Raw genomic sequence first — 72,089 nt, forward strand, 5'->3', positions numbered from 1 at the left:
GTCCAAAAAAAATCTTTTTGTCCTTTTGTATTAAGGATACCGGGTCTACCGGTCCTACTCATTTGACATAAACATAAATCTATATATTCATTATTAGCACATTGTAAATATGTAGTCAAATGTGTGTAAATTAGTTCCTGTAAATGTGATGTATCTCAACTGTACAATTAGCCTATATAAGGCATCTATTATCAATTGAATATGTGTGAAATCTCAAATCAGTTCATACCTTTATATGGTATCAGAGCTTAGACAGTTCCTCTGAGCCCTTCTCGATCCACAAACATATTCTTTTCCACTGCTGCTTTCTTCCCAATTCTCATCTGCAATGTCACGAATCATTGAAGTTACAGCTCAAACTCACTTCCCAATTAAACTTACCGCCACCAATTTTCCAGTCTGGCGAAAGCAAGTTCTCGCTACCCTTATCGGCTTAGGGCTTGATCAATTCGTTGATGGGTCAGAAGAACCCCCATACAAAACACTAGCCACTGATGTCACCAAACCTAATCCAGAGTATCGTCCATGGTTCCGTCAAGATAAGATTCTCCTTGGTGCACTGCTTGGAAGTTGCTCAGACACAATCCAACCAATTGTGTCTTCCGCTGAAACATCTCGACAAGCCTTCAAGAGATTGAATGATAGCTATGCTAGTGTCTCACGATCGCGCATCATATCCCTCAACTCTCGGCTCGCAAACAACCCAAGAGGATCTCGCCCCGTTGCTGAATTTCTTAATGAGATGAAGTCCATTGCTGATGAATTGGCTTTAGCCCAAAGCCCGATAGATGAAGAAGATCTGATTGTTCATATCTTGGGCCAACTAGGTGAAGAATATGCACACATCTCGGCAGCCCTAAAAATAAGAGAGACTACTATCACTTTTCCAGATCTGTTCGATAAATTGGTTGATCATGAGAGAACGTTCAAAGACACATCTCAACCTACACTTATTGCTACGGTCAACAGCACTCAGAAAAGTCAAAATCGATTCCCTCCAAGACAGAATACAGACAATTGATCCTTCAACAAGTTCAGCAACATCTATGGATCCAAACAGAATCGACTCCAAGGCTCCTCCAAGGGCAGCAACTACTCTCAACGTGGTAATCGAAATTCTACCTATTGTCAATATTGTAATATTCCAGGTCACGATACTAAAGATTGCAGGAAGCTGGCAATATTCTTAAAAGAAAACAATATTACCATCTCTATGACAGCACCACCTCCAGCGGTCAACACCACTGCAGCTACTTCTACTTCATCAACACCACCATGGATGTTTGATAGTGGTGCTTCTCACCATGTTGCTTCCAACCCTGCCTCGTTCCACACTCTATCCAAATATGGTGGGCCTGATGAAATTGTACTAGGAAACGGTAACAGTTTACCCATCTCTCATACTGGTCATGTTTCAATTCCCACACAAACTCGTCCATTACATTTGCAAAATACTCTCTTTGTTCCTCAATTACGCAACAATCTTATTTCTGTCACCAAATTATGCAAAACTAATCGGGTTTCTGTTGAATTTTTTTCCCACTATTTTGTGGTTAAGGATCTGCGCACGGGGGCGTGTCTTATGCAGGGGTGAACATCAATGATATCTACTATGCTGCCATTCAGTCTCTGAGTCGTCTTTCTCAAATAAAAACCACTACAATAACTTCCAGAGCTCTACTCTCTTAGCATCACAAGCTGGGCCATCCCTCAATCAAAGTTCTCAAGTTGCTTCTCAAAAAATTAAATTTAGAGTCGAATAAAGTGTCTGATGTTTCTTTTCATTGTGATTCTTGTTCTATTAATAAAAGTCATCGATTATCCTTTGGTGTTAATTCGTTCACTGCATCTAAACCACTTGAGCTTATCTATTCTGATGTATGGGGTCCAGTCCAAAAGTCAAATGATGGCTATGCATACTATGTTATCTTTGTTGATTTTTATTCCAAATATACATGGTTATACCCAATGAAAAAGAAATTAGATGTTTCTATACTCTTCCCTCAATTTAAAACCTTAACTGAAAAGTATTACAACACCTCCCTTGTCTCACTTTTCACATATACTGGTGGCGAGTAGATAGCTCTCACAGCCTACCTCCAAGAATAGGGCATATCTCACTTCACCACACCTCCTCATACCCCAGAACAGAACGGTGTGGCAGAACGACGCCATTGCCACATTGTGGAAACATGACTTTCTCTCCTTCACCATGCCAAACTTCCCCTTACCTTCTGGTCCCATGCTTTTCAAACAGCCGTGCATCTTATCAACCGCTTACCAACACACTGTTCTTGCCTTAAAAACACCATATCAAAAACTCAACCAAACCCCTCCAACTTACACTAAATTACAGCCATTTGGTTGCCTGTGCTTTCCTTGGTTAAGACCATATGCTTCTACCAAACTTCACCTACGATCTACCATATGCATTTTCCTTGGTTACTCATCTTCAAAATCTGCCTATAAATGCTATGATCCACTCACAAATCGCCTCTATCATTCCCGACATGTTGAATTTGTTGAACACATTTTTCCTTCCTTAGACACCACCACTCATTCTCTCTGTCTTCCCACCACTAATGACTTCATCTCCACCTTTTCTTCATCAAACATCAACCCACCATCACCTACTCTTCCTACTTCCTCTACTCCTACATTGTCACCCATTATACCCACAACTTCTCCTGTTCCTTCTACCACTTCAGATACATCACCATATTTCTCTTCTCATAATGATGAACCTGCTTCTCCTTCCCCCCAGCATCTCCCCACATAGTTCCCACACCTCCAGCCTCTCCTCAAATAGTTCACTCACCTCCAGCCTCTCCCTAAATACCTCCCTCACCACCTTCAAATACCTCTCGTCCTCACCGAATCTGCAAGCCTAATTCCAAATACTATAACCCCAACCTCATAAACTCCACCACACTACACCCCATCCCATCTACCCTTGAACCGTCTATTCATCACCAAGTTCTAAAAGACCCAAAATGGAGACATGCCATGGATGATGAGTTCAATGCCCTTCTCCAAAACCACACTTGGGAACTTGTTCCTAAGACCTCTCACACTCCCATTGGTTGTAAGTGGGTGTTTCGCATCAAACGTAAACCTGATGAGTCTATTGAGAAATATAAAGCACGTTTAGTTGCAAAAGGTTTCTTGCAACAATATGGCAAGGATTACTTTGATACCTTCAGTCCGGTAACCAAACCAGTCACAATTCGTACCATTCTTTCTATTGCTCTATCCAATAATTGGCCACTCCGTCAACTAGACGTTAACAATGCTTTTCTCCAAGGTACTCTTCATGAAGAAGTCTTTATGACTCAACCTTCTGGGTATGTTCACCCTCAGTTTCCAAACCATATTTGCAAGCTCAAGAAATCGATCTATGGTCTAAAACAAGCTCCCCGAGCCTGGTATAATGAGCTCACAACTTTTCTCTTACACTTTGGTTTTGTCAAATCCTTAGCTGATGCATCTCTGTTTATTTACAAGAAACAGAACATTACGTGTTACTTTCTAGTCTATGTAGATGGCATTGTTCTTACAGGTAGTGATGCCAAATTTCTTGCCTACTTCATAAATGCCTTGAGTACAAAGTTCTCTTTAAAAGATCTGGGTATGCTCCATCATTTCCTAGGCGTTGAGGTTATTCAAACTCCCTCCGGTCTCTTCCTATCACAACATCGTCACATCCAAGATGTTCTTAATCAATTTCATATGGAGGGTGCAAAAGAAGTAACCACACCTCTTAGCACTTCTGAACCATTAACAACCATTGATTCTACTCCCACAGTTGATGCTACACCCTATCGCAAACTGGTTGGCTCACTTCAATACATAGCCTTCACTCGTCCTGATATATCCTTTGCCATCAATAAACTCTCTCAGTTTATGCATACTCCTCGTCAATCTCATTGGCAAGCTCTAAAACGTTTACTTCGATACTTAAAAGGTACCATTCACTATGGTCTCTTTTTTAACCGTAACTCCCCACTTACAATTTCAGCCTTTTCTGACTCCGATTGGGGTGGAGTGAACGATGCGGGCAGGTCCACAACAGCCTATATACTTTACCTGGGTTCCAATATTGTATCATGGAGATCCACCCGACAAAAATATGTCTCTCGTTCATCTACAGAGGCGGAATACAAAGCTTTGGCAAATGCATCTGCTGAACCCATTTGGTTAAAGAATCTTTTGCAGGAACTTGGCATTTCCATCACTGAGACACCTACATTATTTTGTGACAACACCGGTGCAACATATGTTTGTGCGAATCCAGTGTACCACTCGCGAATGAAGCATGTTGCACTTGACTACCATTTTGTTCGGGAACAAGTTTCTGGTGGCCTTCTTCGTGTTCTTCACATCAACTCTCACGATCAACTTGCTGACATGCTGACTAAACCACTGTCCCGAGCTCCATTTCTCAAAAACCGATCCAAGATTGGAGTCTCCGATGGATCCTTCATCTTGCGGGGGCGTATTAAGGATACCGGGTCTACCAGTCCTACTCATTCAACGTAAACATAAATCTGTATATTCATTATTAGCACATTGTAAATATGTAGTCAAATGTGTGTAAATTAGTTCCTATAAACTCTCCTACCTTTATATTTTGGTCCCTATTTTACTATTTTATAACTTTTATAGTACCAAGGTGTCTAAGTTAACATCTCAACTCTTAGATTTATGAAAATGATTAATTTGTTCCTGTTCACTTAATTTTTCTATATCTTCTTCTAAGAAACCCTAAAACCAAACAAAATCAAGACTTACTTTCCAAAATCAAAATCCAAATCAAAATTATAATCGAATATATGTTTTGCTTTATATTCTTCCTTTTCATGATTTAGTTATTTCCGTTTAGTTTTCTCTTTCTTTTGGTAAATGTAGGTTGGTCATGTGATGGTTGCAAACACAACAAGAATACATTGATTTCTAACTCTTGCAAACGCCGACACAACAATCCTACAATGATTTTTTTACTCACAAAGTCCGTCACAATTTGTGCTTGACAGATAAAACCTTAGCATAACCATGGTCCATTATATAACTAATATAATAATTTTTTTTAACATAAAATGATTTTGTTTATAGCCTCTAAAAACAGTGGCCAGACAAAACGTCAACCGGGGTCCATTATATAATTAATATAATAATTTTTTTTAAACATAAAATGATTTTGTTTATAGCCTCTAAAAACAGTTTACACAATATATATACTAAACATAGACACATTTTAAAAGAGACAGGGAGAGAGGGTACGTTGCTTATTAGCTTAGAATAGAGAGGAAAAAAGAGTGCTGAAAGTTTTCAAATATATTAAGTGGGTGTCAGCTTGCCTACATAGTTATCTTAAAACAAAAAATATGTATATGTATGTATCTAGTGAGACCAACATTCAAGTGGGAGCCAATGAGCATAACCTACCATCAACCTTAAGATTCCGATAAAGACAACAAACCCAACCCGACACACAATTCCAAAAACATCTCTCAAGTCACCGGAAGAACTTGCCCCACATCCAACGAGTTCTTATAGGAAGAAGTTAAAACAATGAGACATCACTAAAGAAGCTATGTTGGCCAAGGCTTGGGTCGATCTTCAGAAGACCCGAAAAACCAGTAATCAACAACAATATGAGCATGTGGTTACACAATCTTTTACTTGAGCTTCATTGTCTATCACATAGAGCTACCATCATTTATTGTGATAATGTTAGTGTGATATATTTAATAGAAATCCAGTTTAATATTAATGTACAAAACATACTAAAATGGACATTTATTTTGTACGGAAAAGTTGCAAAAGGCTAGGTACAGGTTCTATATGTTCTACATGTTCTATCTAAATATCAAATTGTTAATATCTTCACCCGAGGCCTTCCTGGGGTTGTTTTGACAATTTTTGCAACAATCTTTGCATTCATCAACCCCCATTTTCGATTATGGGGGACTACTAAACTAGTATTACTATTAATTAGTTTAAACTATACAATTTGTATTATCCTTATAGATATGTATTTATTGTGTATATAAAATCATGTTAGAGATCAAATAACATCAACGAATTATCAATTCTATCAAGGATGACATAAATTGATGTATTGGTTTTGTATAATCTTCGAATTCATGATATTCAATGTGCAATTGGAACCATATGGCCGATTACATGAAAGAAATATGCCGAAGTAAAAACCAAATAGCCTGTATGGTAGTGATTTAGGATCAAAACTTCAAAGGTTAAAAAACTAAAAGTCAAAATGAAACAAAATCATAGACTGACTTGAAACATAAATTCCGTTTTTGAGATTTGAAAACCAAATAAAAAACAACATTGGATTTCATCATTCATACGAATGGGAGGAAGAAATTGAATAAAAATTATGATTGTGTTCACATCGAGGTTATTTGGAAGACCTTGGAAGCTAGATGTACCCTAACAATTTGTGATATGTATTGACATTGTCGATCTACAACTTGTGTTCAGACCCTAGTCGGACACACATAATCGTTTCTAGCTAAAATCAAGAGGGTTCAGCCTTAGCCCCAAAAATTGAGAATGACGTTTGAGGTGGTATGAACATGTCTGAAAGAAATTACAAAAAAAAAAAAAAGGTGGTAGAATTGTATTTTAGTCATTCAAATAACTTACATAAATGAAGCTAACACCTCACACAACATTTACAAATTATAAACCAATATTTCTAATTTATATATGATCTGATCTAATCATCTTCATCAGTATCTCGTAGAAGAGCCCCTCTTACCTTTGATCTGCCATTTGTTAATTTATGACTTGTCAATATACAATAAGGCTATTGTATGCAAGAAATAACAACCTATGTTAGTTGGTTTGTTTATTAAAACATCTTATCTTCATTTCTTCCTGTTACAACTTTGTATACAAAGCAACTTTCTAAAATTGGTAGAATTTTTAAGGTATAAAGAAAAAAAATAAAAATAGAAAAAAGAAATGAAAGTAGGGTTTTATCCTAAGCAAATAGATGAAAGTGTATTGACATTTCTTGCATTTAACCCTATGCAATAAAGTTTTCTTGTCCCAAAAGGGCTATTTATGTTCCTAATTTAATTAAAGTTGGAGACATATGATCTAATTTAAATGATTTTGCAAGTTTTAAGTATGCGAATGAAAAACATTTTTGCTTAATATGTATCAAAAAACATATGATTTTGCAAGTTTTAAGTTTTAAGTACACTAACCACTTTATAATGAAAATTTATATGCAATCTAACATCACTAACCTGCGATGAGCTGGCACCACACGTTTAGATGCTTTCATGGGGCTTGGATTCTGATCAATTTGTACATCTGTCAACAAAAATAATAAATCATATAATATTCATCAATATAATATACTATAATACAATTGTTTATGCTTTAAAACACACACACACACACACACCTGACACATCACTGGGATTGGTAGCAGATAAAGTATCTGAAGTTAATTGGTCATGAGACTTGTGTCTTTTTGGATAATGTAGCCCATCAAGTTGTTTCTGAAAATGTTTACTCTTTTCCTGTTAAGTCACATGGAAATGGAAAATACCAAAAGAATGACTTAATACAGAAATAGTGAATTGGGAAATAAAACTAAGATGATTATTAAATACTATCAAAAAAAAAAAAAAAGATGATTTATTACCTGTTCAGCTGAAAGCTTCTTTGTCAACTGGCAACGACCCTCTTGCTCTAAAAACAAAATACAGAGTTTTTACATTTTTTTATAAAAAAAGAAAAGAGGGTAAATTTTTAGAAAGAAAGGACTTAATGGGGAAAGTCTCATTTCCCTCATCTTTTGCATTAAGTTAAAAAGACACATTCATATTATATATATAACTTATCAGATTAAGTCATCCCTGTTAGTGTTAGGTCAACAAGAAACAGCATCCAAGTACTTGACAAAATGACAGCACACTAAAAAAATGGGAGGAAAAACAAATGAGGGTAAATTTGTAAAAGCGTCATTTTCCTGCCTTTCTCTATTAAGTTGTTATTTCTACATTAAGTCGTATAGTGAAAAGTAAAAGCATATATAGCTTATTGGATTAACTCAAAAGAAAGAAACACCACCTTAAATTGAGTTTGTATTAAATACCATATTTTATCAGTATTTTTATAATTCAAGATAAAAGACCATTTCTCCACTTACATTTCATTATCTCCATCTTGCACGTAGCACAAACTCACAAAATACTTTAAAATAAAAGCACATGATTTTAAACAATTTCTATTACAGGCACCATTTTTTGTTGCCAAGTGGATATGATAGCTAACAAAATAGAAAACTTTACAATGATTATATGGCTATAAAATATAAATTAATAGAATGTACAGAATGGATATGATATACTTTCATTTATTTGCATATTATAGCATCCTACTTTCAATTCCTTCAATTACAACATCTTACTTTCAACTTTTTTATTGAGATATTATACTTTGAAAAATCTACCCAATTATATCATTCGGTAGATTTTTCAAAGTGATATAAAGTTGATGCTATAATAAACAAATCGATAAAGTACATAGCTTTTTCTTGCATTTATTATAGCATTCTACTTTCAATTATTTCTATTATAGCATTATAGTTTACTTTGAAATATGAAGAAATGATAAACAAATCTATGACGCACATTGGTATTTCTTGCATTTAACCAAACAGTGAAACCAAAATTTCTGAAGAACAAAATACTTTATATAAACAAAGAACTGAAAAAAAAAATCACCTTGAAGTAGCAACTTCTGATTTCTTTGATGTGCTTTGTAGAGATCAAGAGAAAGCATGGCCATGGTCTCATTTGCAGAAGTACCAACACACTTAAGCATAGATATAGAGATTCGGGGCATTCCTTCTGACTTTTGAGCAATTAGTCTACCAGATTTGGGTCATACAAATTAAAAAATTAAAAATTAAAAATTAAAAGCACATTAAAATATGATAAGATGAGGTTCCACACCTTTACAACCATCAAATTTTGTTGTATTATGTGTGGCATGCATTAGACTTGGACTATGACTGATTATCAATGGGACAAAAATTATAACGACAGTTTTTTGTCCGTGTGTAAAAGGCGTGAATGCCCTCATCATCAGAAAGAGAGAACAATACAGAATTAGTTGTACTGCGTTTGGCATCCACTGAATGTCAATGAGACAAAAATAGCTAATTTTTTTTGTGTCATCCAAAATCGTTCAAAAGACGTGAATGATATCATCTTCATGATCAAAAAGAAATGTCATGACAAAAAAAACAATCATAAAAAATTGCTGAAAAAAAGGTTTTCCAGCTTTGTCCCATTTAACAAAGGCAACCTGAATGACCTACTAATCTTTGACCAATGGTGATATAAAGCTAAAAAAACAACCCTTTTATAGAAACTAATGTTTAGAAAATTTGGGCAGCTATTACCAACAAATCAATATAAACGTACGATAATGATATATATTCAAATAAATGTCAAATTTTATAGCAACAAATAAGTTTAATGGATTTTCATAAAGTGACGATATAAACGAACAGAAAGCATGTAATAATAAAGTTAAACAAGTGAAAACAAAGGATCCAGGAAATTAGTAATTAGTAGTTACCATCTGATTTTGATTTTCCCTCCAAAACAAGCTTCACATCCCCAAACTTTATGGAATTAACAAGGTATTCCAGAAACTCACACCAGGAACCTCCAATTCCAATGTCATCCCTCTGTGTATAGAATCAAGGATTAATAAAAACTAGTTTGGACTTTGTATATACAATCACTTTACATTACATTCAACATCAATATATGTCAACATGTTAATAACCAAATAATATTTCGAAATAGAACTGTGATCCACGTTCAAGATTCCATAACTTGTCACCAACAACTATACCCTGATGTTTATATTGAAAATTACAGAATAGAAAGATTATAACAATCATATTATAGATTAGACTCACACTCTTTTTACTTTTTGTATCGTTATACAAGTATACAACTATCATTTCAAAAATATGGATAATATAAAAACTTGTCACATTTTTAAGTACAAATATTCTACACAGGATTGAAAATCAGTTCTGGGATGGAGGGAATTAAACAAAATTCCATTAAGTTTCAAAATCATTGGCCACATATATCACTATGATTCTATGTTAAGGTCTGTCTTGTCCTTTTTGTTTAGGGTTAAATACAAGAAACACCGAGATACGTTTATTGCTTTATTTGTTATAGAATTCTATTTTCATTTCTTTCTATTTAAACACTATATTTGGAAAAGCAGTTTTACTACCATAAATAAGGTATTTTTGAGAAGTTCAAATTTCTAACTTATTGACTTATAACTTCTAACTTTTAATGTTTTGTATAGAGCAAACCTCATAAAAGCAAATAAGCAACCCAAACACTTTTTAACTTATAACTTTTTGTAACCATATAAGCAAATAAATAATCCAAAAACTTTTTAACTTATAAATTTTGGTAACCATATAAGCAAATAAGCATTTTTTTTATAAAAAAAATGTTTATTTAGTTATATAAACAATCCCAAACACCCTCGTATATGATTTTAAGAAGAAAACCACATTGGTTTCCTTCATTTTGAATGCATATCATCCTTCAAAATATAATGCTAGAAAGACAATTTGCAAGAGAAAAAATGTACATAATGCAAGGTATGAGATGAACACAGAAACTAACCCAATCCAAAATATATCACTACAACAATCCACTAATTTTGAAGTAATTTTTAAGTAAGGCAGCATGTTTGATATTAACACGCCGTTAATGGTTTAAACATAGTCCTAGAGTCCTGCATGAAACTAGGCAACATATGACCCACATATATATGTGCCCCCTGAGGGTTAGAAAGACCCAAGTGTTATGAGATGTTCTATAATCTCATTATATTATAATTGTCTACACATCCAAATTTCGATATCTAATGCCATATATGTAACACCGTAAATTTTCAAACAAAATTTTCATTTAAAAATGACATAATTCTCATAACACATTTCACAAAAATCACATTTATTTAATTTACACACAGAATTCCATAATTATTTAATTAATAATCTAGGATCCTCAAAACATAACTCTTTCTCTGGTGTGTACAATCAAGTCGGCGTCTTCCCGCGATCCTGAAAGAACCTGAAACACATATCACAAAACACGGTAAGCACGAAGCTTAGTGAGTTCCCCAAAATACCACACATATTTCATTAGCCTCTCATGGCTATACTCAGATAAGACCCTCTGGTCAATGTGTCTCAGTGGGACCCTCCGGTCCCACAACTCGGGTGGACCCTCCGGTCCTAACTCAGTAAACTCAGAATAATACATAACATAAATCACAAAGACATAATGCAAGATATCACAATACTCAATATAAGCACATAAGACCCTCCGGTCATACAAAGGTTACCACACTAGGTAAGTATAGTGAGAAGACTCACCTCGGATGATGAACAACTCCTAAAGATGCTACTGCTGCACCGGCCTCTAACACTGGACCAAAATCCACAATTACCCCATTAAGTTCTAAGTCTATCTCCTCACTCTTTAGGTCTAAAGGTAGTCCACTAACTAGCCCATCAATAACCCAAAACTCATCGGGCCCATCAAGGCCCAATAATGAATGGGCTCTCCCGAGGCCCAACTCTCAAGTCCAAGTGACAAGCCCAACTCAAGGGCCCAAGGAAATATAAAATTTCTCTGCTCAAAGTCTCTAATACACAAGCCCAAAGATCCAGGCCCAACCGTTAAGGCCCATTATAAAAATTCAGCCCAAAAGCTCACAGTGAGGTTACGCGGGGCGTACCTCCCCTGGTACGCTCAGCGTACACTAGCATGCTCGAATCTGATCGGGGACACCAACCCAGTACGCGAGGGGTACTGGAATTACGCTGGGCGTACGCCCAGTATGGCTTTTATCACTTTCTTGGTCTTAACCCATTAAGACCTTAGCTCATATCATATATCTGGACTCCCTAGAGGCTCTTACTCCATAACGTTTGTGACTTTAAGCCTTTGCATGGCTGGTAAAGTCACAAACACCCAAAACTCTCATTTTCTCATTTCAAAATGTACATATCTCATGCATGGGTTGATTCTCACGTCCAAGACCTCATTTTTATGGACCCTCTCCACTAGAAACACTTAAAAGGACAGATATTAGGCTCTGGAGTGCAACAACTCATAAAACTTCAAGCTTTGGGACCAAAAATCCTAAAATGGACCATATCATGCACAAATCAAAAGGATGGGAATGCTTTGAGCTTTATACCTTCAAATGATGCTCCAACCACATAAAAGCTCAGATCCAAAGCCTGGATCCAACTCTATTCTCTTCCATTCTCCTTCTTCACTACAAAAATCCTACAAGAACACTTATAAGCTCACAATGGTCACTCAAGCTCAAAGAACGGGAATTAGGGTTTTGAGAGAGTTGAGATCTAGGAATGGTGGCCAAGAATGAAGCCATCTTATTCTTTATATAGGGACACCCCCTCATTTAGGGTTTTCACTCTGTGCCTAGTACGCCCAGCGTACTAGGTGGCTTCGCTTCATTTTCACGCTCATGAGTACGCTAAGCGTAGACACATGTACGCCCAGCGTACTCAGCTTCCACTTTTCTCAATTAAGGGGCTTATCTCGCCAAGACTTCAAACTGTCATAGCTTCCTCGTTATAATTTCGTTTCCCATGAACCTCATATCCACGGAAAGGCGACGAGAAGCCCTACGCTTCTAGCAACTTGTCGCTGCCCCGAGGCTTCCTCATGCTCGGGTTGCAGCCCACGAACCTTAAATCACGGATGATCCGGAACAGGATGTTACAATATAAGCGTGTAGACGATACTAATCAAACACCTGTAAATATACACATATAAGTACACATACATACATACATATACATGCAAATGAACATAAACATACATATACATACACATACTCATACATAAACTCATACACGTATACAAAACACTAGTTATAATATTAATAATAAAAATAATAATATAATTACTAATAATAATAATTAATAATAATATAAATAACATAATATATTTATAATCTAAATAGTAATAACAAATAATAGATAATACAAAAATAAGAATAATAATAAATATAATCATAATTTTCTAGATACGGATTACATATCTAATGGGTTTTGATACATAAAATAGAGTGTTTTTTCACAAAAAAACGGCAACGAAAGCTTTAAGAATAACTAGTTTATTTTAGATGTATCCTTTTACATAGGTTAGAATGATATAAACACAACCATAAGATGTTTTAGAATGACAACCTTTGGAGCCTTTGAACCCACTCAGGTTTGGGATGTTGAAGTACATGGCAAGATCAAAGAGTATGATCTTCTCTAGAAGTATCCAGCACCAAGAGTAAGGCACTTTGAATGCTAGTTCCTTCTTATATTCTTGAGTATCTTAAGCCTTTAAGCACATATACAAGTAAGCACTAAAGGAGATAACTCAAAAAGGCTTTACACACCAAAAACCAGTTCAAAAGAGAGAAAGTATTTTGTGTAGAAAAACCTACGGTTTTAGAGAGATGGAATTGCCAAAATAAATAGTTTTTCTCATGCATAAGACTATCCTATGTATCCTCATGCAAGTAAGGTCAAACCATATGTTAGTCTTAACTCATAGTTGCTCCCACAACAGTTACTGACTATGGACAATTTTGAATAATGACATTATTCAAGGATTAAATAACATGCTAATATAGAACATAACGATATTTACCACAAAAGAGATATCTCATATATCAAAAGAGATTACATATCTTTGCAACATAGTTCTGAATATCCTGATATTAGTAGAGTGCATATTTAAATCCAATCACTAGCTAATCGAAGACTGATTCCTTTTTCATGGCCCTCAAACTTGTTTTGAGAAAGGTGCTTTGTGAATGGATCTGCTATATTATCATCCATATGAATCTTCTTAATGCGTATATTTCCCAATTCCCATTCCTGACGAATGAAATTGAATTTCCATTGAATGTGTCTAGTCTTGTTGGTAACCATTGGGTCTCTTACGATAACAATAGCACTAGTGTTGTCACAAAACTTATCAATGCAATTTTTGATGCTTGGAACAACATTCAGATCACTGATGAATTTCTTCTTCCATTCAACTTCTATAGTTTCCTCAGATGCAACTATATACTCAAATTCTGTTGTAGAAAGTGAAAACACTTCTTGCTTTGAACTTTTCCAGGCAATGGCTTCCCCATTAAGTGTGAATGTGTATCCCGATTGTGATCGTGAGTTATCTCGATCAATGTTTAAGCTAGAATCAGTGTAACATCTTACAACAAGCTCTTCATTATCTCATATGTCACACCCCCGGACCAGACGGCGAAAACGTCCGGAGGCGGGTGACTTCATTGTGCAGTATCATAATAATTGAATATAAATGAAACAGAGCAATCCAAACATCATACATTGAGATAACAAACTTACATTGTTTACATATTGTATTTTTCCTTCGAATTACACAAAAGAGACATAAGCAGAAAAATCCAAACTACAGCTAAATAATCCTGCATCCGCGTCCCTTGTTACCTGCTTACTCGATCCCTGAGAATACAAGTCGTTTTGAAAAGCGTCAACTAAAAAGTTGGTGAGTTCATAAGCATTTTTGTATAAAATCGTTTACACTTGTTCAGAATCGTTCTCGTTGTACGTTCAGAAAATCCGATATTTTCTATGAAATCGTTTGAAGCCTTGCTTTGAAAATCATGGATATATGTGTGCATGTCATTACTTTTGTTCATCCTTATAAGGAATGATTTTGAAAAGTAGTGAAATTTGTAAAAGCGAGCTGTGTTCGAGAATAGTTCTTTTGAATAGTAATAGTCAACCGTTTCCAGAAAAATCCCTTATTTTCAAAAAGAGAATGTGGTTGAAATCTTGTTCCTCTTATCGAGTAAAATTGAGTGTGCGTTCGAGTTTATCGTTATCGAAATCGTATAAAATCATTTTCTCCAGAAAATCCTATATTTTCTGCTGTAAAAAATATTCGTAAGTTCTATTTCCAACTGTGTATATGTGTGGGTTAGTTAATCGTTTTCAAAATCGTTTACAAACGTTTTCCTTAGAGTCCTACGCTTTTTAATTTGTAAAATAGTCGTATTTAGACTCTATACTTGTTAGGAGAAAGAATCAACATGGCAATTGTGGAAATTCTACGCGATGAGAAAGGACAGTCGACGCAACAAATGCGGACCATCACCTATCATATGTAGGACAGTCAACACAACGTGCCAAAATTTATTTATGAGGTTTTTCCATGCATAAATTTCTAGATAACATAACATATTCTAGTGAGTCGTTATAACCATACTAATCTGACGGAGTGCCTGTTTTGGCGTTTCTCAGGCGCCCTCGGTTTGGAAAAGACATTTGTCACCCTAGACTGGCCTGTCTAGCTGTAGCGAACATCGAAGGTGCGGGGTGTCAACCTCGTATAGATCTATACACAAATTCCCGCTCTCCCTCCAGGAGACTCAGGCTATAACTCCTTACAGGACTTTAGACGTACACTAATATATTTATATTTAGGTACTTTTGAGATTTGTCTGACTAGAATATTAACAACCTTTTGAGCAATCGTTAGAGATCCATTATTTGTTAAATAAATAATGAAATTCGTACTCATTGAATAGAAATATCGTTCTCGTTCCATATCGTTGATTGTGCTCGTGAACTGAGTGCTCGTGTTCGTTGCTTTTCGTTTATTGAAAAATAAGCCATTTTAGTCAAGAGAAAAACTGTCAAGTTATAATTTTTATAAATTTATAACTGCCGGTTATGACACGCATTTTCTGTTTTATGACATATAGAACATTACTTATGTTCTTAGAGGTTTTACGACAGCAGTTTATGACATGCAAATATTTTGGTCATGCAAACTCTGTTTTCGTATATTTTCCTTGATAAAATTATTTATATTAAATATTTATAAATAACCACAAATAGTTTGTTAATCTAGTATAAAGTCATGAGTATGACATAATTTTCCAAGATATCCCTTGTATTTATGTTTGGCCAAAAATGATCCAAAATATTATTATGTCCATACTTTAGTCATTTTCAAAGTATTTTGCCCAACAACTTGTGTAAGAAAATATTAAAATAAATCCTTATAGTTGTTGATATAAACATTTCGTGGTTTATCCTTGGAAATTTCGTGGGTTTTGAAGCTAATTCATAGAGGGAAAGAATGGGGATTTTGGAGAGAAGAAAAGAGAGAAAAGAGAGATTCTATTTCTCTGGATAACTCATCTCTCTCGTCATCCCTTTGGGGTTATACTCCACCAAAATCGTCCACCAAAATACAGAGATGCTTATGAACTCATGAAGAATTGAATGTAAATATCTCTCTTACAGATTTGGCTTCTATGTTCATCAGCTTTAGAGAGAAGGGAGAGAGAAGTTTTTAGAGAGAGAAAGAGAAAGGTGGAGTGTATGGGAAATGAAAATGATTGACTTTGAAAGGAGAAATGAGGGGAGAGAGAGAGGGATCCCGAATTTTGAAGAGGAGAGAGGATATTTTCTTTTCTTTTCTTTTTTTAAATTAATTCCATAATTTTTATAAAATTTCTTTCAATTTATATAAAATGTGTATTTTATATAAATTTTGTTAATAACTCTTAGATTTTTAACTTATAAAAGTATGGTTAATGTTAATGAAATAAATTAATTTCCTTGATTATATTTCCACATTTTAAATATTTTAATTTGATATTATATAGTTTATAAAAAGTTTCATGGTATTTTAATGTAAAACTTCATAAATTTAAGTTTTTAGGACTTTTAGGATTGTAAGGAATTTTATAAATCTTTGGATATCAAAATAAATTGAATCTTTGAGACTTCAAATTTAAGTTTTTAGGACTTTTAGGGTTGTAAGGAATTTTATGCTCAAATATCGAGTCATCTGAGCCTGCTCTGAAGCAGTGAACTGAGGGCTAAACAAAGCCCACTCTGTGAACATCTTGGTGATGTCAGTCACCGACTCGGTCGTCTGTCTCAGATCCAGGTACTCCTGGGCCAGTCTCTCCCTCTCTACCAGGGTAACATACCTTGCACGGAACATCTCCGAGAACTGCTCTGAAGTCATCACGGCCCTCTGCTTAGGAGTATAAGAACTAGTCACTAGTCTCCACCAATCCCTTGACCCCAACTTGAGAAAGTTCAAGGTGCACTTGACCTTCTAGTCATCTTGGACAAGAACACGTGAAGAAACAACCCTCCATGTCAGACAGCCATCTCATCGCCACAATCAGGTCCGAGACCCCATCAAACTCTGGGGGCTTCGTACGATCAAAGTCCCGATACTGGAAATCTCTCTCTCCTCGAGTCCCAATGGAAGCAACAACCGCGGTGGCTGCAGCAACAACAACCTCAGAAAGTGTAGCATATCGGTCATCAAAGTACTCCATCATAGCGGCCTTGACAGATTCAACCAGCTCTGGTATCTGCCTCCGGACAAAAGAAACAACTTCCTCAAGAATGATCTCCCTGATATGGTCCTTAGTCAATGTTGGCCCATCCTAGCCATCTGCTCATGATCCTGATCCGTATCTAGCCTCAAATCGTCTCGTAATCGCCATACTGGAAATAAACCAGGGAGATATCAGGCAAAACGCATATAACACCATGGGAACCAATTCCCAACAAAACCCTAGGGTTTGTGACTTCCCTGATACGCGTACGAGTCCTGTGCTTCCAGTAGTACGAGCCCATACTACCTTCCACACTTACTCGTATTTGTCTCAGAAGATCATCACAACAACCCTAACCATACTCAAAAAATACACATACACTCAATCCTCTCATCCTATAGGAAGGCTATACATTACATAACTGGTCGGCAAACCCCACACAACTCGTCCACGAAACTTCCACCAACCTTGTAGCACTCGTGTATGCTAGTCATACAAAATAATGGACCCTATAGACAGTCGAATACATGATTCTACCCTAAGCCCTTCATTAAACAAGAACAGGAAATAAGGCTAAACCAAACATTCTCAGACTATAGAATCTTAGTTATATACAACTATGATGCATACACTAAACAACTATAGTAACGATGTCAATTTCATAGAAGAAGAACCCTAGGCTATCAGTCAATTATATCATGCAATTCCTGAAGATCCCTATCCAATCACTGGCATGCTTTTCTAACACATCATGTATCCGCAAGATCAAAACTCAGTAAATATAACAAGTATGGGTATTTTGGGAACCACTCTCCTGTTCGGGCTCTGGCTGACTGTACACATCGAATCTTCCATAAAAATCAAAGTTAAGTCCAGGTCCATGTTCCCAATCCCAAGCCAACAATCAAAAAAGAACATGACAAGAGACCGAGCCCATACCCTTAACCCAACTCTCTTATTATAATTTATTTTTCGAAAACATTTTGCAAAAACTCTCGGATCCTACTTCGAGACTAGATTCACACAAGTGTTCCTCCAATTCACTCAAACCAGGGCTCTGATACAACTTGTAACGTCCCATTTTCACAACAAAATTTTTCATTTTTATTAAGGTAAAATTCCCAATTTATTAATCCATTATTTAAGAAAAACCATTTATTCAAAATTACATTTATTAATGTCAGAGTATTATAGGAAACGCGTAATCTTAAAAGTTGTTGATGAGTGTGTACATTCCCGCCTTTGCCTTCCTGCAATCACTGATGATACCTGAAACAATAAACAACTGGGTATGCATAAATCTTAGTGCAAAGTAACAACACACGAACAAATAACATATTCAAATAACAGCATGTACTGGGTCCACAGCTAAAAGACTGGATTACCCCTAAGCCCACAGTATGAGTCTAGCATACCACCCGATCCTCAGCTTGTATTTAGAATGCACCTGATTCCTCAGTATGAGCCTGGCATGCCTCACCCGGACCTCAACTCATAACTGGAATGCTCAAGGGTTTGTTGGCCTACCGCCTCAACCCTACCACTCTTCCCGAGCCTCCGTGCCTACGGCTTACAGCCGGCCCACACCGGGTATCTTGGCCTACCACACAAAGAAGGACCGCCTCAACCCAAACCAAATGCAATATATCGACATATAAACAATCATGATCAAGTAGGCACATAATACAAGCAAACATCAATCATACAGCTCACTACTACCTACTAGTCTTCTCGCAATATACAGTCCTGCTACCAGCCAACCTCCATAGAATGAGTAACCATAAGTAACCAGAGGTAAGGTAGCCACCCGAACAGACGATCCTACTTTAAAGCCACAACCAAACAAGGAACAGGAAAGAGAGCCTATACCAAGAGTTCTCAGGCTATCCTACATGACCACAAATAGTCCCTAAGGGCACTCCATAGATGATAACCAGTAAGCACGGATAACATACAGTTCTACAGGTTGTTACCACAAAGCAACGTACGCAATACCAGGAGATAGATCTAACAAATCACTACAGCATAGCAGCATACTCAAGACCAGAACACAAATCTAACAGATCACTACAGCATAGAAGCATGCTTAATACCAGAACACATATCTAACAGATCACAACAACATAGAAACATACTCAATACCGGAACACAGGTCTAGCAGATCACTACATCATAGCAGCATACTCAATACCAGAACACAGATCTAACAGAATACATGGCTGTATATACTCAGAGGTGGGATAGTCGCCCGGATAGGTGATCCTACTCTAGAACCACAACCAAACAAGGAAGAGGTAAGAGAGCTTAGATCAAGAGTACTCAGTCTATCCTACATGACTATATACAGTCCCTAGGGCATCCCTCTACTAATAGATAACCAAAACTAGTGGGTCGGCATTGGTGCCTTCGACCCACAGATACAGTGAGGCGAAAGTCACCTCGATATGCGTGTAGGTAACCACTATAGCAACGAAGAACTCTACCAGCTTCAACACACTTCCAATCACCTACGGGAAAAAACTTGAGTCAATACCCGATCACAGGTTATAGTCACTTGCAACAGTGACTACCCCACATGAAATGACAATTAGGGTTTCACATAAAATGATGATTAGGGTTAAGTAAGAACACTTAACCCATTAAGGACTTAATTACTTAAGGGTATGACTGATTAAGGTTTGACTTAGTCATTCTCGGGTGAAATAATAATCCAATCAACAGCCCAAATATGCGCCCTGTCATTGTCTAAATAAAGCTCCTCGATTCTAGGGTTTTTCACATAAAATGACAACTAGGGTTAGTGTTCCACACTTAACCCCTTAAGGACTTAATCCATTAAGTCCAATATTGCATTAAGTTAATTGTAGGGGCATTATTAAGTATTTTTTGTAAGTTTAATTATCATCTTTAACGCGGCTCGCGACCAATTCCAAACTAGGGTTTTCTTGACATTAGGGTTTTCTAAACCCTAATTAGGGTTTCCAACCCCTAAAGTTAGATGATTAGTTAATTAACTATATATATATATATATATATATATATATATATATATATATATATATATATATATTTAAAAAATCGGGTACCACCCACTGCCACCTCGGGCAGTGGTGGTCGGCGGCGGTCCATGGCGGCAGGAGGCGGCAGAACGACGGCGACCACCATGGTTGGCTGCCATGGTGGTTCTTCAGGTTTTCCAGCCACCAAAACACATCCACACCCACTTCACGGCTTGCAGCAGCAACACACACACAAAACACGAGCATCCAACACTAAACTCATACTCAAACACATCCACCCTTGTAGTGGCCGGCGGTGGTCGGAGATCAACAACAAGACGAAACAGTCGCTGGAGCGGGGACGTCACATCAACAGAAGGAAATGGAGAAAGGAGAAGATTGTGCGATCCCGATCAAAAATAGCAGCAGCCACGACGTCAATATCGCAGTTCTCGTCGCCATCGGCAACATAAGAAACAATGGTGTTGGTTTGGCGGCTCACATCGGCGGCAAAAGAGTTGGCGGCATCAGCTCTGAAGGTTGGTCGATGAAGCAACAACACGTGAAGTTTTCCCCTCCACTCCCCGTCGGTCTCAAGCTCTTCTGTCGTAGGGAGAAAGAAGGTCGATAGTGGTGGTCTCTTGGTGGTCTTTGCTGATCGGAATGGTAAGAAAGATGGGTGGTGGCGGTTGGAGGGCAAGATGTGGGAGCCGAAAGATGGTTCTAGGGTTAGGGTTAGGTTTGAGGTCGTTTCTTAAAGGGATGCCAAGAGGAGGGTGACGGGTTATGCCCCCGTCCATATACAACTTACGCATAATATTCACTTTCAGCCCATTCTCCAAAGTTCCTTTTCAATTTAAATCCACTAGTTACCCAACAGCCCCTCCTCTACGATATATTTTGCATTTCAGGTCCAGATGTTACAAAATAGACTCCAAAATCCCACAATTATAACATTCAGACCCTTATGGATAACACTGATAAATTATTACGGATTTAGGGTTAAAACAAAATAAAATATAAAATACACCTGGGGGTTTTAGGTTTTATTATTTATTTATTTATTTTATTTATTTAATTAATTTTAAACGGAATGTTACAAAATATATGGGTGACCCGTCGTTAAATTATGTGTGTTATACTCATATACGTTGGAGTAATAAAATATATTGTATTAATAGGTTAATCATTTGTTCTCTTTATTTGGTTTTATTACTGTTATCTAACGGTCACTTTTCAAATAGAATATTAATGTATGATATTAATTGTGTACAAATTAAAATAACACCACCAAGAATATGACCGTGTGTGTAAAGGTCTAATAACTCAAATATTTATAGTAACATATTCTCTATCAATTACTCACTTTTCTATTTCATTCTCATACCCCCCCCCCCCCTTTTCTCATTCTCTTTCTCTATTATGTCGTTGTCTTCAATGCATACTCCCATCAGCTTCTAATCCTTTATAGTTCTCAACAATCTTCTAGTACGTTCTTGTAGTTTAAAACAATCTTCTAGTACGTTTTTGTATGTTCTAGTAGTTTCAGTTCTCATAGATGTTCCTTTATTGATGCTTATGTTATTTAAAACAACTTTTTTAGCAACCATATTTTATGGTTTCATCCAACCCCCAGATTTATAAGCATATCTATGCTCTTCTCAGTTTATTTGAATTACGTTTCTCAAAACAAAAAAAAATTATGTATTTGATTACCTTAAGTTTAGATCTTTGTAAAGTTTTTTCAATTGAACGAAAAAATCTTGCAGTAATGGACTTGGGCTCAGAGAGTCTCTAAAGAAATTAGTGAGTATGACATTCACCGTAAAACAATTCGAAAATTTGAAAACTGTGTGACTTCGGTCTTCATGTATATACTCCTTAGTTGTTGCCTTTCTGCTTACAAAAGAAGTGGAAAAACTGACCTTAGATTTACGAGATTTGGCTAGATGGGCAGTTGGAAATTTGAGATTTACCCTATAGAAACTCTCGAAAGTTGTCAAGTGTGACTTCTTTATGTTTTAACTAAAGCGCTTGGTCATAGGCGTGTATGACCCATTTGGCAAGGTTGCTTGAGATTAGAAAAAAGGATTGAAAGCATTTTGTAGATCCTTGTTGATGGTAGACCCTCGATTGAGTTTCTCCTCAGTTGCTTCCATGTGAAATGATGTTTCAACTTGGTAAACATTGACGTTACTCGTTAGTCATCAACAAAGTCATCAACAAACATGTTGTTGCCGAATGGCCTAAAGTGAAGTGGAAATGGGGATATGGAATGAATTAGTTTAAGAAGGTTCTTGGATAACCTATGTTTACACATAATACACAAATGTATTGTTATAGAATGCTATTACAACATTGTACTTTCCTCTTCTTTATTAGGACATTAGAAATATGTATGGTTATAGAATGTTATATTTGAAAATTCAATTACAAGAAAGTAGTGACTAGATGTTAAAAATGATACAAAGAATTAATATACAAAAAACATAAAAGTTTAACGTTTTAATAACTAAATAGACTGTTTTTATAATCTTCTTTGTCTTATGGTATCTTTTGTTTTGGTTTTTGTTTCTACTTTATATTCTTTATTTAATCGTTCAATGTATTCAAGATAAGGTCATTGATATAAGTTTTTTAAGAAATAAATATTTAGTACTAATGTAATATTATGTAATATTATTTGGTTATAGCTATGCATATCGATTGATTTAGTAAAATCATAGTGTATAATTAGGATAAATTATATTAAATATACTTTATCCTTTATTTGTCGATTGCCTCTTCTTAATCCAACTACATATAAGCTATATTAAAAATTCTTTATGCTATATTTGTTGACTATCATTTACTTTTGTATTTAAGGAGTTGGAAAAAAAATCATTGATTGTTATTGTTCTGCATAACTTTCTAAATTTAAAGGAGCTATTTGTAAGCTTAAGAGAGCTACTTTGCTTATTTAGTTTTGTTTAGCCATGCCTTATTGATTTACTAGGCGAATGCCCGCGCGTTGCGCATAAACACTTATATAGTTGAAATCTTTACAAATATATGACTTTTTAAATATAACAATAACGTTGTTGTTAAATTTGATATAATAATTCGTATACTAAATTGATATAATATATTGATTATTTTGAATTATATGATAATATATATATCTATGATAATTGTATAATCTCAACCGTTTGAATGACTTCTACCCGCGAGTTACTCATGAATAAAATTAAATACAATATATAGCTTAATGTTATTCATAGCTTTTGTTATTGTTAATTAATTTTTTAAAATTTATTTTTTTAACGTTTTAATTTCTATCAAATATAATTATTTAAAACATCAGACGTTGTTTTTTGATTTTAAAGGTAACAATATAATCATTTATATAGAGTTATTTTTAACTATTGTTATTGTAAGTTATTTTAAGCTATTTATTTGTAAATTTTTAACGATATCAATATCTTTAGAAAATGTTTTAGTTAAATTTATATTATAATTTAATTTTTTTTACATTTAACACTACAATTTATCACTTTTAACTATTCACAAAATATTCATTGGGTTTTTTAAGTGGAACTGGAATTTATATTTAGGTTGACACTATAATGTTATATTTAAATTAACAGTTTAAGTATTTTGTCCAAACTGTTTCAAAGTTGTAGCTTTAAATTGATAATGGTTTACATACAACATCATATTAAATCTAATAACTTAAGTATAATATTTTAAAAGTTTATAAGTAGAAGTAAAGATATTATTTTAATATTAAAATTTAGTTTATTTATGATTACACTTTAGGTTTGATATTTATTCAACCTTATTAACAAAATTATAATCATTATTAGAAAGACACTACAATTTATCACTTTTAACTATTTACAAAATATTATTTGAGTTGTTTAAGTTAAACTAAAATTTATATTTAAGTTTATAATTTAAATATTTTATACAAATTGTTCAAAAGTTGTAGCTTTAAAATGATAATGGTTTACATCCAACAATATATTAAAACTAATAAATTCAGTATAATATGTAAAAAGTTAAAAAACATAACTTTATAAGTAGAAGTAAAGATATTCTTATAATATTGAAATTTAGTTTATATATGATTACACTTTAGGTTTGATATTTATTTAATCTTATTAAACAACTTATAATCATTATTATAAAGAAATTAAAAAGTCATGGGAGTTTCAAATGAATGTGGTCAAAGAAAAAATATTTCATTTATAATATAGTATGATATGATATGATGATATGATAGTGTTGTTCTGCCTCTTTCTCTCTCTCTCTCTCTCTCTCTCTCTCTCTCTATATATATATATATATATATATATATATATATATATATATATATATATATATATATATATATATATATATATATATATATATATAGGGCCCGGCTCCTGTGAGGACTCATTTTAAAGTGAGGACTCGTGAGGACACCTTAAAAAAATTTTAAAAAAATATAAAAAAAATACAAATCATAAAATCGAGTATAGATCTATGTCTGGGAGGGAAAAAAATTGGAAAAAAAAATTGCATCATTAAAATTGATCCATGATTCAATTTTAATTTTTTATTTTCTCTCTCTCTCTCTCTCTCTCTCTCTCTCTCTCTCTCTCTCTCTCTCAACACCATCACCGGACCACCCATTCCAATTAAGTCACACCCCACCACACCCTAAAATAAGACCACCATTACCACCACTCTGACGACGACTCTGTTACCCTAGCTCCGGTGGCGGCTTCCATTGTGAGATCCACAACAAGATACATGTATGACGACTCCGCTACCTTAGATCTGATGGCGAGAAGAGGCCCAATGGTTTCAGATCGTGGCATAAGGAGGTCATTGATGGCAGATATCCGGTGGCAAAATGCAAATATGGTGGTTCATGTGGAGGTAGAAACGACGTCGGAACCTTCCCCCTTCGTCGCCACTTGCGTCTCCTGCCACCGTCGGACGAACCTTCGCTTGTTTTGGTTCCTAGATTGACGGTCCAACATCATCGCCGCCTTCCTTTTCATTTTCAGCTGCATTCTTTGCCTCTGTCTGCGTTCTCCAGTGCCACCTCTATTTGCTTTCTTCGTTGCCACATGCATCTGCGACCCCCTCCGTTCCTAGATCAACGAGACAGTTCATCAAAGAAAGAGAGAGATGAGGTAGGTGAAAGTCGCTTTTAATAGATCCAATTTCCGATGAAACTGGTTTTGTAGTGGTGGTTTCGTAATATTAGAGCATCCATGTGAGGGAGATGAAGGGTTTATGTTTTTCGGTGAGAATTGTGGCCGTCGGTGGTGGTTCCCGTCACCGGTGATGGAGGGTTGAAGAAGTGATAAAGGGGCTTCTCTCCTCTATAGAAGCTAAGAGGGGGGTTGGGTTATTTTTTTATTTTAAGTTAATAAAATAAAATAAATTAAATTATGTATTTCAGCAATTAAATAAAATGGAAAATATAAATTATAAGGGTATATTTGTCTTTTTAAGTGTAGAGGGACCAAAATCACTAAAAAGATCCAAAATTGGACTACTCATGCACCACCAAACATTTTTGGACCAAAACTACATATTTTTGACAACCACAGGGATCATTTTTGCAATTTTGTCAAGAAAGTACGAGGATAGTATCAGACTAGACAATCACTTTGACTTATTTTCTCATTGTGCCCCTTATTTATAGGTTCTTTTTGAACTTACTGTGAGATTTTCAATGAGACACAATCACTCTTTCACATACGGAGGCACGACTGTTGACATCTATGTACCCTCTAACTCATTTAATTGGGGATTCTCGTGGTTTATGTTGTTATTAGTCGTTTGCCATAAATTAAATTCCACCTATTTGACAATTTTGCAAACGAAATAGGAAACATGGAAAGAATGGAAATTGTGGATGTGAGATTCCATCTTACATTCATTGAATTCCATCGAAATCCACTGCAATCTATGTTTGATGGATTTCAATGATGCTATGGGTAGTGGTAGGAATTGAATTCTGTCATTGACATAAATCAACAAAGGAATTACAGAAAAGAAAAGGCGATAAAAATGGTATTTTAATCATTCAACATAACTTACATAAATGAAGCTAACACCTCACAGAACATTTACAAAGTATAAACCAATATTTCTAATTTATATATGATCTGATCTAATCATCTTCATCAGTATCTCGTAGAAGAGCCCCTCTTACCTTTGATCTGCCATTTGTTAATTTATAACTTGTCAATATACAATAAGGCTATTATATGCAAGAAATAACAACATATTTTTATTTATTTGTTTACGAGTAAATGCAAGAAAGATCATTCATTTCTTCCTGTTACAACTTTGTATACAAAGTAACTCACTACTAAAAATGTTAGAATTTTCAGGGTATAATGTTTTAACAGAAAAAAAAAAGGAACTACAATGATATAATTGAGTATGTTATTCAAAATACAATGCCTTTAGAAAGAAAAACAAAATGTTATGTTGTTATTTATAGCTTTTAGCCCTATTTATTTATTATAGCTTTTTGCCCTACTTATTTATAATAGCAGTGAAAAGTTATAATATTATAGTCCGATGATATTGCAATAATTGAGTAGATTTTTCAAAGCATAGTAAAAAGAAATAACCCTATACTAAGCAAATAGATGAAGTAAATTGCCATTTCTTGCCTTTAACTCTATGCAATAAAATTTTCTTTTGTCCCAAATTATGTTCCTAACTTGATTAAAGTTGGAGACATGATCTAATGGATATTATTTTGCAAGTTTTAAGTATGTGAATGATAAATCGTTTTATTTATGTATCTAAAAATATGTGTGAAAGTACACTAACCACTTTATAATGAAAATTTATATGCAATCTAACATCACTAACCTGCGATGAGCTGGCACCACACGTTTAGATGCTTTCATGGGGCTTGGATTCTGATCAATTTGTACATCTGTCAACAAAAATAATAAATCATATAATATTCATCAACATAATATACTATAATACAATTGTTTATGCTTTAAAACACACACACACACACACACACACCTGACACATCACTGGGATTGGTAGCAGATAAAGTATCTGAGGTTAATTGGTCATGAGACTTGTGTCTTTTTGGATAATGTAGCCCATCAAGTTGTTTCTGAAAATGTTTACTCTTTTCCTGTTAAGTCACATGGAAATGGAAAATACCAAAAGAATGACTTAATACAGAAATAGTGAATTGGGAAATAAAACTAAGATGATTATTAAATACTATCAAAAAAAAAAAAAGATGATTTATTACCTGTTCAGCTGAAAGCTTCTTTGTCAACTGGCAACGACCCTCTTGCTCTAAAAACAAAATACAGAGTTTTTACATTTTTTTATAAAAAAAGAAAAGAGGGTAAATTTTTAGAAAGAAAGGACTTAATGGGGAAAGTCTCATTTCCCTCATCTTTTGCATTAAGTTAAAAAGACACATTCTTATTATATATATAACTTATCAGATCAAGTCATATCCTACTTTCAATTATTTCTATTACAGCATTGTACTTTACTTTGAAATATGAAGAAATGAAAAACAAACCTATGAAGCACATTGGTATTTCTTGCATTTAACCAAACAGTGAAACCAAAATTTCTGAAGGACAAAATACTTTATATAAACAAAGAATTGAAAGAAAAAAAAAATCACCTTGAAGTAGCAACTTTTGATTTTTTTGATGTGCTTTGTAGAGATCAAGAGAAAGCATGGCCATTGTCTCATTTGCAGCAGTATCAACACACTTAAGCATAGATATAGAGATTCGGGGCATTCCTTTTGACTTTTGAGCAATTAGTCTAGCAGATTCAGGTCCTAAAAATAAAAAAAATAAAAAATTAGAAATTAAAATCACATTAAAACATGATAAGATAAGGTTCCACATCTTTAAAACCATCAATATTGTTGTATTGCATTTGACATGCATTAGACTGGGACTATGACCAAAATGGTATCTTTGTGTAAAAAGACGTGAATGCCCTCATCATCAAAAAGAGAGAGGAAGACAGAACAAGTTGTACTGTGTTTGACATGCACTCGACTGGGACTAATGTCAATGAGACAAACTGCTAATTTTTGTCCCATCCAAAATCATGGAACAAAGTTTCAAAATTTTATAGCTACAGATAAGTTTCATGGATTTTCATAAAATGACAATATAAAAGGAATAGAAAGCATGAAAGAATAAAGTTAAATAACAGAAAGATAAGGATCCAGGAAATTAGTAATTAGTAATTACCATCTGATTTTGATTTTCCCTCCAAAACAAGCTTCACATCCCCAAACTTTATGGAATTAACAAGGTATTCCAGAAACTCAGACCAAGAACCTCCAATTCCAATGTCATCCCTCTGTGTATAGAATCAAGGATTAATAAAAACTAGTTTGGATTTTGGATATATAATCACTTCATGTTATTATTATGATTAGTCATTCATTACTAATAATTAGTTTATTGATAAGGCTACTGATTAGGGTTAGTTTAGGAAAGCTTGAGTATAAATAAGCCATTAGGGTTACTAAGGAGGCAGAAACTGAGTTTAGAACCCTAGGAGACCACCTACTTATCGAATTTAGGTTTTATGTATAGCTAACTAAAGGTAGAGAAGACAATCAGAACAATTCTAACCTGTAACCTTAGAACCATAGGATAAATATTCAATATACGAATTCATAAGACAGAAATTTATGTTGTTATGATGGAGGGGCAAACACAAATGTGCTGAATATCATATGTAAATTGATGTGCTGAATATCATATATCTTTAGGAATTGGGATCGAATCAGCGAGACAAAAAGAAAATAGATAGCATATGATGTAGGATATAAGGCTAACCATATCATCGAGCTGCTCAATTGATCGAACTGCCGCAAAAGTACTTGAGAAAAAATCGGTGGCATGAAATGTGAGGTGAGAAGAGTCCGGCGCATGAACTTGGAACAAAAATTGACGGACGGGCGTCGACGTCGTCGCTGACCATTCTACCTTCGGCTCGCCGAATAAGGGTTCGAAATCTTCTACTTCCATTTCAAAACAGATAGAAATTTTCAACAAATATAAACAATAGCTTTAAAAGTTATGAAACTTTTGAATACAGGTGTTAGGGTTTAAGAACATCTCCAACTTCAATTCTTTTTAAACTAAAATCGAATAAAAATATGCAAATAGTTTCACTCTATCAATTTTCAAAGGGCTCTCAATATTTTAAGAAATGTTCGGTTATATTTAAGTCCATTTTTATGTCCACAAAAACTATACGTTTGGGCAACAATTGTCATAACTGTTTTCTTTTTCGATTTTATTCTTCTATGACATTTGAGGATGTTTTGTTCTAGGATTAGAGTATGTTTGGTTTGCTCACTTTTTTCCTTCCATCACATTTTCTCCCGATCTCTCCCTATTCTATCTTATTTCGCCGGTAAACCAAGTTTGAAAGGGAGGGCTGCCACCTTGGTTCCAGCCACTTTTAGCAACCCCTCCACCTTCTTCTTTCTTCATTAATTGTCACTCAAACAGCCCTTCCCTCTTGCTCGATTTTTATTGCTGCCGGAGACCAAAAACAGGTGAGCTTCTTGGCCGAGAGAAAATGAGCTAGAAACCCATCTTCTGCCATCTCATGCTCACCACCGTTCCAGCCCCGCATTCGATTGTTAAGCAAACCCACGAGCACCCCTAAAGATCATCGTTTCCCTCTTCCCCTTTCTTTCACGTTTCTATCGGATCAGAAAAAGAAGAAGCAACGAGGAGCTGCCAGAGCAACCCCTCTCACCACTGTTAACCGGCTGTCGTCTTCGCTCCTTCCTGCTTCCGTTCTTTTTCTTCTTCTTCGAAGCAGGCGAGCACCGGAGGTGCTTTCCCGATCCACCCCACCACTGCTTCTTTTTCCCCTCGATTGGTGGTCGCCGACGATGAGAGAAGGACCACGAAGAGTCGTCGGAAGTTATCGACCAACTTAGTGGATAACATGTTGCATTTTTTCTTGAAGGTCGTGAGTTCGTTTCGACATCCCTAATGCCAAACATCCCCTAACATGTGTCGATCTGTAACCAAACATCCCCTAATGCCATAGAAGGGTAAAATTGGAAAAGATGGCAATTATGACAATTTTTGTTAAAATGTGCGGTTTTTGTGGGCATAAAAATGGACTTAGGATATAAGCGAACATTTCTTGAAAATTTGAAGGTTTTTATGGCAATAGCTCATTTTCATACAACTTTTTATGAAAAAATATATATTTAGCGTACATATTTTTTTGATCATTTATATAAATTTTTTTTTAGTTATATAACATTTTTTCCATTTTTTTTAGTATTTTACTTTATGGATTTAATAATTTTTTTGCATAGTACTTTTAATATTGGTACAAACACTCACAATAGCATTAGGGTTTCGAGATTAGGGTTTTAGACAGTGGAGGCTGGAAATGAGGCCAACACCTTGGGGTTATGGTGTTTAAATAGGGTGCAAACACCGTAAATTAGGGTTTCATTTCTGCCAGCCTACTCATCGAGTTGAGGCCTCCCAACTCGTCGAGTATGTCACTTAAATGCGCGGCCCTTATGATCTCTACTCGATGAGTTTGGGGCTCCCAACTCGTCGAGTTGCTCTATAAAATAGAATAAATTATAAATTAATACGTACCATGAACCAGGCGTTAAAATTCTCCCCAATTTGTCTCAGACTTCGTCCTCGAAGTCTGCTGTCTTAAATAACTCTTGATAATGCTCTCTCATCTCCTCCTCTGGTTCCCAACTCCATTCTGACCCCTTGCGGTGCATCCACTGCACCTTCACCAACTGTACAAACTTGTTCCTCAAGGTTTTCGTCTTCCGATCTAGAATCACCACTGGCCTCTCAACGTAGTTCAGGCGGTCGTCCACCTGAATATCCTCCAAAGGCACAACTGCGGAATCGTCCACTAACCATTTCCATAGCTGGGAGACATGAAAAGTATTGTGGATCTGACTAAGCTCGGCTAGCAGATCCAGTCGATATGCAACCCAGCCCACCCGAGTCAATACCCTGAACGGACCGATGTACCTGGGACCCAGCTTGCCCCGCTTCCTGAATCGAATGACACCCTTCCAAGGTGACACCTTCAGGAGAACCATATCTCTTACCTGAAACTCTAGGTTCGATTGGTGCATGTCAGCATAGCTCTTCTGCCGACTCTGAGCTTTCTGAAGTCTGCTCCGGACATGTTGGATCTTCTCAATAGTCTTGAGTACCACTTCGGTACTCCCCATGACTCTCTGACCGACCTCGCCCCAACAGATTGGGGTCCTATATTTCCTCTCGTAGAGCATCTAGAAGGGAGGTCGGTCTATGCTAGCGTGACAACTGTTGTTATACGAAAATTCCGCTAACGGAAGATACGTATCCCAACTCCCACCAAAATCTAATACACATGCACATAACATATCCTCCAGAGTCTGAATCGTCCTCTCACTCCGCCCATCCGTCTGAGGGTGAAAAGCTGTACTAAAGTAAAGACGAGTACCCATCTCGTCGTGAAACCGCTTCCAGAATCTGGAAGTGAAGCGGAGATCTCGCTCCGACACAACTGAAATCGGCACCCCATGACCTGTCACCACCTCGCGGACATAGATCTCGACTAGCTTCTCAGCCGGTATACTCTCTAGGACCGGGATCAAATGTGCACTCTTGGCCAACCGACCCATGATGACCCAAATCGAATCCACTCCACGTGCAGTCCTGGGAAGCTTTGTGATGAAATCCATGGTGATATCTTCCCATTTCCACAAGGGAATCTCTAACGGCTGCATCTTGCCGTGAGGTGGGTGGTGCTCGGCCTTGACTTTCCTACAAGTCAAGCACCGCTCCACATACCAAGCTATGTCCCACTTCATGCAGGGCCACCAATAATCAGGGTGAAGATCCCGATACATCTTCGTCGTCCCAGGATGAATGGAGAATCTCGACTTGTGGGCCTCCTCCTTCAGAACCTAGCGTACACCGCCCAAGTAAGGAACCTAGACCCTCCGATGCAGGGTTAACAACCCACAACTGTCATAATCAAATGAAGCCACCTAACCTATGATCCGCTCACACTTTCGGCGCTCCTCTTTCATACCCTCGACCTGAGCCTCCCGAATCCGCTCTAGCAGCGGGGTAATCACTTTCATCCTCAAGCATATATCCTGAATCGGAGTCGCGGCCGCCTTGCGGCTAAGAGCATTGGCCACCACATTAGCCTTCCCCGGGTGAAAGATAATCTCACAGTCATAATCTTTCACCACGTTCAACCAACGATGCCGCCTCATGTTCAGATTCAGCTGATCCATCAGGTACCTCAAGCTCTTGTGGTCTGTGTAAATGGTACAACAAGCCCCATAGAGGTAGTGTTGCCAAATCTTGAGGGCGAAAACCACAGCCCCCAGCTCCAAATCGTGCGTCGGGTAATTCGCCTCATGAGGCTTCAACTGCCTCGAAGCGTATGCTATCACGCAACCTCGCTGCATCAGCACTGCACCCATACCCGTGATCGAAGCATCACAGTAAAGCACGAAATCGTTGACACCCTCAGGCAAGGTCAGAATCGGGCTCCCCATGGCGAACTGCTCAGTCTGATAAATCCCTTGTCTAACAGCTCCCGCAGCTGTGTTGACAACTCCTGCATCTTGGGAGGAGCCAACCAATATGGTGCCTTGGCTATCGGAGCCGCACTAGGAACTAGGTCAATCCTGAACTCTACCTGGCTCTCCGGAGGTACCCCAAGCAAATCCTCTGGGAACACGTTCGGGTACTCCCGTACGATCGGTACATCATGCACGGTCGCCTTACCCTTATCCCGGGTATCCGTGACATAGGCGACATAACCTACGTAACCCTACTGTAGGTAGCGTCTCGCCCTCGCTGTTGAACATAAAGTCGGTCCACACTGCGGCATGTCGCCCTAAATCATCAGGCCTCCGCCACTTGGGGTCCGAACTCATACTAGCTGCTGCTCGCAGTCGATCACTGCCCCATTGGGGCTCAACCAGTCCATACCCACGATAACCTTATTCCCTCACAGGGGAATAGGGACTAAATCTACGGAATACTGCTCATCGAACAACTGTAGTGTACATCCCCGATGAACCCTTGCGACCCGTACGGTCCTATCATCCGCAATCTCTACATCAAGGGGACAATTGTGACAACCCGAAATTTCTATCTTGTACTTTCAGTCAATTCAATCAAAGACAAACTAATTTCTGCTATTTTTAGCACTGTTTAGAGTCTGTTTGAGTGTTCTAAGCCTAGTGTATTCAAGAATCGGGTATTAGGAAGTATCTACTTGAGTTCATTGTGCCTTAATCAAACTCTTAACTCATTAAGAGGAGTTTACGGCCAACACATGGTTGGGCCGTAAACTCATGTCAAGGCTGTAAACCCATGCTATAAGCATGAGTTTACATCACTTTTCTCCATTTCTTCCATTTCTAGTCAAGAACACCCAAATATCCTCTCAAGTATCATAATATCTTCACTTTGATCTTCCAAAAATGTAAGAATTCTTTCACTTGAATTGATGTTACATCTCCTTATCTAGTGATTATACATGATTTCATCCATGAAATCATTCCATTTTGCTAGATTTTCAAGTGTTCTTCATTTCACCAAGAACACCAAGAACACACACTAGTGTTTTTGGACTTTAATAACCCTATCAAGCTTCTATATTGTAAGTACTCTCTCCTAAGCTTGCTATATACACGAAATACTTGAAGAACACTTAGGAATCATCCAATTGACAAGAACAAAGGGAGTTTACGGCCAAGGCAATCTCCCTTGACCGTAAACCCATATAATGAAGCATTTGTTGACTTTAAACACTCCTAAAGGCTTCTAAACCCTTGAGTACCTTCCTTGTGTAATACTTACTGATTATACTACTTGAAAACATAAAGAAATCAAGATCAAAAGGTGTTTACGGCCAAGGCAATCTCCTTGGGTCGTAAACCCTAATTAAGGGTGTACATGAACCCTAAACCTCTTACTAAGCCTTGGAACTAAGTCTAGAACACCTCAACGAAGAACCTAGGACTTTAAAACACAAAATGGTACAATATATTATGAGTTTACGGCCGTAAACTCATAGGGCCGTAAACCCTAGGCCGTAAACTCATAGGGCCGTAAACTCTAGGCCGTAAACTCATTTAAGACTTACCATGTTGGCCGTAAAGTCATTAGAATGGCCATATACCCTTAGTATGCAATCATATGTGATTGTAGTACTTAAAACCTAGAGTTTCCTAGTCTAATAGGGTGTTACTTTTCATGAATAGTTGTTTATTCACTAATTATAAACATATATGTGTCATTATATGTTCAATAGGATCCGTGTGTGCTCAAGTCTTCACTTGACACTTATCATCCTACACCAATCTTACATTTGAGTAACTTACAACAGGTGAGTTCATACCCCCACATTTTCATAGTTTTTACTGTTTTAAGGGGGGGGGGGGAATACAAGTATAACACAAAGATATTGTGTTATAACAAATGATTTCAAATGGAATACAGTTATCAAAACAAATGGTTTCAAACATCTTATCAAATCAAGTGGTTATTTCAAAAAGACATCAAGTTACCAAAATGGATTTCCAAATATGAAACTTCTTTTAAATGTTTTATAAACTTATATTTTTTCCCTAAAAATATACTAGTATACATATATTTATATAAATAAGGTTTAAAAGACTTAGGACTGACAACCCACTTTGGTTCCTTTTCCTTGTTTGGATGTGGGATCACAAGTATCAGTTGTTTGTCCAAGTGTCATTTAAATTTTAGTTATATATATTTGTATATGTATACAAGTATAAAAGTTTATTCAATTAGATTCAATTACCCTTTGTACATGTTGAGCAAAGGATCCCATACATGAATACTCGTTATCAAATCAGAAAGTACATATAAATTATAATAGGTATAATTTATGATACACAGAACATTAATTCACGACACTAGCATACTAGAGTACATTATTTTACAAAAACAAAGGTTTTATTCAAAACTATTCAAGTGTATTCATTCATTCAAATACATGTTAAGAATACTAATTCAAGGATATACTATCAATCATTCATTTCAGAATGATTGGAATTTCATAATTGTTATACATGTAACGTTATACGCTTTTATGAGTCAAAGAGTACAGTTAGTTTAATTCATTTTAAACGACACAGTAAAGTCCTGATATTATAACCAGAGTCTCCAGCAGGGGATCGAAACAATGTGTGTATAGATCTATATTGGGATTAACAACCCCGCACTCGGACTGCTAGCTACATTCAGGCATACACGCCTATGAGTGACAATTGTTATCATCAACTTTCAACACATATATAGCGTTGGGTCAGGCCATCTAGTTAGTATGGTTATAATAACTCATTAAAAAGGTATTAACAATACGTTAGTGTATAATTACTAAACTTAAGTACATTTTCAAAGTACTAGTTTACAAGATACAGTTTACCGTATACAGTTTACAAAAATACAGTTTACTAGATACAAGTTTACATAAAGATTACAAGTACAGAACATTGGTTTACAAACAGAACAGTTTTATACATATACAAATACTTTTCATATACAACAGAAAATATAGGATTTTCTGGAAACAGTTTACATATTCAAGAAACAGAAAACATTCTTACAAAACATAAATACTTATGCACTCACTCAACTTTATGTTGATACTCTCTTTTCAAATTACTTGTATTCTCAGGGAACCCGTAGACAGGTACACCCGAGCTTTTGAAGATGGAGCAGTTTATGTTTTGTCTTTATCTTTTGTACAACTTTTTGGTTTCAGTATACAAAGTGAAACACATGTAAATATTTATACTTTTTAATACAATGGTTTTTTCTACTTTGATTACTATATTACATGTGTTGTGATACTACAAATGAAGTCCTCCACCCTCGGACGTTTCCGCCGTCTGGTTTGGGGGTGTGACAACAATCCAGCTCCCTCGGAGCTCCAACAAATCGCTTGCTAAACGCGAGCGATATAAAAGATCGGGCAGCCCCCGAATCGAATAATACCAGAGCAGATATGTCGTTCACTAAGAACGATCCTATAACGAAACACATAAACATAAGTGACAAATTAATATAAATAAAGAGATAAGGAGAAGATACATACCCATCACAACATCGGGAGCTGCACGTGCCTCCTCTGCGGTCAGCTGGAAGGCTCTGCTCTTCGCCACAAGCGCCTCTGTCTGGCCCTGGCCCTGATGGCCATCGGTAATCCTCAATGTAGCAGGAGCGGGTGCCGCCACCTGTCCTGTTGCTGCTAAACTCGGGCACTGGGACCTTTTGTGGCCAATCTGATTGCATTGGAAGCAAATCAGATTAGATATTGTGGTAGTGGTGGTAGCAGTACAATCCCTGCTAACGTGACCAGTTTGGCCGCACTTAAAGCAGTCCGAACTGCCCGCCCTGCACGTCCCCTCGTGCGTCCTACCATACTTGCCACAATGGCCTCGGCCTTGCTGGCTCTTCCCTCAGGAATCAACCTTGGGCTTCTTGCCCGATCCCTCCACACCAGACGCCGCATCTGGTTTCCTCTTCCTCTCCATCTCTAAATCAATCTCCCTCTCTCGAGCCCTCGCTATCATATCCGCCAGCATCTTGTAGCTGGATCGGCTTACAAACTACTGAATGTTGGTCCTCAACATCTCATGGTACCGCGACTTTTTCATCTCCTCGTCCGCCATATATTGGGGAACAAGAAGGGCCCTCTCGATGAACTTGGCGGTGATCTCAGTCACCGTCTCAGTCGTCTTCTGGAGATCCTGGAACTCCTGCGCAAGCTGCTTCACGTCAATCACAGGTGCGAACTCGGCCCTGAACCTGGTCGTGAAGTCGCTCCAGGTCATTGTATCAAGGGCAGCATCACCAATAGCATGTCAAATCTCCTCCCACCAATCCTGCACCCTATCCTTCAGGAGACAGGAAGCAAGTCGGACCTTGTCCCCCTCGGGACAACGGCTGGTGCGAAAGGTGTTTGCGACATTCGCCAACCACCTGCTGCTAGCAATGGGGTCCCTAGCCCCATGGTATTCTAGAGATCCACAAGCTTGGAACTCCCTGAATGTCATTGTGTGCGCCCCGTCATGGCTGCCATCTCGGTACGGAATGCACCCAGCCTCTCATAAAGAATCTCCAAAATGCCTTCCTTGACCATACCAAAGATCACTAGAGTCTGGTCAATGATACTACACGTGATCTCAGATGAAATGAACTCCCTCATCAGATCATCGAGCTGCCCGGCTCTAGAGCCCGAGCCTGATCCCGAGCCTACGCCAGAACTGCCAACTGGTCTAGTACGCAGCGTCACCATACTGAAAATACACCATAACAATCATCAGAATACTTATCATAACTCGAGGGATCACACACACAAGTTCCCTTGCCCTCCTTGACTTGAGTACAGATCCTCTGCTTTCAGTAGTACGGGCCCATACTACCTTCCACATCTATCCGTACTTTCCTCAAGAATTGCCTTGACTCCACCAAGTCCATTTCTCGACTACTGCTCTCAGTGCGAATCTCATCCTAGGCTTACCCTAGGGTAATCTCTGACCCACTCTCCGACATCAGCTGCATAATAAGTCCCTGCTACCTTTCCCTAACTAGCTCGCGAATACCATTACATATTACTAAGACTAGATAATTCTTCGAATGAGAGGTCTCTCCCTATAACGGTTGGACTTAAACAAGAGTTGTGAAATAAGGCTAAACCTAACCTTCTGAAATTATTCAGCCCTCGTAATATGTAACTTAGTGTATTCCTTTACTAGTTAGTTAAAGATAGCTAAAACTCCTAAAAGCACAAAGCAAGCAACATTCGGGCATCGAGTAAACAAAACCAAGCATATCCTAATCAGGCTCTCATATCACTGACTAGTCAGTACTAGCATGCAGTAGGCATAGAAGGCATCCTTCCTAGATACTTAGCCCTAATCTAGCATGCAGTTCACATATTCACAATTCATATCATAACAATAACATGTATGGGTAATTTGGGAGAACTTACTTGATCTTGGATGATTGCATGCACCACAACCTTTTTCTCTTTTAAAAATCCTTTTTATAAAAATGATTTTCTTTTGAAAATTTTCATATCAAGTCCTCAGTTTGAGTTCAGACACACCCGAGAGTGTGCCTGAATCTCTCAAACCACGGCTATGATACCAACTTGTAACATCCCAAAAATTCATGACCAAAAATTTCGTTTTAAACCATTAAATAAAACCATAATTATTAAAATCATTCCATCAAAACATCAGTTATAGTATCAAATCAGAGTATCATATCAAAACATCAGAGTAAACATCCCAGGCTAAAACATCATGGTGTGTGCAATGCAGTCATCCCAAGCTCTTCCCTTTGCTACCGGAAGTACCTGAAATCAAAAGTGAAAACCGTAAGCACGAAGCTTAGTGAATTTCCCCCAAACGACAACATACCATACACATAACATGCAACTAGGAGGCACGAGCCCTGCCCACACTCAAGGATATACGGGCCTCGCCCACATTCGGATAACGGGCCCCAACCAGACTCAGCTATCTAGGAGATACGGTCCCCGCCCACACTCGGCTAACTAGGACTTACAGACCCCGCACACACCCAGCTAATAGTGAGATTCGGGCCCCGCCCACACTCAGCTAACTAAGAAACACATACAAGTATCACACAAATAACGAGTATAACCAAATCTACCAATCCATTCTATATCTATACTCAAGTAATGTGAAGATACGGGCCCTGTCCACACTTAGCTACTAATCAGCACACATAATATACACGGTCCAGCATTGGTGCCTTCGACCCGTTTAATCCAAGAGGAAACTCACCTCAAATGTCATATGATAGCTGAAATGTCTTTGCCCGGAATCAACTCTACTCACTCCCTGAACCAAAACAACCCCTTAGATACCATTTCATACTCATAACCCTTTAGGGTCAACTATGGTCAAAGTCAAGTCTAGGTCAAAGTCAAAGTCAATGCTCCGAGTTGACTCAACTCGTCGAGTTTTCCCTTCAACTCGCCGAGTTACCATGAATCATAAACTCGTGAAATTGAGATGCAACTCATTGAGTTTTCCTCCAACTCGCCGAGTTCTTCCCTTTTAACAGAATCGGGGCACTTCGACTCAACTCGTCGAGTTCCTCTATGGACTCGTCGAGTTCTTCAGTCTGTTAGCCCTTCTTAATGCATTAAGCCCTTATTATTCAGATCTACACCCCATACTCTAGATCTAAACTGGAAATGGCTCTAGAAGGGTAAAGTTTCCAACTTTACCCATTAATACCTTTCCTAAAGGGATTAAGCTCAAACCCTAACCCCAAAAGGCCAAAGTCTTAATCCAGACACCACCAAAACTACAAGATAGACCATGAGGTTCTAGATCTGGACTCTAGGGTCAAAAAGATCACGTAAAGTCCTAGCTTTCTCTACATGCATGGCCATTAGAAGCTCCAAAAGGCCAAAATGATGGTCTAAAGGTTGCATGGGACTTCCATGGCCATAAAGTTGGCACCTTTATGCCATGAAAACCCCTCAGGACCTTAGATCTGAAATGTTCTCCACTTGGGATGTCCAAATCCAAAGAATCATATCATTTGGACCAAAACAAGCAAGGAACTCCAAAATGGAGATCTAAATGACCACAAGGCAAGGTTCAAGCTTTATACTAGCAAAATGTCGTGGATGAGGCAAGTATTCTGGATCTATAAACTCCTTCTTGTGCCCTTAAGTTTTTCCTTCTTCCAATGGCTTGAATAGACACAGTAAAACACTTGAAATGGCTCATAAACACTCACAATAGCATTAGGGTTTCGAGATTAGGGTTTTGGACAGTGGAGGCTGGAAATGAGGCCAACACCTTGGGGTTAAGGTGTTTAAATAAGGTGAAAACCCCTAAAATTAGGGTTTCATTTCTGCCAGCCTACTCGTCAAGTTGAGGCCTCCCAACTCGTCGAGTAGGTTACTTAAATGCGCAACCCTTATGATCTATACTCGACGAGTTTGGCGCTCCCAACTCATCGAGTTTCTCTATAAAATAGAATAAATTATAAATTAATATGTACTAGGAACCAGACATTACAGTTACGCGATGCTTTGATAAGTCCCTAACTAGACTTCTTAATCTTATACACCTTTATTGGATAGCATATGCATGTGTGTAAACCCTTTCATAACTTATAACTAAAGTCTTTGAAAGTTCAAACAATTCCATGCCATTCCTCACAATTTGAAATATGAAGAGGGATGACGTAATCATATTATAAATTTAAGAATGCAATTAAGATAGCCAATATACATATTGATCTTTATCAGATTCTTAAAATCTACTAGCAAAAGTGATTCCTCATAATCAATTTCATGAATTAGAGCGAATCTTTTCCCCATAGATTTCAAGGTGCATACGTTCCCATCCATGTGAATCTGTCATTTGCAACCTATAACAATAAGATAAGGTTTAGGAAAAAATCAAATTCAAATTTTTCTTTCCTTCATGGACTGAACTTCGCTATTCTAAATTTCTTGCCCTCTGGTAGCACAAGGGCCTATCAGTGCTCCCATGTTGTTAAGCATCTCACCCATATTTATCAGTGTACTTTCATTGACCAACATGATTTGCTTTTGTAGTTAAATGAAAAACATAGAACTCATAAGCATTGCAAACTCAAATGGAAGGTGCACAAAAATAAGAATGTGTCAACCAAACATGATAGGTTATCAACCTCAGGTGGTATGCTAGTGATAACTAAAAGGTTTATTGTCGGTTGACTCTTGAAACTCTCAATATCAATACGACTCCCACTGACTTCTTGACATATGAGTTTTTTTTTCTCAAGGAACATTCCTTGACGAGCTAAAACAAATATTCAAAAGTTCATGTGGATTCCTGACAAGAAAACACTTCATAGAATAGGTCTCAGTTTATCTTTTGTTTCTCGATTAACAAAAACATCACAACTTCAATTCTATATGTTCTAGAGTAAGAAAACATTTTTACTCCACATATTTTGAGGTGTTTTCAACCTTATTAGTTTGACATGAGTTTTAAGATACAATTTGTAGTTACTTGAGCGTGCCTCTACAACTTGATTTGGAATGAAGTATGAATCATCTCTTGATTGAACTATTTTTCAATAAAATCTGATTCCTCTTCTTAGTCACACAATGGCACTTAGATGTTATTCAAGGATCACTTGTGATATAACTCTACAATCATTATGATGATCATAAAACATGATGCTAAAGTACTTTCCTTTCCTTTCATAGATTGGAGAAAAATTATACCTAATATATTCTTCTATTCATTCTGCTATTCTTTGAAAGCCTTTTCAAAAGTAGTAGAATTATGTTCAATCTTATGAACAAAACATATTTACTGAAACATCAGAAAATCATGAAGAATAGAGTTATCGTCCTTTATGGTGGATCTGAATAGTCCATATCACAATGTACTAGATCCATTAGTCCTTCACTTGAATCACATAAACATGTTATCAATGAATTAGTCATAATTTTCCAATGAACAAGATTCTCATATACTATATAGTACGACTTGTACAACACCAGGTATCTGTCCAGTTGGTGATGAGATTTCTTTCCACTTGGTCAATTATGACAATACCACAAGCGATATCATAAGAAATAAATCCACAATTAATATTGCTAATATTAGAAATGTAACCAACGCTTTAATAAATGCTATTGCATGGAAATATATAAAATGAGGCAACCAGATAAACCACAGTTTCACTTTTATTTAAAATATAAAAAAATTGGAACTTGTCTTTACAAAGCATAAAATGAAAAACTATGTTTTTAGACATTTCCTAAGAGTAATAGCAATCTGTTAAATTATCCTAACTCTTTAATAGTAGCTCCAAATTTTGATCTTCAAACCATGTGACTGAAGTCCATTTCCCACGATCAGATTTAGCTCACTCTGCTTAAGCTTCCTTCTTTCTCTTAGATCCTGCAATACATCAAAATATGATCATCACATCATGTAATAAGAGTATATGAATATGAACCTATAAAACAATGGAGTCAGATAATGGATGTACCAGAAGGAGAGTTACATGACTTGACTTTACTATCTCTAAGATCTTTCAGGTATTTTAGGCAGCTTTGTTTCCAATGTCCCTTCAATTGGTAGTAAAACAAATGGACGCTTTGGGGTTAATACATGGAACGATCCCAAAACTATCCTTTCTCTTTACCAGTTTTAGGTTCATTTCATGCACCCATATTGTAGTTTTATTTCATAAAAGTGCATTGAATATAGGCTTAAATTCATGCATTTTGCATGTTTTTCGAGATTTTTCATGAGGCCATTTCATTCACACACTTTTGTGATATTTCAGGGACTTTTGGAGGAAGGATCTTGCTTGAGGAGGTAAATAAGAGATGTAGATGAAGTTTTGAGACTTGCGGAGCACTGAGGAGGAAGATATCAAAGAATTAAAGATTTTTGCTTTTCAGAGAATTACACGGCCGTGTAAATGGAAGCCTTGTGTTTACACGGGTCGTGTAAACGAAGACTCTTGAGCATTGTACTTTGAAGGCCTGACCAATTTACGTAGTATACTCCTGTATTTACACGGGCCGTGTAAACGGTAATGTTAATTTACATGGGGCGTGTAAACGTGGTCATGAGTTAAAAACAATTTTTCTTCTTTCTTAAATGGTGCAACCGGTTCCATTAGAAGTTAAGTCGGTTTTAGGAGTTCTTGGGGCGATTTTCTGGGAGATTTGGATGCCAATTAATACTTGGAAACAATTGGATTTCGTTTAGATTTCAATTTGTAAGATTTTAACTTCAATTTCTAGATTTGTGATTTGTTCTATTCGTGTGTGGCTAGAACCCTAGACTCTCCATTGTGTGTGATTTCAATCATGTGACTTGGCGTTTGTTTCTAAATGTTATCTAGTGAATTTGATTTTGTTTTAATTGAAAGTTTGATTTCAATTCTAGTTCGTATTGTCCATTTGAGTTAGGGTTGGATCACTCAAGTTATCTATTATGCAAAATCCATATTTTTTTATTAAATAGAACAAGTAACAAGCACTGAATTGAATTTCTTCAAGTGATTCTAGTGTAAATCAAATTGACACATTCTTACGCTCCCGAGCTCATGAGGAGTATTGAATGTTGTTGGTAAAATTCACACAAAACATAATTCAATTTCTCCACCTAATAATAAGAGCTTGTTTAGATTAGATTGGTGAGATTAGGATTAATCAAAGAGCTTATTTTGATTAATTAATGTGGTGAATGGAAATTGCTAGAGCTTGTTAGCATTTCCAAGTGCCAACTTAGATAGAATTAAACAAATATCATTTCATACTTGGAATCATATTGCTAGTTAGTCTTGCATTGTAACAAACCGTTATTTCAAACCTATGTAATAATGTAGGTCAATTTGTAGTTCTTTTTAAAATAATAAAGAGAAATTTTAGCATATTGTGTATATTTACATAATTGACCCTTAAAAATAAAGTATTAAACAATCTCTATTGGGATGAACAAAGTGGTAGAGATTGTAACAAGGTTTCCAAAAATATAAAGAACAATAAAATCTGAGTTATAACGAAGAAGTTATGATCAATCGAACATCCACGACAAAACCGGCAAAACACTGTTCAGTGTAAAAAGTGAATATTCAATAAAAGGCTTTTTAGCCATAACAATCTGAATGAAAGTTGTAGATTATGTTAAACCGAGAACTTTCATAAAAAGAACGTCAAAATCTGACTTCGTATAAGGAAGTTATGATTTTTCTAAGTTTCAGTATAACAGTATACAGCTAAAAACTCGAAATAAAGATCAAGTGATTTTTAGCCGACACAAACTAAACAAGAATTGAAGGTCTCATCAATACTAGTACAACGGTAAAAAGACAGACAAAAACGGACGTCGGATGAAGAAGTTATGAATTATTAATGGATTTCGTGTCCCGATCTGTTAAAAATAATAATATTAAAAATAAATTCAAAATTAGCCGACAAAGTCTAAACGAAAGTCGTAGAGTATAATTTTACCTACGCGTGCATATAAAAAACGTCGAAAACGGAGCTCGTATGCGAAAGTTATGAATTTCACAAGTTTTTGGCACGAAAATCGAAAAATGTTGAAAACCGGGAAAAATCGCATGGTGCACCTTCGGCCACGTCACCTCGCATGCGAGGCTTCTTCGTGTCCTCCCCGTGTCAGCTTCTGATTGGACCGAAGTCGCGGTCCAGTAGCCATCGGACACGCTCTTCGCACGCTGGAGCTTCCGAACTCGGACCGTGTCCTCTGCTGATTCGACCGAAGTCCGGTCCACTCCTGATCCGACACGTCTCGCCGGCTGTCCGAAGCGATCCCTCCCCCTCGCCACCTGTCCGAACACGCGACTGCTTCCCCTTGCTTCGGATCCGAGGCTTCGGCCTATATATATGGTGCGAGATGCTCCGGTTTTAACCCCATTTTTACACCATTTTCTATCCTTTTTCACCCCTTTCACTTCCACAAACTTACATACAACCCCCAAAGCCCCGGTATCAAGTCTAAAACCCTAAGCAAGCCTTGAAGCCCTGAGATTCCCGAGAAAAACAACTTTCTCCAGTCGAAACTCTGCCTGATTAAAGCCGGTTTTTCGTCAAATAAACTCCTTTCCAATAAACGAAACGCCGTCCAAATCACCATCTATCAAGTGAGTTCATACCCCCATATTTTTATAATTTCTACTGTTTTAAGGGGGGGAATACAAGTATAACACAAGAACTTTGTGTTATGAAGATCATGATTTTAAATCATGATAAAACGACATTAAATCATCAAAATCTTCTCAAAATATTAAACTCTTTTGTAAACTTATATTTTTACCCAAAATTCCTATTTGTATATATATGTTTATATAAATAAGATTTAAAAGGCTTAGGACTAATAACTCATTCTGGGTCCTTTTCCTTGTTTGGATGTGGGCTTATAGTACCGGTTGTTTTTCCGAATGTCGTTTAAATTTTACTTATATATAATTGTATATGTATATAAATATAAAAGTTATTTCATCTAGTTTAAATACCCTTTGTAACATGTTGAGCAAGGGATTACATGCAAACACAGTTAAATACCAATTCAAAAAGTACATATAAATTATAATAGGTATAATTTATGATACATAGAACAATAATTCATGATTCATGTATACTAGAATACACAGTTTTACAAGAAACAAAGGTTTGGTTCAAATAAATCAAGGGATATACAATTTTCATATACATGTTAAAAATACTAATTCAAGGACATACTGTCAATCATTTATTTCAGAATGATTGGGTTTTCATAACTAATATACATGTAACATTTATATGCTTTTCATGAGACATTCAATTCAGGTTGTTTAATTCATTTAGACAACCAAGTTAAAGCCCTGATATTATAACCAGAGTCTCCATTCAGGGGATCGAAACAAGTTGTGTGTAGATCTATATCGGGATTGACAACCCCGAACTCAGACTGCTAGCTACAGTCAGGCATACACGCCAATGAGTGGCAATTGTTATCAACAGTTTAAACGCCCACAAGGCATTTGTTTCAGGCCATCATGTCTTAGTATGGTTATAATAACTCATTGAAAATATATTAACAATACGTTAGTGTATAATCAACTAAACGTAAGTACACCTTCAAAGTACCAGTTTACAGAATACAAATTACAATAGTACAATATAGATTTCCATAACAGCTGGTGAAACCAGGCACACTCTCAGTTACAAGTTTTACATAAAGGAATACAAATACAAAACATTAATTTACAAATAGAACGGTTTTATGGGAATAAAACTACTTTTCATATACAACAGAAAATATAGGATTTTCTGGAACAGTTTACATATACAGAGACACCCTTTCAAACATAAACACTTATGCACTCACTCAACTTTATGTTGATACTCCCTTTTCAAATTACTTGTATTCTCAGGGAAACAATAAACAGGTACTCCCCGAGCTTTTTGAGAAGATGGAGCTACTTTGAGTCATATCTTATTCTTTTGTATAACTATTTTGGTTTCAATATACAATGATTGAAAACATGTAAATACTTATACTTTTTAAATACAATGGTTGTTTGTACTTTGATTAGTATGATTCATGTGTTGTGATACTACAAATGAAGTCCTCCACCCCAGATGTTTCCGCCGTCTGATTTGGGGTTGTGACAGATTGGTATAAGAGTATTGTTTATAGTGAACTCAATTATATCAATCCATAAAAGATATACAAACTATAAATACATCGGGGCTAAAGAGCTCTGACTACAAGTATACTTTTTAAAATTCTAAGTATTTTTACAAGAAGTATACTAACACTCATACTTACAAGTACAATATCACAGTCATAAGAACTTAAAAGTATTTGAATGTTGAACATTATAGTCAAACCTGGGCAGTTATGTAATCATATTTGGAATTAATATAGCCTAATCAACTATATTGATTTGAGATATGATCAACATGTGTTTAGGAGTGATAGTAGTGTTGCGACATGTCTAAAACTTACCATACATATTCAGAAGAACTATAGAACAAAACACAAAGATTAAAATACTACGGAGAGTATTTTACTAACCTTACTTCTAATACAAAACATATGGCTGAACACAATTTACCTGGGGACCCCTACAACCAACAAGGTGCAGGTTGGAATTCAGACTCAGATGAAGAACCCTTTGAAGACAACGAATCAAATGGTACGGATACAGAGCCACAAGTCTGCAACCCTGGGGAACGTCCCCTGAGACAAGGCGAAGCAGAACCCATACCCGAGTGGGGCCAATATATAAACCATTGGAGTCGGCAAGACGGCCAACGCCCTCCTTACGGAATGGCACGAGGTTTCTATAACGTCTCTAGAGGAGGAACAACCGATAGAGCTCTTCCAGTTATAGTAAATCAGATAGCCCGTCAAGCCGATCAATCAAGGATTTCGATCAATCGAATCCTACAAGTAAATACGGTTGCGCAAGCTAACACTGCAAATATCCTTCGTCTTGATGAAATGCAGGATGACACCCAGCATCATACATAAGCCCTTCAGAGGCAAGTCTATGCTGCTCAATCAGAGATAAGAGAATTGAGAGAGCATCAAGCTGCCCAAGAAAGGCGCTGGAAAGCACAAGACGAAGCGGAACCCAACAACCGTCGTAGCAACCGCCGCAAGTAGTGTTCGCACTACTTCTACTTTCTACTTTCTATATCGAATGTATATACTACTTCTCACGATATGTACAAAACCGGGTATCAATAAAAAAATAAGCACTTTACTTCAACAAGAGTTATTACAATTTTCATAAACGTCCTGTTTCAAAGTTTTGGTTATAGTACAGACATGTTCTAGTGTTATTTTTCATGTTTTTCAATACGACCGCGAAAATTTTATTTTCGGTAGGTCGGTTTGACGTCGACACTTCCTCAGTAATGTGGTATATTATAGACATGCTTTAAGGTCAAGTTTTCCAGATTACATATACTTAATATACCAATACAGTCGACATGTACTTTCATACTCTTTGAAAAATAACCACTCAAATTCATATTGTCCTGTAGCAAGTTGTTTTTGCAATATGTCACACCCCCGGACCAGACGGTGGAAACGTCCGGAGGCGGGTGACTTCATTGTGCAGTATCATAACAATTGAATATAAATGAAACAGAGCAATCCAAACATCATACATTGAGATAACAAACTTACATTGTTTACATATTGTATTTGTTCTTCGAGTTATACAAAAGAGACATAAGTAGAAAATTCCAAGCTACAGCTAAATAGTCCTGCATCCGCGTCCCTTGTTACCTGCTTACTAGATCCCTGAGAATACAAGTCGTTTTGGAAAGCGTCAACTAAAAAGTTGGTGAGTTCATAAGCATCTTTGTATAAAATCATTTACACTTGTTTAGAAACGTTCTGATTGTACTTTCAGAAAATCCGATATTTTCTATGAAATCGTTTGAAGTCTTGCCTTGAAAATCATGGATATATGTGTGCATGTCATTACTTTTATTCATCCTTATAAGGAGTGATTTGAAAAGTAGTGTGATTTGTAAAAGCGAGCTGTGTACGAGAATAGTTCTTTTGAATAGTAGTAGTCAACCGTTTCCAGAAAAATCCCTTATTTTCAAAAAGAGAACATGGTTGAAAACCTTGTTCCTCTTATCGAGTAAAATTGAGTGTGCGTTCTAGTTTATCGTTATCGAAATCGTAGAAAATCATTTTCTCCAGAAAATCCTATATTTTCTGCTATAAAATATTCGTAAGTTCTAGTTCCAACTATGTATATGTGTGGGTTAATTTATCGTTTTCAAAATCGTTTACAAACGTTTTCCATAGAGTCCTACGCTTTTTAATTTGTAAAATAGCAGTATTACGACTCTATACTTGTTAGGAGAAAGAATCAACATGGCAATTGTGGACATTCTACGCGCTGAAAAAGGACAGTCAACGCAACAAATGCGGACCATCACTTATCATGTATAGGACGGTCAACACAACATGCCAAAAATTTATTTATGAAGTTTTTCCTTACATAAATTTCTAGATGACATAACATATTCTAGTGAGCCGTTATAACCATACTAATCTGACGGAGTGCCTGTTTTGGCGTTTCTCAGGCGCCCTCGGTTTGGAAAAGACATTTGTCACCCTAGACTGGCCTGTCTAGCTGTAGCGAACAACGAAGGTGCGGGGTGTCAACCCCGTATAGATCTATACACAAATTCCCGCTCTCCCTCCAGGAGACTCTGGCTATAACTCCTTACAGGACTTAGACGTACACTAATATTTTTATATTTAGGTACTTTTGAGATTTGTCTGACTAGAATATTAACAACCTTTTGTGCAATCGTTAGAGATCCATTATTTGTTAGATAAATAATGAAATTCGTACTTATTGAATAGAAATATCGTTCTCGTTCCATATCGTTGATTGTGCTCGTTAACTAGGTGCTCGTGTTCGTTCCTTTTCGTTTATCGAAAAATAAGTCATTTTAGTCAAGAGAAAAAGTGTCAAGTTATACTTCGTATAAATTTATAACTGCCGGTTATGACACGCATTTTCTGTTTTATGACATATAGAACATTACTTATGTTGTTGGAGGTTTTACGACAGCAGTTTATGACATGCAAATATTTCTGTCATAAAGGCTCTATTTGTGTATCTTCTTGACGCAAACTTTTATATTGAATATTTATGAAATACTCTCTGATAGTTTGCAAAATAGTCACAAAGTTCCCATTTTTGAAAATCACTAGAAATAGTGTCAACTTATCAAAGTCCCTTTTTATAAGTTTTATCTCTAGACATGAAAGCATAGATAAAGGGGTTAAGTTGGGCACAACCAATAGTTGGAAGGCTCTTTTGTTCACAAAGTATCCTCTGTTCCTTATGAAGTTGTGAAATCTCATGTTCATGAGGATATTACTAAAATAATAATTTAATAATATTTCACACACACATACAAACATACGTATACATGCAATTATTCAAGTATTTAGGCAAGATTTGACTTGTACTCTCCCCCAAAAACATTAAAATATTGAAAAAGGTGGGGTATGAAGCTCACCTTAGTTGACTTGCTGGGTGATTTGAAGAGCTGAGGAGGAGTTTCCAAGTTCCAACACTTGAGAATTTCTTTGAACTTAAAAATATCCTAAGAATAATTTTTGTGTAAATGTAATGAAATCTTAGAATAATGTGAAGAATTATTGTTCAAAGAGGATAAAAATACTCACCAAAGAAATCTAGGAATTTCCTTTGAAGAGATGAACTTGAAGCTTGAAGGAGTTGAGAGCACTCTTAGAAGTTTGCTGGAGATGAAAATGAGAAGTGGGGAAAAGGAAGAAGAGGATTTCACGTATTCTAAGTGGAGGGATAAGAGTGATATGACACTTGCTTGGAGGACTGTGTACAAGACTTATATCCATGGGTATTTTTGTGTTTAACTGGGATTTGCTTGGGAAATGAGGGATTTGCTTGGGAAATGAGGGATTTGCTTGGGATTTGCATCACATCATGAAGTTAAACTCTTTGTCCTCATCTTGCTTTAGGATAAGATCTTCCTAAATCCCAACCATTTATTTTATGTGAATATGTTTAAAATAATTGATTTTGGCATAAAATAGGGGTTTAGGATAGGAAAAATACGAGTTTGGTGTGATTTCCGGCGTCAAAATACCTTAAAATGATGAAATGGTCCGGAAATGGAAAAAATCCGGAGTAAAGGAGTGAAATCCGAAGCCACAGCATGAATTTCGAAGCTCCTCTTAGCATTCCGGAGCTATATCCCAAATTCCGGAGGGGAGCTTCCTACTTGCGAGGGTCCGAAGTGAGAACAAGGGGGGTTTCCGGAGCAAACATAACTTTCCGGAGTGCATTCTCGGATTCCGAAGTCAGGCTAGCCTTCTGGGTGAGAGGTTTCCGAAGCAGATTAACCCTTCCGGCGCATGCGAGGAGGTCCGAAGATGAGAAGGTTCCGAGATGCAATTCCTCTTGTCTCCTTAGAAGGTATACCGGACCAAGAGGGTTCCGGACCAAGAGGGTTCCGGCCAAGAGGTTCAGGACCAAGAGGGTTCCGGACCAAGAGGGTCCTTTTGGGTATCCTCTTCCGGTTTTGAGCTGTTTTCGACTAAGGAAGGTGCTTAGAGAGATTTGGGAGAGATTCCACATACTTGGAGAGATTTGGGAGAGATTTCATATTCTTGGAGAGATTTGGGAGAAATTTCACATACTTGGAGAGATTTCACATGTGGGAGAGATTTCTCATACTTGGAGAGATTTGGGAAAGATTTCACATACTTTGAGAGAATTGGGAGAGATTTCACATACTTAGAGAGATTTCACATATGGGAGAGATTTCACATACTTGGAGAGATTTGTGAGAGATTTCACATACTTGGAGAGATTTGGGAGAGATTTCACATACTTGGAGAGATTTGGGAGAGATTCACTATACTTGGAGGGATTTCGCATACTTAGAGAGATTTGGGAGAGATTTCACATACTTGGAGAGATTTGGGAGGGATTTCACTTATTTGGAGAGTTTTGGGAGAGATTTCACTTACTTGGAGAGATTTGGGAGAGATTCACTATACTTGGAGAGATTTGCATTCTAACACTTTATGGCTCCTTAGGAACTCATATTGAACACTTAGGAGTGTTAAGCACAAATCTCACAATAGTCCTTACTTACCTGAGGACGGAATTTCCTAGCCAAAAGTGCTAGTTGTGACACAATAGATTTCTATTGCCAATCCTTTACAAGATTTATGTTGAATTAAGTGTTTTTTCAGAGATATCAAATTCATATTCATTATTGATATCTTACCATCTTTTATCTTTTAACTTTTATAGAAAAGATGCATCCTCGTAGAAATCCAAGACGTGACAATGAAGCACCGACGCCACCCCCACCACCACTTCCTTAATTCGACGCTGCTATGTTTCAAGCAGCGGTCACGCCAGCTGTAGCGGATGCCATGTCTCATATCAATACTCCTGGTGCTAGTGGGTCGGGAGCTGGTGCACATCCTTCTAAGCATGGTGAGGGTCATGAGCACTCACGAGAGTGCACTTATAAAGACTTCTCAAACGCCAAACCCAGAACCTTTAATGGAACTGGAGGAGTGATGGTTTTAAGGCAATGGATTGAGAAGACAGAAGCAATTTTTGAAATTTTCTCCTATCCGGAAGGTAGCAAAGTTAAATTTGCTGCTTGTACTTTTTCAGATAGGGCCCTAACATGGTGGAACGACCATGTTAAGTCACTGACTTTGGTAGTGGCTATTTCGATGAGCTGGGAGAACTTAAAATCCATGCTAATGCGGGAATACTGTCCGCGCGGGGAAATTCAAAAACTTGAGCAGGAGTTCTGGAGTCTTATCATGGCTGGTGCAGACATAACAACTTACACGAATCGATTCTGTGACTTGGCGATTCTGTGTCCAAAAATGGTTGCTCTGGAGAGCAAAAATATTGAAAGGTATATTTGGGGACTATCGCCCCAGATACAGGAAAGTGTCATTGCCTCTAGTCCTGTTACCTTTGACAGTGCCAAGGAGCTGGCACAGTCACTTATTAACCACGGAAATCGTCAAAACTCTGTGGTTGCTGCCCCAGAACAACCTAAGGAGAATAACAACAACAACAAGAAGAAGGGTTTGAACAAGAGGAAAGGAGAATCTCCTCTGGAACCTTCAAAGAAGCAACAAGTAGTGGCAGTCCATGCCACTACTGTACCTGCTACCATACCTGCTACTGTACCTACTGTTGCCCCTAATAACCCAACACCAACTAAGAAATGCAGTGCCGTAACTGCAACAGGAAAGGACATACTGCCCGATTCTGTAGAACACCAGCTCAACCACTTAACCAAGTACCTACCGCTGGAGTAGGTCGAGCTTGCTACCAATGTGGTGATGTGGGGCATTTCAAGAGAGATTTTCCAAAAGCTGGAAATGCCGGTGGAGTTGGGAGGATTCTGGCACTGGGTCACGAAGAAGTGGTGGCAGACCCTGCAGTGGTCACAGGTACGTTCCTTCTCAACAATACTTATGCATGCATTCTATTTGATTGTGGTGCTGAGAGGAGCTTCGTGAGCCATAATTTTAAACATATACTAAATCAAAACTCCCAACCACTAAATGAAACTTTCACAGTAGAAATGGCTAACGGGAAATCCGAATCCACCAACGATATACTCATAGGATGTACCCTTACCTTGAATGACTTGTCTTTCCCAATAGACCTTATGCCGGTCTCTATCAAAAGTGTTGACATCATAATAGGTATGGATTGGTTGTGCCCAAACCATGCCGACATCTTATGCTATGAAAGAGCTATTCGTTTGAACTTGCAAACTAATGAAACTCTTATTATCTATGGCGACAAACCCGGAACAAACCTTCAGATCATTTCTTGCATCAAGGCACATAAATACATTCGCAAGGAGTATTGTGCATTCTTAGCTCACGTGGTAGACAAAAAGCAAGAAGTGAATGATATCGCAAACATTCCTGAGGTCTGCAACTTTCCCGATATATTTCCCGATGATCTTCCAGGAGTACCTCCCGAACGAAAAGTCAAATTCCGAATCGACTTAATCCCCGGAGCTACCCCTGTAGCCAAATCCCCCTATCGTCTTGCACCTTATGAGATGCAGGAATTATCTAGCCAACTTAAAGAACTCCTAAGCAAAGGTTTCATAAGACCAAGCTTCTCACCTTGGGGAGAACCGTTTTTGTTCGTAAAGAAGAAGGATGGATCATTCCGCATGTGCATAGACTACCGCGAGCTGAATAAACTTACCATAAAGAATCGGTATCCTCTGCCTCGCATTGACGTTCTATTCGACCAACTTCAAGGTGCGAACTACTTCTCGAAAATAGACTTAAGATCCGGGTATCACCAGTTACGAATTTTGGAGGAAGACATTCCCAAGACCGCGTTTAGAACTCGTTATGGTCATTACGAGTTTATAGTGATGCCATTCGGATTGACGAATGCATCTGCTGTGTTCATGGACGTAATGAACAGAGTGTGTCGTCCATTCCTGGACAAATTCGTCATAGTCTTCATTGACGACATCCTTATCTACTCAAGAAGCAAAGAGGAACATGGCCAACATCTTCGCCAAATATTACAAACCCTTAGAACAGAAAAACTCTATTCGAAGTTTTCAAAGTGCGAGTTTTTGATTAGGAAGGTTGAATTCCTAGGTCACGTGGTCAGTTCAGAAGGAATACACGTGGACCCTTCCAAAATCAAGGCAATTGAAAACTGGCCAGCCCCCAAAACACCTATAGAAATCCGACAATTCTTAGGTCTTGCTGGCTATTATCGCAGATTCATCTAGAATTTCTCTCGAATCGCTAAACCGCTTACCACCCTGACGCAAAAGGGTGTAACTTTTAGCTGGGGAGAAAAACAAGAAACATCGTTCCAAACGCTGAAGCGAGCTTTGTGCAGTCCATCGATCTTGTCCCTACCCGAAGGGACAGATGACTTCGTAGTGTTAGTGATGCTTCTAATCAAGGGCTTGGATGTGTTCTTATGCAAAGAGGAAATGTTATATCCTATGCATCAAGACAGCTAAAGACACATGAGGTCAACTATACAACACATGACCTTGAGATAGGAGCAGTGGTGTTTGCTTTGAAGATCTATAGACATTACTTATATGGCACGAAATGCACAATATTCACGAACCATAAAAGTCTCCAGCACATCTTCGATCAGAAAGAGCTGAACATGAGACAACGACGATGGGTGGAGCTACTGAACGATTACGAATGTGAAATTCTTTATCACCCTGGTAAAGCAAACGTAGTAGCTGACGCCCTTAGCAGAAAATAATACTCGGGACGCCGAGTAAAGTCGTTGACCATGACAATCCATTCACATCTGTCCACACAGGTCAAAGAAGCTCAACTTGAAGCCTTGAAACCCGAAAACATGGCAGGTGAAACTCTGAAGGGAATGGATAAGAACTTCGAAGTCGGGAATGATGGAGTCTATTATTTCATGAACCGGATCTGGACGCCAAAGTTCGGTGGTTACAGAGACATAGTTATGAATGAAGTGCACAAAACCCGATACTCCATTCATCCAGGTTCAGACAAGATGTATCTGGACTCAAGAAACTATACTGGTGGCCTAACATGAAGGCCGAAATCGCTACCTTTGTGGGCAAGTGCCTTACTTGTGCCAAAGTCAAAGCAGAGTACTAGAAACCTTCAGGTTTATTACAACAACCTGAAATCCCTGAATGGAAGTGGGAGCGGATTACGATGGATTTCATAACTAAGTTACCCAAGACAACAGGTGGTTATGATACTATTTGGGTAATCGTCGATAGATTAACCAAATCTGCACACTTCTTGCCAATAAAAGAAACAGACTAGATGGAGAAGCTAACAAGAACTTACCTCAAGGAGATTGTTAGACTGCATGGTGTGCCAATATCTATTATTTCAGACCGAGATAGTAGATTCACCTCTCGTTTCTGAAAGCCTTTACAAAACTCTCTGGGAACTAGGTTGGACATGAGTACAGCCTACCATCCACAAACCGACGGACAAAGTGAGAGGACGATTCTAACATTAGAAGACATGTTGCGAGCTTGCATGATAGACTTTGGAAAGGCATGGGATATTCATTTACCTCTTGTTGAATTCTCTTATAACAACAGTTATCACACTAGCATAAAGACTGCTCCATTTGAAGCCCTCTATGGCCGCAAGTGCAGATCCCCTCTGTGCTGAGCTGAAGTGGGTGACACGCAGTTAGCTAGAGGTCAAACTCCTAACAGTGCTCTCACTGGTCTGGAAATTATTCGAGAAACTACCGAGAAGATCGTACAAATTCGGGAGCGACTTAAAGCTTCCGGAGATAGATAGGAAAGCTACGCTGACAAAAGGAGAAAACCCTTGGAATTCCAGGTTGGTGACCGTGTCTTGTTAAAGGTCTCACCCTGGAAGGGCACGATACGCTTTGGAAAGCGTGACAAACTGAATCCAAGGTACATAGGACCATTCAAAATTCTTGCCAGAATCGATCCTGTAGCTTACAAACTCCGACTACCCCAAGAACTAAGTAACATTCATCATACCTTCCATGTTTAGAACTTGAAAAAGTGTCTATCCGACGAGACTCTTGTGATCCCACTCAAGGAAATCGAGTTAAACGAGAGCCTCAACTTTGTGGAAGAACCCGTAGAGATTCTAGACAGGGAAGTTAAGAAAACCAAACAAAGCCGTATCCCGATAGTGAAAGTTCACTGGAATGCAAAACGGGGACCTGAATTCACTTGGGAGCAGGAGGATCAAATGCAACAGAAATATCCACATCTTTTTCCCTAGTCTATCTGTAATGTTAATTTCGGGACGAAATTCTCTCTAACGGGGGGATAACGTAACAAACCATTATTTCAAACTTATGTAATAATGTAGGTGAATTTGTAGTTCTTTTTAAAATAATAAAGATAAATTTTAGCATACTGTGTATATTTACATAATTGACCCTCAAAAATAAAGTATTAAACAATCTCGATTGGGATGAACAAAGTGGTAGAGATTGTAACAAGGTTTCCAAAAATATAAGAACACTAAAATCCGAGTTATAACGAAGAAGTTATGACCAATTGAACATCCGCGACAAAACCGGCAAAACACTGTTCAGTGTAAAAAGTGAATATTCAATAAAAGGCTTTTTAGCCATCACAATCTAAATGAAAGTTGTAGATTATGTTAAACCGAGAACTTTCATAAAAAGAACGTCAAAATCTGACTTCGTATAAGGAAGTTATGATTTTTCTAAGTTTCAGTATAGCAGTATACAGCTAAAAACTTGAAATAAAGATCGAGTGATTTTTAGCCAACACAACCTAAACGAGAATTGAAGGTCTCGTCAATAGTAGTACAAAAGTAAAAAGACAGACAAAAACGGACGTCGGATGAAGAAGTTATGAATTTTTAACGGATTTCTTGTCCCGGTCTGTTAAAAATAATAATATTAAAAATAAAGTCAAAATTAGCCGCTGAAGTTTAAACGAAAGTCGTAGAGTATAATTTTACCTACGCGTGCATATAAAGAACGTCGAAAACGGAACTCGTATGCAAAAGCTATGAATTTCGCAAGTTTTTGGCACGAAAATCGAAAAATATTGAAAATCGGGAAAAATCGCATGGTGCACCTTCGGCCATGTCACCTCGCATGCGAGGCTTCTTCGTGTCCTCCCCGTGTCAGCTTCTGATTGGACCGAAGTCGCGGTCCAGTAGCCATCGGACACGCCCTTCGCACGCTGGAGCTTCCGAACTCGGACCGTGTCCTCTGCTGATTCGACCGAAGTTCGATCCACTCCTGATCCGACACGTCTCGCCAGCTGTCCGAAGCGAGCCCTCCCCCTCGCCACCTGTCCGAACACGCGGCTGCTTCCCCTTGCTTCAGATCCGAGGCTTCGTCCTATATATATGGTGCGAGATCCTCCGGTTTTAACCCCATTTTTACACCATTTTCTATCCTTTTTCACCCCTTTCACTTCCACAAACTTACATACAACCCCCAAAGCTCTGGTATCAAGTCTAAAACCCTAATCAAGCCTCGAATCCCCGAGATTCCCGAGAAAAACAACTTTCTCCAGTCAAAACTCTACCCGATTAAAGCCGTTTTTTCGTCAAATAAACTCCTTTCCAGTAAACGAAACGCTGTCCAAATCACCATCTATCAAGTGAGTTCATACCCCCGTATTTTTATAATTTCTACTGTGTTAAGGGGGGGAATACAAGTATAACACAAGAACTTTGTGTTATAAAAATCATGATTTTAAATCATGATAAAACAACATTAAATCATCAAAATATTCTCAAAATATTAAACTCTTTTGTAAACTTATATTTTTCCTCAAAATTCATATTTGTATATATATGTTTATATAAATAAGATTTAAAAGGCTTAGGACTAATAACTCATTCTGGGTCCTTTTCCTTGTTTAGATGTAGGCTTATAGTACCGGTTCTTTGTCCGAATGTCGTTTAAATTTTACTTATATATAATTGTATATGTATATAAATATAAAAGTTATTTCATCTAGTTTAAATACCCTTTGTAACATGTTGAGCAAGGGATTACATGCAAACACAGTTAAATACCAATTCAAAAAGTACATATAAATTATAATAGGTATAATTTATGATACATAGAACAATAATTCATGATTCATGTATACTAGAATACACAGTTTTACAAGAAACAAAGGTTTGGTTCAAAACAAATCAAGGGATATACAATTTTCATATACATGTTAAGAATACTAATTCAAGGACATACTGTCAATCATTTATTTTAGAATGATTGGGTTTTCATAACTAATATACATGTAACGTTTATATGCTTTTTATGAGACATTCCATTCAGGTTGTTTAATTCATTTAGACAACCAAGTTAAAGCCTTGATATTATAACCAGAGTCTCCAGTCAGGGGATCGAAACAAGTTGTGTGTAGATCTATATAGGGATTGTCAACCCCGCACTCAGGCTGCTAGCTATAGTCAGGCATACACGCCAATGAGTGGCAATTGTTATCAACAGTTTAAACGCCCACAAGGCGTTTGTTTCAGGCCATCATGTCTTAGTATGGTTATAATAACTCATTGAAAAGATATTAACAATACGTTAGTGTATAATCAACTCAACGTAAGTACACCTTCAAAGTACCAGTTTACAGAATACAAATTACAATAGTACAATACAGATTTCCATAACAGCTGGTGAAACCAGGCACATTCTCAGTTACAAGTTTTACATAAAGGAATACAAATACAAAACATTGATTTACAAATAGAACGGTTTTATGGGAATAAAACTACTTTTCATATACAATAGAAAATATAGGATTTTCTGGAACAGTTTACATATACAGAGACACCCTTTCAAACATAAGCACTTATGCACTCACTCAACTTTATGTTGATACTTCCTTTTCAAATTACTTGTATTCTCAGGGAAACAATAAACAGGTACTCCCCAAGCTTTTTGAGAAGATGGAGCTACTTTGAGTCATATCTTATTCTTTTGTATAACTATTTTGGTTTCAATATACAATGATTGAAAACATGTAAATACTTATACTTTTTAAATACAATGGTTGTTTGTACTTTGATTAGTATGATTCATGTGTTGTGATACTACAAATGAAGTCCTCCACCCCAGATGTTTCCGCCGTCTGATTTGGGGTTGTGACAGATTGGTATAAGAGTATTGTTTATAGTGAACTCAATTATATCAATCCATAAAAGATATACAAACTATAAATACATCGGGGCTAAAGAGCTCTGACTACAAGTATACTTTTTAAAATTCTAAGTATTTTTACAAGAAGTATACTAACACTCATACTTACAAGTACAATATCACAGTCATAAGAACTTAAAAGTATTTGAATGTTGAACATTATAGTCAAACCTGGGCAGTTATGTAATCATATTTGGAATTAATATAGCCTAATCAACTATATTGATTTGAGATATGATCAACATGTGTTTAGGAGTGATAGTAGTGTTGCGACATGTCTAAAACTTACCATACATATTCAGAAGAACTATAGAACAAAACACAAAGATTAAAATACTACGGAGAGTATTTTACTAACCTTACTTCTAATACAAAACATATGGCTGAACACAATTTACCTGGGGACCCCTACAACCAACAAGGTGCAGGTTGGAATTCAGACTCAGATGAAGAACCCTTTGAAGACAACGAATCAAATGGTACGGATACAGAGCCACAAGTCTGCAACCCTGGGGAACGTCCCCTGAGACAAGGCGAAGCAGAACCCATACCCGAGTGGGGCCAATATATAAACCATTGGAGTCGGCAAGACGGCCAACGCCCTCCTTACGGAATGGCACGAGGTTTCTATAACGTCTCTAGAGGAGGAACAACCGATAGAGCTCTTCCAGTTATAGTAAATCAGATAGCCCGTCAAGCCGATCAATCAAGGATTTCGATCAATCGAATCCTACAAGTAAATACGGTTGCGCAAGCTAACACTGCAAATATCCTTCGTCTTGATGAAATGCAGGATGACACCCAGCATCATACATAAGCCCTTCAGAGGCAAGTCTATGCTGCTCAATCAGAGATAAGAGAATTGAGAGAGCATCAAGCTGCCCAAGAAAGGCGCTGGAAAGCACAAGACGAAGCGGAACCCAACAACCGTCGTAGCAACCGCCGCAAGTAGTGTTCGCACTACTTCTACTTTCTACTTTCTATATCGAATGTATATACTACTTCTCACGATATGTACAAAACCGGGTATCAATAAAAAAATAAGCACTTTACTTCAACAAGAGTTATTACAATTTTCATAAACGTCCTGTTTCAAAGTTTTGGTTATAGTACAGACATGTTCTAGTGTTATTTTTCATGTTTTTCAATACGACCGCGAAAATTTTATTTTCGGTAGGTCGGTTTGACGTCGACACTTCCTCAGTAATGTGGTATATTATAGACATGCTTTAAGGTCAAGTTTTCCAGATTACATATACTTAATATACCAATACAGTCGACATGTACTTTCATACTCTTTGAAAAATAACCACTCAAATTCATATTGTCCTGTAGCAAGTTGTTTTTGCAATATGTCACACCCCCGGACCAGACGGTGGAAACGTCCGGAGGCGGGTGACTTCATTGTGCAGTATCATAACAATTGAATATAAATGAAACAGAGCAATCCAAACATCATACATTGAGATAACAAACTTACATTGTTTACATATTGTATTTGTTCTTCGAGTTATACAAAAGAGACATAAGTAGAAAATTCCAAGCTACAGCTAAATAGTCCTGCATCCGCGTCCCTTGTTACCTGCTTACTAGATCCCTGAGAATACAAGTCGTTTTGGAAAGCGTCAACTAAAAAGTTGGTGAGTTCATAAGCATCTTTGTATAAAATCATTTACACTTGTTTAGAAACGTTCTGATTGTACTTTCAGAAAATCCGATATTTTCTATGAAATCGTTTGAAGTCTTGCCTTGAAAATCATGGATATATGTGTGCATGTCATTACTTTTATTCATCCTTATAAGGAGTGATTTGAAAAGTAGTGTGATTTGTAAAAGCGAGCTGTGTACGAGAATAGTTCTTTTGAATAGTAGTAGTCAACCGTTTCCAGAAAAATCCCTTATTTTCAAAAAGAGAACATGGTTGAAAACCTTGTTCCTCTTATCGAGTAAAATTGAGTGTGCGTTCTAGTTTATCGTTATCGAAATCGTAGAAAATCATTTTCTCCAGAAAATCCTATATTTTCTGCTATAAAATATTCGTAAGTTCTAGTTCCAACTATGTATATGTGTGGGTTAATTTATCGTTTTCAAAATCGTTTACAAACGTTTTCCATAGAGTCCTACGCTTTTTAATTTGTAAAATAGCAGTATTACGACTCTATACTTGTTAGGAGAAAGAATCAACATGGCAATTGTGGACATTCTACGCGCTGAAAAAGGACAGTCAACGCAACAAATGCGGACCATCACTTATCATGTATAGGACGGTCAACACAACATGCCAAAAATTTATTTATGAAGTTTTTCCTTACATAAATTTCTAGATGACATAACATATTCTAGTGAGCCGTTATAACCATACTAATCTGACGGAGTGCCTGTTTTGGCGTTTCTCAGGCGCCCTCGGTTTGGAAAAGACATTTGTCACCCTAGACTGGCCTGTCTAGCTGTAGCGAACAACGAAGGTGCGGGGTGTCAACCCCGTATAGATCTATACACAAATTCCCGCTCTCCCTCCAGGAGACTCTGGCTATAACTCCTTACAGGACTTAGACGTACACTAATATTTTTATATTTAGGTACTTTTGAGATTTGTCTGACTAGAATATTAACAACCTTTTGTGCAATCGTTAGAGATCCATTATTTGTTAGATAAATAATGAAATTCGTACTTATTGAATAGAAATATCGTTCTCGTTCCATATCGTTGATTGTGCTCGTTAACTAGGTGCTCGTGTTCGTTCCTTTTCGTTTATCGAAAAATAAGTCATTTTAGTCAAGAGAAAAAGTGTCAAGTTATACTTCGTATAAATTTATAACTGCCGGTTATGACACGCATTTTCTGTTTTATGACATATAGAACATTACTTATGTTGTTGGAGGTTTTACGACAGCAGTTTATGACATGCAAATATTTCTGTCATAAAGGCTCTATTTGTGTATCTTCTTGACGCAAACTTTTATATTGAATATTTATGAAATACTCTCTGATAGTTTGCAAAATAGTCACAAAGTTCCCATTTTTGAAAATCACTAGAAATAGTGTCAACTTATCAAAGTCCCTTTTTATAAGTTTTATCTCTAGACATGAAAGCATAGATAAAGGGGTTAAGTTGGGCACAACCAATAGTTGGAAGGCTCTTTTGTTCACAAAGTATCCTCTGTTCCTTATGAAGTTGTGAAATCTCATGTTCATGAGGATATTACTAAAATAATAATTTAATAATATTTCACACACACATACAAACATACGATCAAACAGTTTGATCTTGGATGACCCCTTTCCATTAGGAAGAGAAATCTTTTATGGTCCACCATTGTCACCATTGTTAATGTCCATGGAAACCTTGGAAATAGACCCAATAAGCATTTATGCTTTAGATGTGCTCCTAAGCATTTCTACTTTAGCAACAATCAACATTTGGGTCAGATCAATTAGGGCCACGTCGATATTTCTCATATAAAAGTTCTCAATGAACTCATCATATGACTTTGGGAGTGAGAGAAGAACCCACTAGTCAATGGCTTGCTCCCTTGGGAAACGACACCCATTCTATCCAACTTGTCGATGTACGATTTCTTTTCAGAACATGTGTACACATAAAGTTTCCATCTTGATGTTTCTATGCCAATAGGGATTGAGTAATTTCGTATCTTTCAACTTGAGGAAAACGTGACGGTGGGAGAGTCACAGGAGGAGGTGGAAGAAAGATGATGTCTAGTTCCATCATTTCCAAAGGAAGGAAAAACAATTTTACCTTGACTTGAAATTGGAAGACCATCTATAGAAGATTGAGGAAAACTATTTACTTAAGAATGAGGAAGACCATTTCTATCTTCATAAGATATTTTAAAAATAGGAGAAAAGGAGAATTCAAGTTAGTTAATCTTAATCTGTAATTATTAACCCATAAATTAAAATTAATGTTAGGATCCATATTTTTGATTCGAACTTTGAAGAGAGATGCTATAATCAAATTCGAATCTATTTTAGGTAAGTAAGGCTTTTACCAATTCCAATCTGATGAAACTCCTAGATCTTATGAGATTCATTGATTCTTATCAATGGCATGTTTTATCTCGGATTATGCTGTCACTTTTGTGATTGGGATGCCGAGGATCACAAACGAGATGTGAATAACCATACAAATATGCTTGGCACTCTCGATGTCATTTATCATCTCTCATTAATGTTCTGGTTAACCACACATGATCCATTAACAATGATAATTTTTGAGATGCCTATTATTACTATTTATAGTCACTATTAGTGTGCCCGTTAACCACACGCGCTCCACTAACTACATATAAAGTATAATGTGCAATTTTATGGATTAGTATACTTTTCACATTTTCCTAAAGTAACTAAGAGTGAGATTTTATGAAAATAGTTTAGTTACTTCATATCATTATACTTATTATTAATGAGAATATGTCCTATCAAATCCGTTCGGCTAACAACCCTCCACCACACAGGAGAACGGTGGGTGAGAATGGACACCCATTCAACGTCCATTTTATAGGCCGCTTCCTTATACCCTCTTTATAACTTGGTTTCATGAATGTGGCGTACTAGCAATTTGACTGAATTTTTGTTATACATATAATATATTAAACATTTTTATAGTATCTATAAGGTGTATTTTAAAAACTTTACAAAATACTAGGTTTAAGTTTAAATTTTCGAATTTAATATAAAATCAATTTAATTTAATAATAAACCAATTAAGATTTAATCTTTATCTTTTAATAAAAAATTAATTAAATTAACTTAAATCTCATGAGGATTAAATAATTATTTACTATTAACTATTAATCAAATAATTTAAATTTAATCCTAATCCATTCCCTACTAAAATTTCAAAAAATAAGGGTATTGGGGTTATCCAATTTTAATTATTTTGTTTTAACTTATTAAAACAATAATTATCAAATAAGGAAAACCTAAATTGCCCTCTAAGTAATCGAAAATAGGGAGGAGGCTAGGGTTTCAAAAACCCTTGTAAAAAACGAAAAAAACTAAGGGTGGAGGCTAGGGTTTCAAGAACCCTTGCAATTTTCGAAAATGCCTCCATTAGGGTTTAGTTTCTATAAACCCTAATTTTTATCTATTCAACTTTGTGCAAGATCAATGAGAACATTGGCTTTGATACCACTAATGGGTTTTATATTTTACAAAAATCTTATTTTGGTGGAAAAACATAAACCGTAAGTTCACGTGCACCCTAAAGGATCTATGTTCTCACTATAATTTGCAAACAACTATTGAATATCAAGAACCCTAGAACTACAATGTTATTTTTGAAATTAACTAAAAGGTTATTAGAAAATACTAACCTTATGTTTATTATAGTAAATAAACAATGACTACTTCTTGATCTAGCTTTAGAAAGCGAGCACCAGAAGTCTCATGCCTCTAATTGCTCACACCCAAACCCTAGCAAGTTGGAGGTTAAAGAGGAGAGGGGAAAGGCGAAAGTATTTTGTTTCTACCTCTTGAAGAAAGGATGAAGGAAATTGTGAACCCTTAGGAGGGTTTATATAGGTAATAGGGAGGCTAAGGATAAGGCAGTTTCCTTAGATAAGCCTTATCCGTTTTGCTTTCCCCTAAGAAATCCAAGTTTCCTTAGAGCCCAAGAAAAGCTCTATAAACCATCTAGTAACCCTATAACCAACTAGAATTTCATCCCCCCTCCTAGGGAGGTTCTAGAATTGGTCAATGTTCAACTTTTGAACATTATCACCATTAGTCCTTCCACTTTTAATTAATCCAATTAATCCCAAAACTATTTCCAATTAATTTCTGATTAATTCTTAATTAAATAATACTATTTCTAATTAATATATTATTTTCATAATATATTAATAAATTATTTATTTTGATTTCTAAGTAATTTATTAACTATTTAATAAATTAATAAATCAATCTCTCTCTCCAAAAAGCATTCCATTCTATTATTAGGTTTGAGGGCAACAGAAAAGGACTTTGCTAATAATTTAAGTTTATACTAATTTAGTTATTGGCTTCGACACCTAATCCATCATCTTCGACTGGAGGGGTGGAAATAGGTGCATGGGATTCACCGGTGGAAATTGATTGTTGGTAGATTCTGTTGGATTGGGTGTTTACGCCCATAACTATAATTGGTATAAACTTGAATTGATGGTATCATAGTCCTTTTGGGTTGCCCTCAAATCTAGCAATTGAATATGATAACTTTTAGAGAGAGAGATTGATTTATTCATTTATTATATGATTAATAAATTAATTAGAAATCAATATAAATGATTTGTCAATATATTATGAGAATAATATATTAATTAGAAATGTTATTATTTAATTAAGAATTAATTAGGATTAATTTTGGGATTAATTTGATTAATTAAAAGTACAGGGGTTAAAGTGTAATTGTTCAATAGTTGAGCAAGAGGTATTCTAGAACCATCCCATTACCTTGGATGATTTTAAAGAGGTTCTATAGGATCTAGAATTATCCTTGGAGGATAATTAGGAAGCTGGATAATTACCTAATCCAAGATAATATTATTTTATTGGTTTTAAGCTTATCCAGGGTTTCTAAATTGCACTATATAAAGGCTCCTATGCCTTGCTAATTTCAGCCACTCTATGATTAGAAGAAAATTCTGAAATTTCCACCTCTCTCATCTCTCTCTTCAACCTCCTTAGTTGCGATGGTTTGGGTGTGAACCATTAGAGGCACGAAACTTGTGGTGCTTGCTTCCAAGAGCAAATTAAGAAGGTTTTGATTAGTTATTTACTACAATAATGTCACACCCCCAAAATGGAACGACAGAAACGTTCGGGGGGCGGAGGACGTTATGTACAGTATCACAAAAATTATATAATAGTAATCAAAGAAAACACAACCATTACATTGATAAAGTAAAGTATTTACATCTGTTCATAACATAGTTTATATGACATCAAAAGGTATAACAAAAGTATAAAACACGCGACTCTAGAAAGCTCCGTCTTTTCAAAATCTTGCGGGTGTACCTGTCTTATCGGTTTCATGAGAATACAAGTGATTTTGAAAGTGTATCAACATTTAAGTTGGTGAGTTCATAAGTATGTTTTAGTGATGAAAAACTCGTCTTGTATTTAGAAAATGCTAGTATGTTTCTCCAGAAAATCCAATATTTTCTATAGTGAATGTAATGTAGTCATGTATGTTCCTTGAAAAATGTATACTGTAGTGGTGTATTTATAACTAGAAAATAGTTCATTGTATCTGTATTTGTATGAAAGCCCTTGTATATATGTCTGGTTACCGTTAGTTATAGCGAAAAGTAGTGTATCACTGTAGTGTTTGTATGAAAACTTTAGTATAATTGCCTGGATATCCCAGTTGTAGTGTAAAGTAGTTTATCATAGAGTACTATAGTTTTTTTAAATAATATAAAACTATTGAGGTAGTGTTAATCCCGCAAACATGGGTGTTAGTTATACTGTTGTGAGTTTCATATAACCATGCTTGATATGACCTAGTGAACTCTACGACGTTCTTCAGATGTCCAAAAGTTATGACATTTGTCACCCCAGGCCTACCAGCCTGACTGTAGCTAACAGTCGAGGTGTGGGAGTGTTAATCCCGTATAGATCTATACACAAATCTCACACTCTTCCTCCAAGAGACTCTGGTTATACTGTATAGGATTTAGTTATGTACCCTGGTGGATACAATTGAAGTAGTGCCACACAACCCTATATTAACTAGTTTACGTGTAGTGTAGTGTAGTAGTGTTTTCTTGTATTTGAATATGTATGAATATCCTTGTAGTAATGTACTTGTAATGTAAAATAATTATATTTAAATAATTATTTAGTAGTGTATACTTGTACCAATGTATTAGAGTAGTGTTTCCCAAACTATACCTATGATAGTTTTAATAAATGTTTTGATTCTGTGTGTTGTACTTAGCAAAATAGTGTAGAGATTTCCAAACTATACCAATTATAGTTTATTCGTAAAGTTCTGTAATGTACATGAAAACATTTGCAATTTAATCGTATGAAAGTAAAATACCCTTATGCTCAACATATAACAAAAGGGTTAAAAATATATAAAGTATTTTTAGAAAGTATAGTGAATGTTCGATTTGAAACAATTGCAAAGGTTTTTAAAACTATTAAAAAATGTATGAATAAACACAAAAGTCCTTGTGTATTACTTGTATTCCCCCTAAAAATATTAAAAACATTGAACATGTAGGGGTATGAACTCACCTCAAATGTGCGTTGACTGGAATTAGCGAGTTGTAGAGATGATCCCCGGGTAAGCGTACGCACGAATAACGTTATCCTAAAAATAATTATATTCGACGACATATTTAAATTTAATAATATATTAATTTAAATAATGGGGTTAAATAATAATTTAATTGTACAAGTAGGACTTACAATTAAATTGGGATTAATTGGGAAATGTTGAAAATGAGTTTTTGGATGGAAAATAGGGTTTACGGTTGGAGATTATGGGTTCACGGTGTGTTCTTGAGGAATTTTGAAGACTTGAAGATGATATTAAGATTTGAAGGTGGATTGAATGTTGTTGGTGGGGAAATATGAAGATTTGAATATTCTGGGCGTAATCTCTTGAAGATTAAGAGGAAAAGGGGTTGTTCACGGATGAAGATTGAGAGGATTTTGGGGTGGTTCACGGTTGAGAAATGAGGAAATGAATTGATTCCGGGGTGAAAACATATATATAGGGGGGTGTTTACGGTTGAAATGGTATTGGGCTTTAGTGTTCACAGTCCACTAATGGACTTGAATTGGGGTTTTCAGCCCATTAAGAGGGTGTTCACGGTTCAAGTTTGGCCGTGAACTCTTGTTCTCACTTTGAATTTGGCCGTAAACTCCCTTTTTGATTTAACTATAGGCCGTGAACTCCATTTTGGAGTGATTTGTTGGCCGTGAACTCCATCTTGGAGTGTTCTCTTGGCCGTAAACTCCTTTTGGAGTTATATTTATGATTTAAACTTTGAATTAACTCAAGTATATCCCCTTAATTTGCACCAGTGTAAGTTTGATTTGTTTTAGCATCATTCTATGTTAAGTATGAAGTTTAGACTACCCTATTTTAACATGGTTTTCCCATAAACTTGCATATATGTTAAATAAACATACTTGTAGTTTAGAGTTTTATTAACAGGAAATAACAGGTTGTCACATCATCCCCCTGTTAGAGGGAATTTCGTCCCGAAATTCTTTCTATATAGTACAATCATGGACTAGGAAAAAGATGCGGGTACTTTTGTTGCATCTGGTCTTCTCGCTCCCAAGTGAATTCAGGTCCCCGCTTGGCATTCCAGCAAACCTTCACTATAGGTATGCGACTTTGTTTCGTTCGCTTGAATTCCCTATCCATGATTTCTACGGGTTCTTCCACGAAGTTAAGACTCTCATTTATCTTGATTTCATTGAGTGGAATCACAAGAGTTTCGTCAGATAGGCACTTCTTTAGATTTGACACGTGGAAGATGGGGTGTACATTGTTTAGTTCTTGCGGTAGACGGAGTTTGTAAGCTACGGGGCCGATCCTAGCGAGGATCTCGAATGGCCCAATGTACCTTGGATTTAGCTTTCCACGCTTTCCGAAACGTATCATGCCTTTCCAGGAATTCCAAAGGTTTTTGTCTCTTATCTGCGTAGCTCTTTTGTCTATCTCTAGAGGTTTTCAGTCGTTCTCGGATTTGTACAATATTTCCTGTGGTCTCTCGAATGATTTTCGGGCCAGTGAGAGTGCTATCAGGAACTTGCCCTTTAGCTAGCTGCATGTCATCCACCTCAGCCCAACACATAGGGGATCTGCACTTACGGCCATAAAGGGCTTCGAATGGAGCAGCCTTAATGCTAGTGTGATAGCTGTTGTTATAATAAAACTCAACTAGTGGCAAATGGGTATCCCATGCTTTACCAAAGTCGATCACACAAGCTCTCAGCATGTCTTCTAGAGTTTGAATGGTTCTCTCACTCTGCCCGTCAGTTTGGGGATGATAAGATGTATTCATGTCCAGCTTAGTTCCAAGAGCCTTCTAAAGTGACTGCCAAAATCGCGAGGTGAATCTACTATCTCTATCCGATATAATAGATATGGGCACACCGTGCAGTCGTACTATCTTTCGGATGTAATTTCTGGTTAGATTCTCCATGTTGTCTGTTTCTTTGATTGGGAGGAAGTGGGCGGACTTGGTCAATCTGTCGACGATCACCCAGATAGTATCATGACCACCCGGCGTCTTAGGCAAGTTGGTAATGAAATCCATTTTGATCCGCTCCCACTTCCACTCAGGTATTTCTGGCTGTTGAAGTAAACCTAAGGGCTTTTGATATTCTACCTTGACTTTGGCACAATTTAGGCACTTGTCGACGTAGGTAGCAATCTCGGCTTTCATGTTTGGCCACCAATATAATTTCTTGAGATCTAGATACATCTTATCTGACCCTGGGTGGACGGAGTATCGATTTTTGTGGGCTTCGTTCATGACAACCTCTCTATAACCACCGAACTTTGGGGTCCAGATCCGGCTCATGAAATAACGAACTCCGTCTCCCTTGATCTCAAAGTTCTTCTCCATTCCTCGCAAGGATTCACCTGCCACATGTTCTGGTTTTAAGGCTTCTACCTGAGTCTCTTTGATTTGTGTGGACAGGTGGGAATGGATTGTCATGGTTAGTGCCTTCACCCTACGACCTGAGTACCCCTTTCGACTACCGGCATCCGATACTACATTGGCTTTACCCGGATGATAACGAATTTCGCACTCGTAATCATTGAGTAGCTCTACCCATCGCCGTTTGTAACGACGTAAATTTTCAAAACAAAATTTTCATTTTTGACTCACATATTTCTCATAACACATCTTATAAAATCTCGTTTATTTAAATTACAAAACGCAACCCATGTTTGTTTGATTAATAATCCAGGATCCTCGAAACATAACTCTTCCTCTGGTGTGTACAATCAAGCCGGTGCCTTCCCACAATCCTGAGAAAACCTAAAACACATATCACATAACACGGTAAGCACGAAGCTTAGTGAGTTCCCCAAAATACCACATACACCACATACACCACTCGAGGCTATGACTCGGTACGACCCTCCGGTCGATGTGTCTCAGCGGGACCCTCCAGTCCCGTAGCTCATTGGACCCTCCGGTCCGGTCTAGCTCGTTAGACCCTTCGGCCCGGTCTAAATCGTTGGACCCTCCGGTCCGGTCTAATCGAGGACCCTCTGGCCTCGTAAGTCATTGGACCCTCCGGACCGGTCTATATAACACATAGCATACACATAACACAATGCACATAATCTCAATCATACACATAACACATAAGACCCTCCGGTCTGCACATAAATACCACTCTAGGTAATGTATTGTGAGAAGACTCACCTCGTATGATGTCTAGTAAAGTCTCGTGTTCGATATCCTCGATCTAGCCTCCGCCTATAAAAATGATAATATCTCTAATAAATACTCTCTTATATTCTCATATCTAAAGAATGGGTAGAAGACCATTCTACCCCTCCATGACCTCTCTTGAATCAGTTTGACCAAACCCTGAGGTCAACTGAAGTCAACTCCAGTCAACGGTCCAACTTTGACCAGACTCATCGAGTGCACTCGGGTGACTCGGCGAGTCCATGCGTGTCCTCTAAATCCTCCTAAGGCCTTACTCGACTCGTCGAGTTAACCTTTCACTTGACGGGTTACCACTGATCACGAATCGCGTGGCAACCCGATCCGACTCGTCGAGTCCTCTCATGGACTCGGCGAGTTTCCTCCATGGCAACACTCATTTGTCCTTTTGAGGTCAGATCTGTTTCTCTAAATTATAGATCTGACCTTCTAACACTCAAAAGTCATGTAAAGGTTCAATCTTTATGTCCATGCACCACACATCTAACTCTATTTGATGAAATAACCCTCAAAATGGTGACCTAGGCTCAATATTATCATGTAAACGCATAAAGCTTCGTTTTTTTGGATTCTCTAGACCTCACAAGGTCCAGATCTGAAGTCTAGACCACAAAAGGGACCTTATGCATTCAAAGTCCCAACAATAGGTGGTAAAAAACCCTAACTACCACAAACATGGAAATCTAGTCACCATAAGGAGAAGGGTGAGCACTTTTTACCTCTCTCAGAAGCTTTTGGACAAGATAACCTCAGATCTACTGGTCTCCTTCACGTTCCTTGCTTGAATCCTCCTCTTCACTTCAAAAGTAATGCACAAAACACTCAAATGCAAGCTCAAACTCTCTCTTTAAGCTCCATGGCAGTTTAGGGTTTCTCTCAGGGGAAGGTAGCCACAATTGAGGCTATAAGTGCCTTAATAGGTCCCAAACCCGGGAAATTAGGGTTTCACCACTCAGCGTCTATTTGGCGAGTCGACCCTCGGACTCGTCGAGTAGACCACTAATCCCACGTGGTCATCTCGGCCCTACTCGATGAGTTAGACTCACTACTCGTCGAGTCACTCAATGAATCTCAAAATAATCACATAAATTAATATATCTGGAAATCCGGATGTTACAATTCTCCCCCACTTGAATTAGATTTCGCCCTCGAAATCGCTCATCAACAACATATAGATCTAATCGAATAACCGCACAACACCATCGAAAGGATATCATACCACACAACTATCTTCCTCTCTGGACACCTGAATCCAAACAGGAACTCA

The 72,089-nt window shown here is 37.1% G+C and overlaps 1 protein-coding gene and 2 long non-coding RNA genes across 3 annotated transcripts; all 3 read right to left on the reverse strand.

Annotated features, from left to right (window-relative positions):
- Positions 1 to 6,710: 6,710 nt before the first annotated feature.
- LOC145111786 (uncharacterized) lies at positions 6,711 to 7,493 on the reverse strand. The gene is made up of 3 exons (XR_013710349.1): positions 7,442 to 7,493; positions 7,281 to 7,347; positions 6,711 to 6,791 (listed from the first exon to the last, which is right to left on the reverse strand). It is a non-coding gene; the product is annotated as an uncharacterized LOC145111786 (long non-coding RNA).
- Positions 7,483 to 8,857, reverse strand: LOC145111787 (uncharacterized). The gene is made up of 3 exons (XR_013710350.1): positions 8,769 to 8,857; positions 7,685 to 7,731; positions 7,483 to 7,559 (listed from the first exon to the last, which is right to left on the reverse strand). It is a non-coding gene; the product is annotated as an uncharacterized LOC145111787 (long non-coding RNA).
- Positions 8,858 to 26,521: 17,664 nt separating this feature from the next.
- Positions 26,522 to 29,637, reverse strand: LOC145115693 (U2 small nuclear ribonucleoprotein auxiliary factor-like protein). The gene is made up of 7 exons (XM_079052047.1): positions 29,345 to 29,637; positions 28,748 to 28,859; positions 28,162 to 28,323; positions 27,772 to 27,818; positions 27,531 to 27,648; positions 27,366 to 27,432; positions 26,522 to 26,698 (listed from the first exon to the last, which is right to left on the reverse strand). The coding sequence occupies exons 1-7, from the start codon at positions 29,534 to 29,536 to the stop codon at positions 26,650 to 26,652; spliced, it is 747 nt and encodes a 248-aa protein (XP_078908173.1). The 5' UTR covers positions 29,537 to 29,637; the 3' UTR covers positions 26,522 to 26,649.
- Positions 29,638 to 72,089: the final 42,452 nt, after the last annotated feature.

Source organism: Lactuca virosa, chromosome 5 (genome assembly GCF_052849685.1).
Source record: "Lactuca virosa cultivar CGN04683 chromosome 5, Lactuca_virosa_CGN04683_v6, whole genome shotgun sequence".
Classification (NCBI taxonomy): Eukaryota; Viridiplantae; Streptophyta; class Magnoliopsida; order Asterales; family Asteraceae; genus Lactuca; species Lactuca virosa.

Bases quoted from the DNA above. Each gene is read 5' to 3' on its own strand.
- LOC145115693 (XM_079052047.1), bottom strand. From the start codon at position 29,536: ATGGAAGTAGAAGATTTCGAACCCTTATTCGGCGAGCCGAAGGTAGAA. The intron at 27,649-27,771 runs GTAATAAATCAT...GTGACTTAACAG, and splicing joins AGAAGCTTTCAGCTGAACAG to GAAAAGAGTAAACATTTTCA. The intron at 26,699-27,365 runs GTTAGTGATGTT...AACAAATGGCAG, and splicing joins GTGGTGCCAGCTCATCGCAG to ATCAAAGGTAAGAGGGGCTC.